General features: G+C 37.6%; 4 protein-coding genes across 7 annotated transcripts in view; 2 read left to right on the forward strand and 2 right to left on the reverse strand.

Annotated features, from left to right (window-relative positions):
* Positions 1-27,325: 27,325 nt before the first annotated feature.
* Positions 27,326-28,051, reverse strand: LOC133292914 (uncharacterized). The gene has a single exon (XM_061491395.1). It carries the CDS (start codon positions 28,049-28,051, stop codon positions 27,326-27,328), a length of 726 nt encoding a protein of 241 aa, XP_061347379.1.
* A 2,536-nt stretch (positions 28,052-30,587) lies between these two features.
* On the forward strand, positions 30,588-34,412 carry LOC133292916 (cadmium-induced protein AS8). Of its 2 annotated transcripts, none has more exons than XM_061491400.1 (4): positions 30,588-30,680; positions 31,881-32,127; positions 32,311-32,586; positions 34,131-34,412. In XM_061491400.1, exons 2-4 carry the CDS (start codon positions 31,887-31,889, stop codon positions 34,139-34,141), a joined length of 528 nt encoding a protein of 175 aa, XP_061347384.1. In that variant the 5' UTR covers positions 30,588-30,680; positions 31,881-31,886; the 3' UTR covers positions 34,142-34,412. The 2 variants fall into 2 exon arrangements, with proteins under 2 accessions (XP_061347384.1, XP_061347385.1); XM_061491401.1 differs by having other exon boundaries at positions 32,386-32,586.
* A 6,658-nt stretch (positions 34,413-41,070) lies between these two features.
* LOC133292915 (uncharacterized) lies at positions 41,071-49,782 on the reverse strand. Of its 3 annotated transcripts, XM_061491399.1 has the most exons (4): positions 49,582-49,782; positions 47,865-48,348; positions 41,582-41,915; positions 41,071-41,493 (listed from the first exon to the last, which is right to left on the reverse strand). In XM_061491399.1, exons 2-4 carry the CDS (start codon positions 48,209-48,211, stop codon positions 41,443-41,445), a joined length of 732 nt encoding a protein of 243 aa, XP_061347383.1. In that variant the 5' UTR covers positions 48,212-48,348; positions 49,582-49,782; the 3' UTR covers positions 41,071-41,442. The 3 variants fall into 3 exon arrangements, with proteins under 3 accessions (XP_061347383.1, XP_061347382.1, XP_061347380.1); XM_061491398.1 differs by having other exon boundaries at positions 41,071-41,915; positions 47,865-48,180; XM_061491396.1 differs by having other exon boundaries at positions 41,071-41,915.
* A 20,562-nt stretch (positions 49,783-70,344) lies between these two features.
* The window catches only part of LOC133292912 (isoflavone reductase homolog), a 5,037-nt gene continuing 3,292 nt past the window's right edge, over positions 70,345-72,089 (forward strand). The window contains exon 1 of the mRNA XM_061491394.1: positions 70,345-70,718. Coding sequence (XP_061347378.1) covers positions 70,389-70,718 — 330 coding nt within the window. The 5' untranslated portion in view covers positions 70,345-70,388. The remainder of the gene's footprint in view (positions 70,719-72,089) is intronic.

The following is a 72,089-nucleotide window of genomic DNA, read 5'->3' on the forward strand; positions in this document are numbered from 1 at the left end:
GGCATATAGAAGAAACTATAATGCGCACATTAAAACCTCGGAGAAAAATATACTAACACAAAGTAACTAAAAATAAAAATAAAACTACGAAACAGAAAAATAAACTAATATACAAAATCTCCGTCAGCAAGGAGATATAATCAACCCTCCATGTCATCCCCCTCAGCAGAGTGGGATGACTCAGCAAATGGAAGGTCCGGTGGTACTGGTTGCCTTGGTGTATGAGACCACCATTCCCAGATTTGCTCCAAACCATGGAGCCATGTTAAGAACTCTTTGAAATTTTGATTTTTCCGAGAGATAGAGTCTCGGTGTCTCTTGTCAAACTTCAGCTCCCGGTGTCTCTTCCAACTCGTATCAAAGAGTTGCACCACCTCCTTTCTTAATACCTTCTTCAGTATAGGATGACGCCTCCTTTTGGGTTTTCTCTCATGTTTGTCTTCATCCTCATTGGGAATTTTGTTGGTATGGGAAAATGGATTTTTATTTTTCAATTCAGTTTCCTCTTCCTTCAATGCTTCAATCACCGCCTCCTTATTACTCAAGAAGACATTTTTCTGAGGTTGAGGAAACTCCTTCAATTCCACCTTTATGGCACCATCTTCCTTGGCATCATCCACTGCACTTTGTTTTTCTTTTACTTCATGACTAAAACAATCATCTTTGTGAGAAGATTGTTTTAGAGAATCAAAGACGTTGATGGTAACGGTCTCCTCATTCATCCTTAGCTCAAGCTTCCCGTTTTCAACATCAATCAGTGCCCGAGCAGTGGCCAAGAAAGGTCTACCCAGCAAAAGAGGCATCTCAGCTCCCCCTTCCATGTCCAACACTACAAAATCAGCAGGAAAGATGAACTTGTCCATCTTCACAAGAACATCTTCAATAATACCACTAGGCTTCCTCAAAGATTTATCAGCAAGCTGAAGAGATAAAGTGGGTTTCAACTCGGTGATCCCCAAAGATTTACAAATAGAAAGGGGCATCAAATTAATGCTAGCCCCAAGATCGCATATTGCTCTCCCAATTTTTGTGTCCCCAATTTCAATAGGAATTTTGAAACTCCCTGGATCACTGAGTTTGGGTGGGAACTTCTTCTGTATAATGGCACTAGACTCCTCAGTGAGTGTTACAGTTTGACATTCCTGCAGCTTATGCTTTCTTGATAACAAGTCCTTCATGAACTTGGCATAATTGGGCATGCAAGCCAGAGCTTCAGCAAAAGGGATATTGATATGCAATTTCTTGAATATATCAAGAAACCTTCCATATTGTTGCTTCTGATCCTCCTTCTTGAATCTGTCAGGATAAGGTGCCATAGCTCTCACATATTCAGGACTCGGCTCAAACTTTTTCTTTTCAACTGGCTTCTCCATTTCAGCAGGTTTTTCAATTTCTTTGTCTTTTTCTTGCTCTCCTGCAGTATCAAGCTTATTCTTTTCAGCTTCCATATTTATTCTCGGCTTTTCTGAAGCTGCTATCACTTTACCACTTCTAGTGGTGACAAACATACAATCCTCCCTTGGATTGGTGACTGTGTTACTAGGAAAACTACCTGGAGTTCTATCAGCAACTTGCTCGGCCAGCTGGCCAATTTGATTCTCCAGATTTATGATGGAAGCACTCATGTTTCTGGTATTAGCCCTAGTCTCTTCCATGAAAGCATTTGTGTTCTTTGTATTGGCTCTAGTCTCCTCCATGAAAGCATTAGAATGCTGAGCCATTTGTCCAATTAACTTCTCCAAATCAGAAAGTTCCTTCTGTGGAACAGGATGAGGTTGCAGACAATTGTTAGAACTATAGTCAAGACCACCTCCTTGACCTCTCTTCTGAAAATTACTTCCAGAAGAAAAATTCTGATTTCTTGAAAAATTTTGTTGGGGCTTCTGTTCATACCAAACCCCATTTACTTGCAACTGCTGTGGATTATCACCCATTAGAGTAGGACACTCTTTAGACTCATGAGCTTCCTTACAATATTCACAAACCACAAAAGTTGATTGAACCTTGGACACTTGCATTTTCTCAAACTTCTCATTCAAGCTGTCAAACTTTTTGGACAACAGCTTTTGTTCAGCAAGCATCGCATCATTGCTTTCCAGCTTTATCACCCCTCTTTTCATTTGAGCTGGTATGCTCTCATTCTCATTCCTTGCCAGCTTCTTTATCAAATCAATGGCTTGTTCAGAAGTACTTTGCCGAATAGAACCTCCAGCTGCACTATTAATCACCAACCTTGTTTCAGGAGAGATGCCATTAAAGAATATTGCCACCTTTCTGTCATCGTCTCCTTCATAGTGCGGACACTTCCGGATGAGTTCCTGGAATCTATTCCAGGTTGCACACAGTGATTCTCCTTCAAGTTGGCGGAAGTTTGTGATTTCATTCACCAGCTGGTTGTACTTTTCCATAGAAAAGAAATGGGCAAAGAACTTTGATGACAAGTCTTCCCATGTCGTGATACTATTAGCTGGCTGCCTTTCTATCCATCTGAGAGCTTTTCCCTTAACAACAAAAGGGAATAATCGAAGCCTGACAGCATCAGCCGACACTCCATTGTGCTTGGTAGTGTCACAGATCATCAGAAATCGATCTATGAACTCATGAGGATCTTCCTCCTCAGCACCAGAGAACTGAACCCTTTCCACCAAAGTAATCAAAGATGGCTTCAGCTCAAAATTGTTTGCCTCCACCGTCGGCCTGATTATACTTGAATTTGGCCTATTGAACACCAGATTCAGAATGGTGTCCAACAATCGTGGAGGCAGGTTATTTGCATTGTGGCCTCTGCCACCATCAGCATTGTTGTTTCTTGCCATTTCTTGTTTTGGTTGTACAGGTATGCTTTTGAAGTCTTCCCAAATTATCTGCTTGGCAACCTTCCTCAGTCTCCTCTCAGTCCTTGAAATTTCAGGATCAATTACAAAGTCTGTAGGAGGAAGTCTACCTCGCATAAAACTTAGAAAAATATGTCAGTAGCACCTGTAGAACACAAAATAAGATAGAACAAAATAAAATAAAATAAATAAAAAAACAAAATCCAATCTCAAAGATCAACGGTTATTTGTAAAATTGGAATTAACAATCTCCGGCAACGGCGCCAAAAACTTGATGCTCTCCGGCAAGTATACCGATCGCATAAGTAATATAATGAGTAAGTAGAGTATCGTCTCCACAGGGATTGTAAACCAAGTACTACAATAACCAGTCCCCTTAAGTTGGAAAACTCGGGTTGTTGTTTGAAAAATTGTGAATTGAATTCGAGTAACAATATGAAATAAAAATAAAGACTTGTTTTTATATTTTTATTTAAGAGAGAATAAAACAATAACAATGAGATTTGATTTTAAAAATATGAGGAAAATATTGTAGCTAGAGCGCACTCACCTTTTGATCCCCACTTCTTACTTTGGATTGATTCACAATATTTATTCATATAATTACTCGGATAAATTATTATCTAAAAATATTTATTAGTTAACCCTCAATTCCTTGCAAGGTTAACCCTTTAATCCCCAATTCCTTGCAATGTTCCTCATGGTTTTAAGCAATGAACGCAATAATTTAAGCATCCGCAATTAAATACACATCTATTCCTAGCATGCATACCAATTGTTGTCCTACCCCCTTTCAAGATCAAAACCCCAATATTCCTATCTAGGGTTCTAACCCTCAAACTATTTCCAACTATCAGTTTGATCAGTTCTAATAAAGGAAATAGAAAATACGCACAAGGTAGAGACAAAGATAATTATATAAATGAATAAAACTAAATCAATCCATCGTAAGAAGGGTTCACATAGGGCTCGTGACCCTAACTACAATAAAAGAAAAACTAGCCAAGCATAATCATGGCTAAAAATAATTCAATATTCAAAAGCATAAAATTACAAAGAAATAGATGAAGAAGAAGAACTGTGGAAGAATCCTTCTGAGCTCTGCCGTCGGCCTCCTTCAAAAGATTAGGTCTGAATCCGCTCCCTTAGGTCTAGCACAAGGATCCTATTTATAAACTTATTTTTTTCCTTCTTCCAAAAATACCCCTGCAGAAAGACGGTGTAATTTTCTCGCAACCCGGCGCCAGTTGGCGCGGGTTTGGCGCAAATATGCGCGGAGTTACTGTCTCGAATACGAAAAGTCGGACCCGATTCTCGTGACTCGGCGCCAGTTGGCGCCATTCTTCATCTTTTGGGCGCCACTTGGCGCCACTTTCCTTCTTTGTGGGCGCTAGTTGACGCCATGGTCTTTCTTGTGGGCGCCTAGTGGCGCCATGATGCTTCACTTTGGCGCCACTTAGCATGAGTTTGGCGCAAAGTGGCGCCATTTCTCTGGACTTTGGCCTATCCTGCACCCGGGTGGAATTTTTCCTGGAGTCCTGTCAACAGGCTTTTTATAATTTGTAATTTTCACTCCTCTTTTCCTGTAAAAACACAACCAAAAGGTGAATATTATTGATATAGAAAGAATCAATATAAATAGCAAATATTTATTTAAATTGCTCTCTTATGACCCAATTCTTATCAATTTTAACATGGAAAAACCACACTTGCCAAAGGCACATCATTAAGCATCAACCACTGGAGTTCAGTGAAGGTGAGCACGTGTTTGTGAGGCTTTCACCTGTCACCGGTGTTAGAAGGGCACTCGGAGTGAGGAAGCTGAGCCCGCGGTTTATTGGGTCATACCAGATCCTTGGCAGAGTAGGACCTGTTGCCTACTGGCTTGCCTTGCCTCCGAACTTGGCCAAAATCCACGACGTGTTTCACGTGTCTCAGCTTCGCAAGTACATAGCGGACCCTTCGCACGTGGTGCAACCGGATGATGTGGAGGTTCGGGAGAACTTGAAAACTCCCGTCGGACCACTCAAGATTCTCGATCGAGGCGAGAAGCAGCTGAGGAGCAAGAGCATTCCGATGGTCAAAGTACAATGGACAGGAAGTACTCCTGAGGAGTGTACATGGGAGCGAGAGGACGAGCTTCACCGACAGTATCCTGACTTCAGAGACAAGTATATTTCTGATTTTGAGGACAAAATCCTTAAAAAGGTGGAGTGAATGTAAGAACTCGCACCGTTAGTTAAGGAAGTTAATTAATTAATTATGTGAAATTATGAAATAATTCTATAATTGACCCTAATAATTATTATGAGGCTTAAATAAATATAGAAAGTGGTTAATAATGCTGAAAGTCGCTTTTCGGATGAAAAATGTAGATACCGGTTCTGCTACTCGGTATAAATGCGTACCGAAAAAGTATCCCGGAAAATTATAATAAGTGCATGATAATTCCTAAAATATTAAATAGGACTAGTAAAACAATTTTCAGGTCAAAATAATGAGAACTGGTGCCAGAACTGATATGGCTATGGAAAAGCGCGTACTGGAAATGTGCTGCGAAAAATAAAATAAAAATATGACAAATCTTAGAAAAATGAGTAGGTTCAGAATTCTAAGTTTGGGATTAAAATGGTAAGCGTAACATTTAGCTCTAATACAGTGCGATTAAAACTTAAGTGGCCTATATAAGGCCATGACACATGATCCTAGGTCATTTTTATGACTTGCTACATGAGGTTTTCTGAGTGCTCTTCATCAGTCACCTTACCACCTCCTTCCTTCTCCATTTTCTCACCAAAGACACCACATTTGATCATTATTTCTCTTCTTGATCAAGTAAACACTTGAGTGTGAGCATTGGAGAGTGCTAAGGGTGCCTTTTCTGAGTTGTGAGGGCTGTGTGTGTGAGGGAGAGGGGTTGTTTCTGTGTTGGTTGGTGTGAGAGTCTTTCCCTTGGGTTGTTGGAGCTCCAAGGATCAATCTTTGTGAAGAAAGATCCTTGCTTGGGTGGTATTTTCGTGCACCATTGAAGTCAGAACCTTGAGGCTGGCTTGTGAGCTCCAAGAGCACATTTGGTTGTTGTTTTGAGCTTGGGTAAGTGTCACCAACCTTGATCATGAATTTTAATGAGTAAAAGTGAAGTCTTGCCATGTTTAATGAGTTAAACAAGTAGCCAACTAGTATGTGGACTTAAAACAGAGTAAAAATGCATGCTTTAACGTTGGAATGGATTAAAAACCCAACCTTGGGATGGATATCTCGCGAAATGCAAAACTGCATTCTATCGCGAAATATGCGGATATGATATCCGGATATGCCCCCGACAAATATTCAGATATTCTGGGTTTTCGAGGAACAGTAGCTGCACTGTTCATACAGAAGAATATTGGGGGTTAGTGGACCCTAGATTGATGGAGTTGAACTTCTGTAATAATTAGTGTAAGTCATAATCAAGTGATTAAGGGGTTATGACTTTGTGAGAAGCCTAAAGACGTAAAACGTAAAGGAAAGGCGTTGTCTTTTATTGTATGCTTGTAGAGTATGAATATTGATGTTATAATTGGTCCATAACAGATTGTGATTCTACTGTGTTTGGGCTTTGAGCTAGTGTGGACTTTTGGCTTAGATTGTTAGCTTGCAAGGTAAGCTTTCGTATCCTCGGTTTAGCCACTATTGGTTCCACCATGTCCCATGGGGGGATGGTTTATACGCATGATGTGTTTTCATGTACTGTTTTATTGAAATGCTATGGAGCTGTTAAGTGCAAATGCTTTATGATATATATGTGGTGTGACGCCTACACAGGAGGCCATGGGGCGATCCTGTGGGCGAATACAACATGGGCTGATACTGTGTGGGTAATAAACGTATTCCTGCACTTCTCTGATCAGTAGAATAGTATAAACACACATGACATGATTATCTGTTGCATTGCACTATTTTGGAACTTATATTATTAAATGGATTTTGAACTTATATTGCACATGTAAGTGAGCTTGGCGTGGAAGATCCTTGAAGTCCCCTTGTCTTACTGAGATTTATTTTTAGAGATCTCACCCCACGTTTGGGGCACCATTTTCAGGTTCAGGTAATGCAGGGGTTGAGACCTCTAGTGGCAGGAGGCCAGAGCTTTGTTGACCTTTGATATCTGCTTATGCTGCTTATGCTGTTATACTTGGATGCTGGATCCTGTTTACTTCATGATGTAGCTTCATTTATGGATTACCTTGTTGAGACCTTGTTGACTATGCTGTTTATTTGGTGAGCATGAGAATTGTCCATGCCACATTGACTTGACTTTACGCTTTCAATTTTGGTGTAGTAATTAATAACGTATCAGGATATTGTCCGGACTACGTGTTGTAGATCCGTGACTTAGATACTCACCTATATATGTTATGAGGTTATTCAGTGTAGATAGTTGTCTATTTGCAATTTACATACATGCGATGTTTTGAAAAATGGTTAAGTAATCAAGCTGGTAATTGATAATGACGTCATAATTGAAAAGAAAAAGATATTTCGCATTTTTAAATTAAGCTTGGCTTAATACGATGACATGATAACAAACTGGATATATACAGGGTGTTACACGGCCCAACCCGCATTTGGCCCGAAAAAATCGAGCCGGGTTAGGGTTGGCTCGAAAAAAAAAACGAGCCAGAAAATCCAACCCAATCCGAGCCGGTTAGGGTTGGCTCGCGGGTTGACTCAAAAAAAAAAACTCGCGTGCTGGTTCGAAAAAATGGATAACGGATTAGCTCGAAAAATACTTGCGGGCTGGCTCGCAGGTTGGTTCGCCGGTTTTCTGATGTTGTCGAGTGATGTCGGTGGTGAAGGCCGTTCCTGGAGTCGACGGAGACGGAATTGGCCTTCTTCATTGGCGGTGAGTGAGTGGCTGAGCGTTTGGAATTGGTGGAGAGAGACATCAACACCCTCTCACATAGATCACAAAGACTCAGATTAAGATCAGACAAAGATCACAAAAAGACACACAACTCAACTCTCTCTCTTTTTTTCGTTTTTCTTTTTTATATCGATTATTTATTTTTTTCTTATTTTTTTAACCTGATTCATTATCAGTAAAATATTTACTTTCGTTTTCCCTTAAAAAAAATGGAAGTAGGTTATTGTGGCCAGTTAGAACTCTTGGGTATTAAAAAATGGGGTTTGCATTTGTCATTTAACATGACACAACAAATTTTCCTACACACACAATATTTTGTGGGCCCACACTTTTTGAAGAAAAAAGAAAAAAAGAAAATTACGGCACTCAAAACGAATCTCTATAACATTACACAATCACTTTTTCTACAACATAACTCTTATGAAACCCTTAAAAAATAAAGCATAAACAAATGTAGCTTCGTAGATTGGGAAGTGTTTTGGGACAACGAAGCTACAACATGATATCAGGACGAGAATTCTTTTTGCGTAACTTGAAGAGAGAACCGGTGTCGTCGCCGTTGGTGTGGGTGGGGTGGGGTGGGGTGGGGGACCTGGGGTGACTGGTGAGTGAGTGACTATGAGTTTGTGACTGGTGTTGTATTTTACTTAAAAAAAAAGAGTAACCCGTGAGCTGGCTCATTTAACCCGTGGGTTGGCTTATTTTTTTCGAGCTAGACCGGGTCGGGTTGGCTCGGGTTGACAACTCATTTTTGCCAACTCAACCCAGCTTGTTTTTTGTGGGTTACGAGCCAACCCGACGGGTTGGCTCATTTTTGCTACCCTTACCATTACGTGGCTCCACTGAAGAGTCTTTGTTTGCATGTTTTGCATGACTGTTCCACAGCAGTTAAAAATCAATCATCTGAGTTAACATGGTTTCTCCAATGACATTGTTTGGGTTCCCCTGTTTGCTACTGTGTGTTCAGAATCATCTCTCTGTTTCCAAAGGAATAAGGTAGAGTTAGTACCCTTCGAACTTACCCTTGGTTCCAAGGGCAAGTCTTCTTTTCTTGTATTTGAACTTTGGAGGCTTGCATAAGCAACAAGCAAGCCATGGCCGTGCTACAATCTAGCGAGTATCGTTGCTTCAAAAGATAGCGAGCTTATTAGTATAATCACATTATTCTAATTGATGAGTTATATACTTTTCGTGATCCTTTTCTTAAAAGTTTCTCACTGTCTTCTTCGGTGCCACAAGCATGAAGCTTATTCGATTCAAAGCTCTAGTATAGTACTAGTGCTTTTCCAATTCATACTTTGAAACTGTGATGCTAGCTAATATTCTACTTTTTTGGACTCTAGCTAGATCAACTTTGTTCACATATAGATGTCACAAAATCCGCACAGATGTCACAAAAATCTTTAGAGAACTAATATTAAAACACCCTAATCTTTGGAAGACTAAATTGAGGTTTTATTCTATTACTTTCTAGACAGATTTAAATGCAGTAACTCTATTCACTTTTTTTTTTTTTTTTTTTGTATTTAAAAAAGATTGTCTATCTATTTTTTTTATCTATCTAATTATCTACGAAATTATGTTGTAATGGTAATAGATGTACTAATGACATTAAAATATGTAGCAATGCCAAAATCTACGACAAATTTTCTACAAAATGCCATATAGATCCTACTTGACTTGTAGTTACATTGAAATCTAGTTTTAATCTTCTATATTTTGATTTGACTAAATTGATTACTAAGTTTGGTAAAAAAAAATTCATACCAAAAAACTTGACGCTTAGAAATAGCATTGCTTGCTGTAATTATACTTACCTTTTTTTGGTCAAACTTTAACCTAGAAAATGGGTAGTTTCTTGCTATTTTCCTTCTTTAAATTTCACTATATTCACGTTTAAAATGAATGAGAAAAAGTAAATATAATTTAATAACAAATATTTATTTATATTTTCAATAATATATTATATATAAAATAAAATAATGTGATAAAGTATCAATAATTTATTAAATTGAATAAATTTTGTAATTAAAATCATTTAATGAAATTTTTTAATTCAATTATTAGATTAATAAAAGTTCGTATTAATAAAAAATTATTAGAAAAATGTAAACATCAGGTGATGAATTTATTCTCTACTAATCTGAATATGACTTAACCATAAGAATCATAAGTAATTGATATTCCCAATCGTGACTCTCCCAAATAGAACAAAAAAAGGGACATCTTACAAGAGACAAAAGTACCTGCACTGTTTGGAAATAGTCTGCACAAGATTAGACATTTCATTGAAGACATGCTCTTCTGCCTTCCCATTTGCTGAACTAGAATTGTACCAAACGCTGCTTTCTTTGTTCAGTGAATTTTACATGCGTATTATATTTTTCAAATTAGCGGGCACATTATAGATTTGAGTCCGAGATCAATCTCTTTAAATATTACATATAATTAATCTTCATCCTTATTCTCGGTGAAATTTTTGTGTATCAAGATTTGTCCTTAAAAAAAATACAAGGGTGTTAGGGCCTTTTGGCCTGATTCGTGAAAGTTTGAATTTATATGTCTAAAATTGATTGTAGGAATTAAATTTAAATTTATATAAAAGCTCATTTAATAAGAAGGTCTCATGCTCAAATTCAAAAGTCTGACTTTAGAAGCTATGAGGCTAGTCTAGTATACTAACTTTTTATTTTTGTTTTATATTTTTTATATTACTCATAATAACCCCTCTCTCTCTCCTCAACACATTTCATCCAATTTTATTAGTTAAATAGATTTTTTAAATGATTTTGTTCTATATTATGTTATTTAGATATACATTAAATTTATGAATTTTTGTAGATATTTTGTTTCGATAAATTTTTATTGTCTAATTTTTTGAACAGGCTAAAGGCTAAATCAGACTTTTTTTTATTATAAATAAGTTAATTCACTGACCGATAATTTTATTAATAACAAGTAACAGATTAAATCAAACTAACATATTTAAACACAAATTTAACATTTAAAGATCAAAATCCAGCTTAATTCGGCCAGTTAACATCTCCGACTCATTGTAGATTGACAAGGGCACGTTAGTGTATGTACGGTCCAATGAAGATGCATGTATGAGTGGAGCTCATTTTTAGTACAACAGGAATACTTATTCCTTCGCTAAAACCGGAAAAATACAGAATATAAGTAAAAATAATCATAAAAGTAAGGATAATTTAAAAATATTTTTTTTTTATCATATTTAGTAAATAATACACCGATTCGGTATTTAGCTGGGTGAGAAAATAAAAAATAAAGTTGAAATTGAAGGAAAATCTTTCAATCTTGTCAAAAGAACAAATATCTACTAGAACTAGAAAGTTTTCACAAGAACCAGAAGTCCCTTGGTCTTAGGTCATTTGGTATATGATGTATTAATATTTGTATCTTATTTTCTGCTATATTTTGTTACTATAATAGAGCACAGTCAGAGATTGTGTAACCCAAAACTACCAGACTCAGTAGATTTTGAGTAATTTGTACGGCAACAAGACGGAAGAACACTGACTACCGGCTAGACCAGTGACTAAACATTTAAGCAGGAGGTTTTGTACAGAGGGAAACTTTTTGGCCAGAAGAGTGTGTTACTGGCTATGGTCGGTTGTCAGCATTGGCTGCAAATTTTGGTGCTTTAGCATTGTGGACAAGTGATGATGTGCTTTAACTTTAACCCACTACTGTTTTTTGGTCCTTGGCTTTATTCCCAGGGCTAACCTCTCTTTAAGCAAAGAATGCTTGGAATAGAGGGACAATAAAACTACACAATATATAACTAAAAACCGGGAGGGTTCTATCTCTCTTCTCTTTCGTATCTGAAATGGGGATTCCACGTGTCAGGATCTGGGGGGGCATGCTTTAGCTAAAGATGTTCTTACTAGATCTTGTTAAGTAAGAAAAGCATAGTCAAGGTCCAAAGCCATTCCTTGTCTCAACATGGCTTCGTTTCATTTTGAAGAGAATTCAAGAATATCCGACACTTTAATTACATCTTTATTATTATTTTTTTTTTCCTACTTCTCTTTATCTTTTATCTATGTATAAAAAGAAAAAACACAAATGTTATGAATCAAAGTCTGTACTCAGAACAAGTAAAGAGAAATTTTTATTTGGTAAAAAGCATTATTTTACATATGATGCAATTGCAATAAAATTATAATTTTCTTATTTTTATATTTCTTATTCTTCCCGATGTCAAAACCCAATATAGCATTGCAATTATACGTAAAAGCCCTTTTATGTTTAATATACCATTTTATTTATTTATTTATTACAGTGTTATACTGCTATTGCCACCACTACATATTCCATTTGTCCAGTGGGCACATGCCTCTCCAAATCTTTAACTTGTTATCTGTTTTTTGGCTATAAAATCTTTGAATATTAAAAGGTTTAGAATCCAAACGTTTGGCTTATCAAATTCAAAAACCATAAAAAGGGTGAGAGAACATGAAAGCATGGCGTAGATTAGACCACATTTAAAGTTAAGAATAATATGTTATTTTCAAGTGAACAAGAATGGGATAGTAATAAATATAAAATAATGAAGTTTGAAAAGTGATCATAAAGCTTCCCATTCAGCAATCCTCTCCCAAGGTAGATCTCCATAATCTCAATCCCCAAGTGTTTCTTTCCCTGTTTCCAATGTTTGGGGTTTGATTACTTTGGTCATTATGTGTCTCTTTTGATTTCTTGTTCCACAATAGAAACATTACTTACCCTATGTTAAAAGAAGAGACACAAGTGGGGGTGTCTAGTGCTATATGACTGTTTATCAAAACTTTTAAACTCATCCGTACGTATGCTTAAGCCATTCGATTATGCAACTGCTTTTATACTCAGTTTCCTGCTTGATGGAAATTCGAACCCAGGAATTGGGGTTGATTCCTAGGTCTTATATAATAGTCTCCTTAGTTCTTACCTTTGTGGCCCCTTGAAAAGTGACCAATTAAAGCAAGTAAAGGTCAAGTAGGGGATTTGCCTATTCTTAAGGGAGCACTCTAATCATTAAGGCTTAAGCACTCCATGGGATATCAAATTTGAATCTCATTTGAAGGCAGAATAAGATTAAATAAGGAGGATGAATAGTACTCTATGATTGAGGTTTGATACACATTTGAGCTAAAAAAAAAAGGAAAGAAAGAAAGAAAATGTTTGCTTAGATGGGGAGGAAACTTTGGGACAAACTCTTAATTTGTTAATTTATCTCGTGTGGGGAAGGGTTGGAGAGGGAAGGAAATTAAATCAAATCAGGGTAATCTGAATATTCAGCTTGTTTTGGTTCTTCATGATCAAGATAGGAATGTAAGCAAAGGGTGAAAATTAGAAAAGAAAAAAGGATCTCAGAAAAAGAGAAAAATATGTGCAACAAAGAGGAAAACGTTCTATGAGCCACTTTATTTTGTTTGTTCTATTGGTTCTCTTTTCAGGAACATGATTTAAATTGTTCATGTACCAAACTCTACAAAAAAAGAAAAAAGAACCTGAATTGCTGCAAATTCTTACGTACAAGCAATTTGATTATTTGCAAAGGGGTATGCTCAAATGCCCAATATTTGTTCATTTACTTTGTAATTATATTTTGTGTGCCCTACTTTACTGGTGAAGGGGAAAAAGGGACATAATAGATCACCTGCCTATTCAATTTAAAGACAATAGCCATTCAAAGATAGGTATAAAATTGGACGTGTTAATCTCTCCACAATCCACCGTTTGGCTATCAATCCCCTGAATAAGTTCCATTTGATACAGAAAAGTAAACTTTTTATTTACATCCCCATTGTATTGGAAAAAAAAGGGGAAGACAAAAATCACCCTCAAATTTTAAGAGACCAGAAAATACGGTTTGGACCATAATTGATAAGTCACATCACATACATACTAGGGCAACCTTCAAAAAAACATACATACTAGGGGAAGTGTTTTGGGATCCAGACTCAACTCAATATTTGCTTGTTAATGCTCTCTTTTCTAAGACTATATTTATTGATAATAATGCTAAATAATTTTAATATATCTTATGTCTAGTGAAATTTTTTTCACAATCATGGTTATAGGAATGAATATTATTTGTTGGAACATATAAGGTGTGTTAATGCAAGCTGTTTGATTGGACGCTTTTTGAGAAATCCATCCACTTGTAAATGCACGGTTCATTTAAAATATAATCTAACTTTTACAGTCTTTCGATAAAAAGAAGCAAGCTAAAAGGCTTCGATAATCTATTCACTATTCTAGGTTATCGCCCAATGAGGTTCATATGCATGACCTTTGGGCTTTGATCACCCATAAAAAATTATGAATATATGTTGTCTCAGATGCATGTTATGCATATATGATGGATCCCACGTTCAAGCCTGGCCCATAAAACATTACAAGTCCAGCTACTATATGAATATAGAAGCTTTTACCAACAGAATTTATGCATTCAAACTCAATTAAGTAAAGGACGATCCTAATTTCACATATTATAATTAAGGCAACTCAACCAAACCATAAATGAGCCTTAAAAATGCCTCTCGTCCCTTTCTTGATCTGATTTGTGTGAGTTTGGGCAAGCTTAGTCATGCCTTTGAATCTTGGGCTTTTGATTTTACTGGAGAGCCCAAGTGTTACATGATCCAAGTTTGTAAAATTGTTTTAGCTTTTGATTTTGATGGCCAACTTTCAAATTCCCGTTTTACTAATTTCCTTGTGTAGAAAATCTATTTATCTTCGTCTATGTTGCACCGACACTATTATGGACTCATACATGAGGCCTATTTATTACCAGGCCCAAGAAGAGGCAATCTAAATATAAATCTGATATAATTAAATGAGGATATCTATCAAAGATGTCAATCCTAATATGACAACATTAAATATGGGCTTGGGCTGCTAGAAGAGGCACAGAAGGTCCAGAATCCAATATCTACAGGTAAGCTCTATAAATAGGAGGTAAAGCCTACATGTAGGGGTGTTAACGAGCCGAGCCGAGCTTTGGTCTTAACGGGCCGAGTTTGTGTTCAAATGAGTCAGACTGGCCTTAGCCTGTTACCTGTTACGAATATAATATCAGCCTGTGGCCTGGCTCATTTACAAAAAATAAAAGCCTTGTTTAGCCTGTTAGCTTGTTTAAAAAAAATTATACAGCAAAAATTTATCCAAACAAAATATACAATTAACAGCACTAGTAATTCCATAAATATTCATAAATTTAATGTATATCCAAATAGCATAATATAAAACAAAATCATTTAAAAAGTCTGTTTAATTAATAAAATGGGATGAAATGAATTGAGAAGAGAGAGAGGGCTATCACAAGTAGTATAAAAAAAATATAAAAAAAAATAATATATTAGGCAAGCCTGAGAGGCTCTAAGGATGAGCTTTTGAATTGGAGCTTGAGGCCTTTTTATTAAACGAGCTTTTATACAAGTTCAAGCCTGGGTCCAACAATCAATTTCAGACATGTAAGCTCAGGCCTTCACGAGCCGAGCCAAAGGCCCCTAGCTCGTTTAGCACCCCTACCTACATGTATGATTATTCTCTCTCTAATATTATTATGTTGTCATTGTGCTCACACACCACCCATTTGGCGAAAGCTGTCTTTTATTCTTTGTGCATAGTAATCTGCTAAACTTAAGGGTATAGATTCCTTAAAGAGAGCACCTAGATCCAAAAGTAATTCACTTGCTTGTTTGGCTAAACATCTTTATCTTCAGGACAAAACATTGGCGCCGATTGTGGGGGACGATAAATTCGGATTCCCACGACATATAATGGTTCATACAAGGAGTAGCAGTCAGTTGCCACCATAGCCAAATCTGTCATCGAATCCTATTTTGGTGGAGGTGAATCAATTGCAAAATCAGCTTGAGCATGAGGCCGATTATGATGTTGTTCACGTGAGTAAGGATGTCTCGAACACAGCCTCTACACCTGCGCCAATGGATAATCCTCAAAACCAAATTGTAGTTCCTCATCATCAGCTTACAGATGCGGCTGCCCGTGTTGCGCTTGCTGCATATCCAGACACCAGCCTTACACAGATCGTGTTTATTGCGATCTTAAGGCGGATGGAGGAGATGGAAAATCGTAATCATCTTCAGCGAGAGGAAGATATGAGAAGGTTTTAAGAGATGGAGCAACGTAATAATCTTTAGCGAGAGGAAGATGTTAGAAGATTTCAAGAGATGGAGGGGCGTTTGATGCAGATAAGGGATCTGGGATGCGATGGAGACCAGATCCGAGATGGAGAGAACGGTAGAAGAGAAACTCACAGAGAGGTTCGTCAACTCCGGAATATTAATGATCAAGTCTGGGTTAATACAGATCATAACCTGGATACTCAAATCCAGGTTGGGATTGCTGAAGTACAAGGTATGGCTAATATTGGTGGGATTTAAAATCCGAATAATCAGATCCGAGTTGAGAACACTGGTGAAGGTCACAGCCTAGACAATAATCACAATGTGAATATGATAATTCCTACCCTGAATGCTGGAGCAAGAAGGAATGTGGAGATCAATCGGGGTGATATGCATCACAACCGGGATACCCAGTGTCAATATAACCGGGATCAAATTCAAGGTCGTGTTGAAGCTGGTGTATACAAGAGGAAATATAGTAAGGGACAATACAGTAATAGTCCCTTCACTGGTGAAATTCTTAATGCTTCGTTTCTAGAGGAATTTGACTCACACACTTGTCGAAGTATAATGGAAGCCAGGATCCATAGGTCCATATAGATGCTTTTGATACTGATATGTATATCAGAGAAATTGATGAGCTTATTATATCCCGGATATTTGCTACAACTCTGACTGGAGCTGCGTAGACATGGTTCTCAACTTTGCCTGCTAATTCAATTGGATTATTTTGAAGATTTTGGAGAGAAGTTTTTATTGAATTTTGCAACGAGCAAGAAGCATCCAAAATTCGAGTTTGCACTCGAAAAAATTCGGCAGCAATCTAGAGAGACTTTCCAGAAATATTTGAACTGTTTTAAAGATACAGCATTACAAGTTCAGGGTTTACAAGAAAATGTTCATGTGTATTTGATTGTTGCCGGTTTGGATGGAGCATCTCGATTGGCAAAATCAATATATAAAGATCCAGTGAAAACACTAGAAGAATTCAGAGCTCGGTCAAAGAAGTACTTGGAGCTTGAGCAAATAGAGATCGCAAATGGAGATCGCAAATTGAGATCGCAAATGCATCAGGAGAGGAAAATAGAAATAGGAGTTTGAAAAGGAAAAACCTAGCTCCAAAGGAAAGAGAACGGCCAGGGAATAAGAAGAAAGAATTCTGAGGAAGAAACTCGAATGACAGATTTCGGGTAGGGAGGTATGAAAAATATACTCCCCTAAATGTACCTCGATCTTAAAAATGGAGAGAAGTAACAATGATCGAGATGAAGAAAATAGAGCGACCTCGGCTTGTATTCAACAAAGGAGGCTTGGATCAATCCAGGTTTTGTGCATTTCATAACAGACCTAGGCACACTACAGATCTGTGCTGGGACCTTAGAGACGATGTGGAAAAATTCATTAGAGATGAAAAGTTGCGTCAATACATAATCAAGACTCAGGGATGGAAAAATATTAAGATGAAATTCAAGGGCCGAAGTAAAAGCAAGAGCCGATTCCTGAAAAGAAAAAGAAGGAAGATTTCAATGATGATGAATTCCCGGAAGCCGAGTTAGACTATAATGTAATCAGAGGAGCTCATGTCAGAGGTGGAGATACTGTAAGTGCAAGGAGAAAATATCTCAGAGAGGTGCTTTTGGTTAGGGATCGACCAAAGTTTAAGGAAAATCCTAGCAAACTGGATGCTCCTTTATTATACTTTACCAAAGAAGATTTGAAAGACGTAGTACTAGGACATGAAGATGGCTTGGTTATTACGGGAACCTTGGTGAATTGTCGAGTTAAAAAAATCTTCGTAGACGCCGGCAGCTGTGCTGATATTATCCTTTGGGATGCTTTCAAGAGGATGAACTTGGACGAAGAAGACCTCAAGCCATGTAAGACTACGCTGATAGCCTTTCATGGGGAAAATACACCCCCTAAGGGATATATAGATCTCAGATTAACTCTGAGAACGAAAGAAGCATTTAAGTCAGAACGAGTAAAGTTCATTGTAGCCGACTTCCTCTCTCCATACAATGTAATCTTAGGAAAGCCAACTCTTCATAAATGGGATATGCTAGTTTCCACTAAGATTCAAGAGTTGAAGATGGTGAATAATAAGAATGAAGTCATCACTATTCAGGGGGATCAAAAGGAGTCACAACAATGTTATTTTGAGTCCATTAAAGAATATGAAGGAGGACATTTAACTCCATCTTGGATTCGTCCAAGGGATAAAGTTGGGAAGCAGATGACGTCTCAGCATCCAAGCAAACCAGTTAACATGGTTGAATTGGATGAGAGAAGAAGCTATCATCCCAAGACCTGAGCCAAATAGTGAGTTGGAAGATCTTATTCTAGGGGATAAGCCTGGACAATTTACCAAAATTGGTAAAACTATCAACTCGGAGGTAAAAGTCGGGTTAATAGAATTTTTGAAGAAGAACAAGGACGTTTTTGCATGGAAGTCATCCGAGATTCCTGGAATTGATCCTAAATTCTGTTGTCATAAGCTGGCATTGTATCCCGGATCAACCTTAGTTGCATAGAAGAAAAGGAAGCTGGGACCTGAAAGAAGACAAGTGTTGGCGAAACTATAAGAACATTTGAATAAAATTAACAACACATTATGTGTATTTGAGGCCTTGAAGGCCGAATCTTGGATGTGTGTATGTGGGGGTGTTATGTTTCTTTACTTGTGACTTGTTGGACAAGTTGATTCATGATCATGTGTGTATGATCATTGTAGGTTGCCTCCCTCGGACAGCATCGTAAGAGGATTGACGCTTGGAGCTTTTGGATTGCCTTTGGCCCTTGACCATAAGGATTTTGGTAAGTGATGACTTACTTTGTTGTGTGGTTGGTTGGATAACTAATTGAGTTATCATGTGACACTTTGTAATTGTTGAAATGACCACTTGTTGTAGGCATTTCTTGTTAAAGGGAAACATTGTGAAGTAACTTGTGATTGAAGCAACCTAGCTTGGGAGCTTCAAAGAGGTAATCTCTTGGTACTGAGGTTAATCCCCGTGTGTGCTCCCCAGTATGGTGGTGGTTGGAAGCTGTGAATGTAATAATATGTGCTATAACATGATTATGCATTGTGTATGTTGTTTGGTATATATGTGTTTATACCGTGTCTCTGACTAGTAGATGATTGTCGTATTTGCCGTAGGATACTTCCACTAGAAAGGCCTTCGTAGAGAGTTCCAGTTAGCCAGATGCCATAGAGTCGTTATCCGTTGAGGAGCACTCTAGGAATGTCTCGGGAGTTATAGTTGTGGGTGCTTTGAATTATATCCCGAATTCTTGGATATAGACCCGATTGAGATTGATGTATGTCGTATTGTTTTGCATGTTTCATTTATATCTGTATTATTGTTGTTATACATCTGAGTGAGTCATTGGGTGGAGTGATCCTCCAAAACCTTTGGTTTACTGGGATATTTTCGTATATCTCACCTTGCATTATGGGGCTATATTTTAGGTTCATCTAGTGGAGCCTCAAGAGTGTTGGGCAAGAGGCCCAACGAGTGATTTGAGTAGAGCCATTGGAGTGCACCATGCATGTTGCATCTTTTGTATTTTGAGGTTTCATATGGTATGCTAGACTTAGTGCCTAAACATGTAGCCTTGCATGAGTGGTATGTACCATGCCTAGAGTTTGTGCTTTGTTGGTTTATGGGAACCTCTTAAAATAAGTGTTGTATGATAAATAGGCATTTGAAATATTACTTCCGCATTTAGATTCAGTTGCGATCACAATTTTGTATAGTTACGTAATACGATTTTTTTTAAATCGCATGCGTAATAAAAAGAAATTTTTTTTCGTATTTTTAAATAAACTGTTGTGATTGTAACTACTCTTAAATCATAATCAATGTTAACACATCGGTCCGGTAACAGGGTGTTACAGCTGCAGGTTGAACCTGGACTTACTGCACTGGCCGATTTGGTGCTGGCGTGGATGCCATCTCACTCATTTCAAATTGTAGGGAGATAAGAAAATGATGAATAGTAGGGAACATATGCTCTTATGTTAATTTAAGTAGGGTGGGTCCCACATGCCACCTCACCCATTTCAAAATTATTCAAATCATTCACTTAACCCACCAATCTCCAATTAATTCATCAATTATCTATTAAATCAAAAATTTAACATTCACCAAAGTCTTTTCATTACCCTTGAATTGATGAATCCGGAGTTTTTCGGTAATTCCGTGAAATCACTGTTTTACCCCTATTTGTGCACTGTTGGCACGTTTCCCTAAAACCCTAAAATCCATCAAGTGTTGTATGATAAATAGGCATTTGAAATATTACTTCCGCATTTAGATTCAGTTGCGATCACAGTTTTGTATAGTTACGTAATACGATTTTTTTTAAATCGCATGTGTAATAAAAAGAAATTTTTTTTCGTATTTTTAAATAAACTGTTGTGATTGTAACTACTCTTAAATCATAATCAATGTTAACACATCGGTCCGGTAACAGGGTGTTACAGCTGCAGGTTGAACCTGGACTTACTGCACTGGCCGATTTGGTGCTGGCGTGGATGCCATCTCACTCATTTCAAATTGTAGGGAGATAAGAAAATGATGAATAGTAGGGAACATATGCTCTTATGTTAATTTAAGTAGGGTGGGTCCCACATGCCACCTCACCCATTTCAAAATTATTCAAATCATTCACTTAACCCACCAATCTCCAATTAATTCATCAATTATCTATTAAATCAAAAATTTAACATTCACCAAAGTCTTTTCATTACCCTTGAATTGATGAATCCAGAGTTTTTCGGTAATTCCGTGAAATCACTGTTTTACCCCTATTTGTGCACTGTTGGCACGTTTCCCTAAAACCCTAAAATCCATCAAATTGTATCAATGATCATATTTCTTGGTTTTAAGTACTTATTTAGTTAGTCCAATATTTAAGGTTATGTTGTCCATGTTTATTAAAATGATGGTTTAAAGGATTTGAAGTTAAGTTTGAATTCTTTATAAATATGGAACTATATGGTTTAATATTTTATAAATTGTGAGCAGTAAAAGAATATAAGAAAAGTTTCATTTAGTCACGTAGTTTCAAGATAACTATGTGATATTTACAAGGAGTCTTCTCATATTCTAAGTATTATGGTGCGCACTTTGTACTGTTAAGGGTGTAGTATCTTGTGTGTGGAAATAGGGTGTTACAAGATGCATGATCGTATACTAGTCATGCCACACCAAAACATATAGGAAGATATTTTACAAAACATGCAATTGTTCCTCTATTCTGTTTATGCATATCTCTAATCCCCTCATATTGGCCTCTTACCATGGGATCTATCTCCAACATCAGATGTGCTTGAAATATGTCCCTATAACACGAGGTGAGAATAATCTCAATAAGCTCGGAGTTTATGACGAAGTCTCCACCCACGAGTTCACTTCCTGCGTAACATGTCAGATACAAAATATAGACAACACCATACAACCCTTTTAATAATATAGATATATATTTTACACCATCACACAATCTTACTCATTTATAATCTTTTACTTTTTAACTGATAACTTAGAGTCTCTTTATTCACATAACAAAACATCCCATATTATTTCAGAAACTCATATCAGTCCACTCATCAGAAATACCAAATACCCAATATGAATTCGTCAAAATACTTAATAATCACAATCACCAACATACATATATCTATACTCTATAGAGAAGCGGGAACCACCCGATGACCAATATCAAAAGAGTATATTAAAATACCCATAACACAGAATTTCAAACACAACACATCAAATATTCCAACTAATTCAACACACCAATACAATCACATAATTAGATCCAACATAAAACACATTAAATATAATTGTCAGATCAAAGAGAGTACACTTAACAACAACACCACAAAATCACATTGCATTTAATTACAACAAACCATATATAATCATATTTACTTGCACATCAGTTTATAGCATAATTAATTACAACATATTAAATAAATTTACATTACATCATGCAATTTACATTATTTACAGTATATCATATACAATTATACATATTGATCCTATAAGAATGCAATTATGCTAAGTTCTAATATTCATAACAGTTATTTCCATCAGAAATCATAATCTACCTAATTATGACAGAACATCATAATAGAGAAAACTCCTAAACCGAGAACTTACCTATTCTTTGCCGTCTATTTTCTTGCAGTCCAATTTACTTGTAGTCTTTACGTCCTCTTACATTGTATGATTATATACTCTGGTATAATTTATAAGAATCTTGCTTGTAACACAAGCAATTAACATATCACATGTTAATTTAATTACCCACTTGGTAACTCTCTTAATCACCTTGATAGTTCACCTTTAAATTAACAGTTCATATCATACCACACAAGTCTTAAACAATTTCACGCCTTACCATTTGACCCATAATTCTAGTTAGTTAATATCATTAACTCAAGTAAATACTTAATACTTCATTAGAGTTTATCTTACCTTAAAACCACTTGAAACCTACTTGATTACAATTAGCAAATGTCATTCAATATTTAATTGAATTTAACTTGCATTCCATGACATTTTACATGTCATGGCCAAATTGAAACACCATCAATTCATGCATTTAATATGTCATTTATTTTCTATCAATTAATCCAATTGATACACCATTCAACCTAATTCACAATTACTTTAAAATTAGGTTAACTTACATTTCACATAAATAACCTAACCTTACATATTAGGTTACACACTTTCTCACCAACTTTCTCGTTAATTTATTAGTGTAATTCATCTTACATATTATTATGTTCAATAATCCACCTTAACTTTAAATTAACTTCAACTCCTTAACCATTTTTCTTTACATACCCGAATTGACATATTTATAAGTCCAATGACTTTTCATCAATTCAATTCCAATTAAACTATGTCCAATCTTAATTCTTTTTTTCAATCGAACATTACACAACACTTACATATCAAGTTATGTAATTCTAACCCTATTTACATGTGTTGGCCGAATGGTACCTATATCATTTTTATATAATTTATTTAATTTCCTTTCAATGAGAACCACCTTAATCATTGATTAACCATACACTAATCACTCTTTAATCATGTTTGCATGATTAAATATTAATCCCTACCATTTATAAAGGACATGGCCGAATGGCCTTCATAAAAGTCTATGACTTTTTCTTTTAATTCTTAATCAATTTTTCATTGAATCAACCACCATTAAAACACCTTAAAATCCTAGTTTCACTTAAGCATTTTATCAAACACATGGTTGGCATAATTAAACGTCACTTGACCGATTATGTCTTCTCTATATACATCAAACCCTTTGTTCACTTTAAGCATTTCCAAGCATAATTTAGCTTAAATTCAACAACCAACTTCAAAATCACTTAAAACCACATGAAATAACTTCATATGATCATGGTATATACAAACCCTAATCAGCCATAAACACCATCAAACAATAACTTTCAGCGATCAAAAGAAGATGTATTACCTTGTTTAACTTCTTTAGGAGCTAGGCAACACTTTCCACTAATAAAACTCCAAAACCACCAAATTTTCCATTATTGATGAATAGTACCGACCTACTTTAGATGAGGATTATCTCACTATATAGCTTCTCAAAGAAAGAAAGATGAAGATATAGAATCACAAGACCTAAAGCTACAACTTTTGTGTAATAGGTTTTTGGTAGTTTTTCCTTAAATCTTCAAAAACTTTCTTGTTCTTTCTCTAAGCATAGCCGTGGCCTCCATAAGAAAGGAAGAAAGAAAAACTTGCGTGGGACACTTAGAAGCAAAGAAACTGACTCATTGTATTGGAAAAACATCTCCAAAGTCAACTTGTAAATTTGTCACTTTTTCTAGAACTTTTGACTTAAAACCTTGATGTTAAATTCCTATTGGCTATTTGATTGACAAACCAACTCACACAAACAAAGAAGGCATCGTGGGACACTTGCCTAAGTGAGATAACCGACTTGAATGAAGGAAATTAGCTAAGTTTGCTTAATTGCTTACTTGTCACCTTTTGAATATTCAAACTCCACATGCATTAGCCCATTCTTTCTAGACTTTTCAATCTTAATTCTAATTGTTCATTCTAACTTTGACCTTCATGTAATCAAAACTATAAGGTTACACATAGATCATTCATGCATCGAAAATCTCAAGAGAAATTCATAAAGTTAAATTACATTTCTAACTTGTTAACTCTACATGCATATTTGACTTTAACCATTTCTTATTGGTTTCTAATTAGTCTTACCTTAACTTAATTTTAAAAATTAATCTAAACATCAAAATAAAATCACTTTAAACCCATGAAATTAACCACAAAATTTAATCAGACCATCTAATTCAAGATTTGATCTAATCTTGGTCAATTACCAAACTAACCATAACTTTTGCAATAACGACATCTACGTCCTCAAATATATTCCATACTTTATACTTGGGTCCTATTAAACTTGTCTGACATGAACTGTATTCTTCAATTACTTATCTTGTCAATTACATGATTTAACGTTCACCATTTTTTTAATTTCGTGTTTAATTCACTTAAACACTCTATTATGACAATGAGGATTATTATATTATTTGTATCTTGGATCGATACGCTTGCAAGAGTCTATGGAAGAGACACGGCAAGGGGTAACGGATCACTGTGCACAATAATAATAATGGAATATAGCCGAAGGGTGTGTGAACAGTGATAGGCAAAAGAGCACGGGAATCATAGTATATATCTCAGAGGCTTAATCCTTTATTTATAGAAGGGGTTAAGTGTAGAGTCCCGATAAGGTTGTGATTGTTGGGAATATGGTATGTAGTTTATCATTTATCCCTTGATAACAAGATGATGAGATTATCCTTATCTCTTCAGTTTATCACTTGCTACTGTGATGTTAAGATATGAGCCTATAAAATGAGTCCAAACACAAGCCAAAACTAAAACATATTTAATGATTTTTTCAAATAAAACCATAACTGAATAGTAGTTAATAATCTTTGAAACCAAACCAAAATTAAAATTCTAAATATTAGAAAAATAATGGACGCTCAACAGTACCATTACCACAATGCTTCGCAATCATCAACCTACCGATTTCGTTGTGTTTTCAACTTTCGTTTATTTTTGTGGTTCTCACATGAAGTCTTAAATCTCTTTTGTGAAAAAAATAAAGGGAGGTGTACCGTTCAGTTCTGTGAGCCCACTATGTACCCTTGAGGGTAATGTTATTATATGGATTACACCACTAGCTGAGGTAATGACCAGGCTAGAAGGTATAGTTCCAAGAGGTAGCAAGCTGATATCAATGGCAGATAAATAACAAGAGTATGACTTGGAAGTAAATGGGCATAACAACAGTACATAAAAGATATCTTCTAGTGTGCCCCCTGAGGGCTATTTATAAGGAAGATGATGCAGGTTGGTGAGATGGGGGTCAACCCTTCTTGGGGTGCACACCCATGATGGCAGTGTTAGGCGTGGTTGGCGCTGGCACAATGGCAGTGCTGCAACCACTGCACCCGGCGATGTCAGCACTGAACAAAGGGGTAGGTTCCTTTGCAGTGTTTATGGCGACTTCCTTTAGCGGTTAATGTCCCGAAGTGGGACATTTTGGTGTATCTCTTGGACGTGCTGCAGTCTTGGAGATCGTGAGGGTCTACATCAGCCCTAAGGGCTGACGCGGAACAAGGCTGAGGGTTGGGCTTGAGTAACTGGGCCAGCTGAGGGTTGGGCCTGAGTAATTGGGCCACTCCAGTACTTGGGCCATCCAGAACAGGAGCCCCCCCAGCTTGGTAGCAACCGTGGGATGGTGCCAAGTTAAAGACTTTGGTCATTCTCGTCAGGGCGGTGTGCGTCCTTCGAGAGGGAGTTACTGACGCTCTATGGGGCGTCCTTCAAGAAGGAAATGACTACAAAGCCTCGTATCGCCGTGGCGCCATGAACCCCAACCTGGTTATAAGCATAAGTTGGCGCCTTGGTAGATAGGATTTGGCGACGCATTGTTTGGCGATGTGAAATGCTTGAGCACGGGCGATTGCTTTTGGTGATAGCTGTAATAAGGTCATTGATGACGGGGATTGGTAGGTGACGGAAGCGAAAAGCTGTCTCTTAAAGACACTTTAAGTTGACTTCTTGATCAATCACCCTCTGGCGGTCGGGACCGAATTTCCTCTTTTTCTGGGCGACTGGCTTGGCTTTGGGATCCACCAACAAACGGTGGCAGCAAACGTCTGGGTTGATACCCGGCATGTCGGAAGGCTTCCATGCGAACAAATCTTTGTTATCCTTGAGCAACTTGATTAACTTGCATTTCATTTCGGGGTCGATGATGGCCCCGATGGTTGTTGTTTGATGATCCGCATCTCCTAATACAACATGTTCCAACGCCCCATCAGGCGTGGGTCTGTCATGTTCCACGCGCGGATCATCTCTGGCATCAAATTCTACCAAAAAACATTGGTCATGCTCCTTTGTCTCCTCGCCTGGATTTCTTTCGGCTGGCGAGGTCACCCTCTGTTTAGGCGCCCTTTCATCATTGAAACTAGCTTTGGCCATTGGCCGCAAGGATATGTTGTAGCAGCTTCGGGCTATCGTCTGGTCTCCCCGCACCGTGGCGACTTTGTTGTCACGGGCAACGAACTTCATTGCCAAGTAGGGGTGTGAGATGCTTGCCTCGAAGGCAGCGAACATCCTTCTACCAAGAATGGCGTTGTAAGCTGATGGGGTGTCGAGCACCAAAAACTGGATGTCTGCGGATCGTGAGGTGGGCGGCGTTCCAAGGGAAAGTCGCAAGGTAATCACTCCCAGTGGCTTTGTGGTGGTAGCATTGAAACCTGAGAGTTCACCTGTAACAGGAGTTAAACTATCAACAGTAAATCCTAACGCTTTAAAGCATGGTAAAAACAAAATGTCGGCTGAGCTGCCGCGGTCAATAAAAACACGATTAACGCCGAAGTTGGCGATTATAGCTTGAATGACGAGTGGATCGTCATGTCCAGGGAGGACATCGCCCAAATCGCTGTTGTCCCAAACAATTTGAGGTCTGGTTGGACCAGGGTTGTTCTTTGTTTTGCTAATGACTTTGCCAGCGACCGCCAGACACTGCTTCAAGTGTTTCTTTCTGGCGTTCGCTGTCTCTCCTCCTCCGCTCAGTCCGCCTGAAATCATGTTTATCACTCTGTGCTTCACCGCGGCTGAGTCTTCATCCACTTCTTCACGCCTCCCTCTGCGGTTTGGGCTTGCTTGCGCTCTGCGACTCCCTGGGGAATCCTCTCTCCTGTCACGGTTGTAGAAGGGTCTAGAGCCAGATTGATTCGTTCTTCTTCTTTCAGGTGATTTGCTGCGCTCACGATATCGCCTTCCTGTTCCAGAAGGGCGTGTGTCGTCTCCTCCTCGCCTCTACGCTGCGCATTTGATGAGTTCATCAATTTCGTCTTTGAGGTGCCTGCACTGCTCAGTGTTATGACCGTTGCTGCGATGGAACTTGCAGTACATGATGTTTTCTTTAGGCGGGTTCTGAGGCTGCTGGGTGCTCTTGGATTCTTCCTTATACTCCGTTTGTAGGACAACATGTGTTTGACGTCCTGATGTGTCGCGCCCAGAAGGGCGGTTTGAATATTTGGCCGGTTTGTTTCCTTTCTTACTTTCTTCCATTTCGTTCTTCTGTTTACTGACTGCCTTTTCTTGACTGTGGGCATCATCAACTCGGCTTCCTTTGTACTCTTCGATTCGCATGTACTCCTGGGCCACCTTCTTGACTTCTTCCAGGTCAGTGATCTCATGGCGGGCGAGCTCGTACGCGAACGCACCCTGTCGCAAGCCCGAAAGAAGTATATGTACCTGTACTTTGGGGTCCAGGCCTTGTACCTGTAGGACCTCCTTATCAAAGCGGTCTAAAAAGGACCTGAGGGACTCGCCTGGCTGCTGGCGTATTTTTTCTAGAGAGTGGACAGATTTTGGCACAGGGCGACTGGTTGCAAAGTGAGACTGAAACTTGCTTGCCAACTCGTCCCATGAAGCGATACTACCAGTTGGTAGGGTTGTGTACCATATTAAAGCTCGCCCCCCAAGTAGCATAGGGAAAGACCTGCACATGAGGAGGTCTGTTTCACCATGGAGAGTCATTGCTGCCTCAAATTTCTGGATCTATTCAAAAGGATCGGCATCTCCAACATATGTGGCGATATTGGAGGGTCCTTTAAAACCAAGGGGTATGGGTGTTAACCGGAGGATATCAATCAGGGGTTTGTTGCGCCCCGACGTATGAGTTGGCGTGACTCGTATATTGTTGTTTCAGGCGGGACGGTCTGTTTGTGGTTGAAGGGCTTCAACAGAGTAGGAGAGGGCCGAGGCGTGATTGAAAGGCTGTTGGGCGACATACGGTTGTTGACCCTGGTTTTGATAGGACACTTGGTGTAGCGGGATGGCCGGATTCTGGGGTTGGGCAGCGTAACCATGGAAAGGAAAACCAGTTGGGTAAAGTTGAGGGAAAAGGGCGTATGGTCCCATATGGAACGGGGTGACCAATGGTGCTCGGTAATCATTGTGCATGGCTACTGGTAGACTTTGGGCTGGTTGTGGGCGATGGGCTCGTGGGACGGGAATGACCGGTGGGGCAATAGTGTGGAAAGGCATTCCAAAACGAACTCCTGGGGGCGGGGGTTGGTCTTGTACCAAGTTTTCCCCTTGCATTTCACGCATAGGTGCGCGATAATTCAACTGTGCTACTCTGGGTTCGACTGCTTGCATTTGTGGACCGACGGATTGTAATACAGGTTGGAGCATCTCGCCGGGGGGTCTCTCGGCTGGGGTTGAATGCATCGATGGCAGAGAATTTGAACGTATTGTTTGTACATGACCGTCAAGAGTAACGGCCCTGGTTTGTTCCGCTCTTCTGGTTGTGACAAGCATGTTTGTTATCAAAACGTAATACACGTCTTGTGGATCTTTGGTAGGAGAATGGAACTAGAAGTTTATAGTTTCCCACAGACGGCGTCAATGTGAGCCCACTATGTACCCTTGAGGGTAATGTTATTATATGGATTACACCACTAGCTGAGGTAAAGACCAGGTTAGAAGGTATAGTTCGAAGAGGTAGCAAGCTGATATCAATGACAGATAAATAACAAGAGTATGACTTGGAAGTAAATGGGCATAACAACAGTACATAAAAGATATCTTCTAGTGTGCCCCTTGAGGGCTATTTATAAGGAAGATGATGCGGGTTGGTGAGGTGGGGGTCAACCCTTCTTGGGGTGCACACCCATGATGGCAGTGTTAGGCGTGGTTGGCGCTGCCACAATGGCAGTGCTGCAACCACTGCACCCGGCGATGTCAGCACTGAACAAAGGGGCAGGTTCCTTTGCAGTGCTTATGGCGACTGCCTTTAGCGGTTAATGTCCCGAAGTGGGACATTTTGGTGTATCTCTTGGACGTGCTGCAGTCTTGGAGATCGTGAGGGTCTACATCAGCCCTAAGGGCTAACGCGAAACAAGGCTGAGGGTTAGGCTTGAGTAACTGGGCCAGCTGAGGGTTGGGTCTGAGTAATTGGGCCACTCCAGTACTTGGGCCATCCAGAACAGAAGGATATTATAATAATCAATTAGTGTTATTATCAATGTTATTACTAATTAATTTCATCGTTAGATCAATTATGTAGATTCAACGGTTATATTTATTTCCATCTTTGTATGATTATGATTCCTCATATTTAATACTTTATATTTTTTTTCACTTTTGTATGGTTATGATTTCTCATATTTAATGCTTTCACATTAAATATGAGAAATCATAATCATACAAAGATGAAAATAAAATAAATATAACCGTTGGATCAACATAATTGATCTAACAATGAAATTAATTAGTAGTAATACTAATTGTTGTTACAATATTCTACCCAAAAAATAATACTGATAACTTATTTCTTTGTTTATCTTACTATTATTTAGTGAAATGACTTGTTAGGAAAATTGACCTACGTGACAAATAAATTTAAACTCAACCTTTTTTTTAATAGTTAATATTTGCGTTGATAAAAAAAACTTCCTATAAGAAATGACAATCTTAAAATCTTATATCCACTCGATTTCCTATTATTTAATGCTTGAACGTTAAAGTTTTCAATGAAAAAAATTCACATATCTCCATTTATATCCACTCGATTTTAATAAGAATTATAAATAATTTACCTATATCGTTTCAAATTCTCCATTTCATAATTTTTCAAGGTCACCTTTTTTTTTTAATTTCCATCTTTATATTTTTTATTATTTTAACAAACCTGTATAAAATTAGAGATTAATATTTCTTATGTTATATAAGATAATTTTATCTTCAATATATATAAAAATATGAGACCTATTTTTTTTTTTCATATAACCCCATATGACACTTTTATACATACAAAAAATAAAATTATCTGTATAACTTAAAAAACATTAATTTCATAAAATTATACTCTAATTTTTCTTATTTGTGTATGGTAATATAAAATTATAAATAAACCCCCAATGATAAAATCTAGAAAACACCTTTTACTCTGAAATCACGGTCACGGTCATTGCGCAGTTGATTGCATTCAAACCAAAATCGTATGGTAATTGTTTGCTTTTACTACTTCATTTTCTTCACTGCTATTAAAGATGCTTTGTGGGTTTTTTCTTTTCCTTCGCTGTCGCTGAAAATCTTGAATCCTCTCGGGTTCTTTTTAATTTTGGAGGTTTTCTCTCTCTATCGATAGAAGAAACAGAAGGTGTCTTTTTTTTTGTTTTTTTTGTTTTACTGAAGGTTGCAGAGTGTGTTGGTTTTGAACTGATTAATGTTCTCATTTCAATTGGAAGCTTGTGTTTAGTACATTATCGTTCATTTGGTAGTTGATAAAAGAATTTGCTTGTTCTTTATCCTCATAATACTGAGAAATCTGTTTCGAGTTTACATTTGTTTGCTGTAATTGTTACTTGGGTAGTGACTGAAAGAAAAACAAAATGTTGGGAAACTTTTTCACTCCAAAATCAAGACTAAAATACTCATCCTGGAGCTGTTTTGGGAATTTTTTTTTTTTTTTTTTTTTTTTAATATTGAGAGTTCTTTATGTGTATGTATGGATGTGACAACATGAAACAGGTCTCCTGCTAGATAATTTATCCTCTTATCAGTGTTTGTTTGTCATAGAAAGATATGTGAATATGAAAATTCCTGAAATTCCTGCAGTATGCTGTATGGGATAGTGGATATATAATAGAAAGATAGAATTTGGCTAATTGGGTTAAATAAGACTGCATATCCTTGACATGGAGATGGGAAACCTATCTCGATTAGTATACAAGAATTAATTTTTAGTTATGACTGCATATCCTTCTCTGAGTGTCTAAAAGAAGATTGATACTATCTTCCTCTGCAAACCCTTTGGTGGCCTTACATAGATCTTGTATACACAATTGGCGCCATCAACTTCTATTGTTCTGTATCGATAATAACTGGTTATCTTTGGCAATTTGTCAAGCTGTGTGGTTATGTTGCTATGCTGTTTTATATGGCTCAACATAGTTTTAAGAGGCTGTTGTTGCTGCACAAGTATATGCTTCAGGCTCTTGATCTAACTGGCAAGTTCTGGTTTATTGGACAAATCACAAACACAATGCTGAAGATTATGATACAGTCTTGATTTCTGGACTCCCTTTCATTGGGTGACTTTTCGGTTGGTCACTGTTGCTTGTGATTGCGTTATATATCTAGGAATTCATTCCTTCTTTAAAAAGTTTTCATACTCTCTTGATTCAGTGACTCTTTTTATCTAATACCATGTGTCCTCACCACTTTACAACTGATGTTATGGATGTTAGTTAATACACTATTTTCATTTGAATGTTTAATTACGGTATACCAACTGGCTATAGGTTTACCATTTCAACAATCATATTGTGAGTAATTTCTTACTTACCACTGTTCTCAGGTCCTAATGATTATAAAAGGATTGTTTCGAAGATATGAAAGATGGAACCCTGTTCATCCAACTTATGGAGCCTTTTGGGGAATGGGTGTGGGCATTGGTTGTGGTGTTGGATGGGGTCCTGGATTTGGCCCTGAAGTGATTGGCTATGTTGGAGCTGGCTGTGGCATTGGATTCAATGTAGGCATCACTCTGGCTGGCTTTGGAGTTGGCCTTCCAGCAAACATTATCTTTGAAGCTCCTTATAATGGTAAACTTCTCTAGTTAAGTGCAGCCATTGATTACTTTCTGAAAGTTTCACTTAATGCATAAAAGTTAAGTTAGAGTTTTTGTATGCATTCTCAAACAGTAGATACAAATGTCATGTGCGTTTAGAATCTAAGATCCCCAGTCTTAAACTCTTGTAAATTACATTTGACTTATTTTAATCCAGCTATTATGGCAACAAGAAGCTCTGTATTGGAGTTAGCACGATCCAATGGTCTTCTTTCTGGTAAACATGTATCAGGGGTTAGCTGGATTAGAGATTTACCTTGTGTCTCTGACTTGCAAAGAGAAGCCAGTGGAAAAATCTTATGCTTTAGGAAAAAGCATTTATCAGTCGATGGAATTGATTTCTTTGATATGAGGAACAGCTTGCCTTTGCTTACTACATCTGCCTGTAAAAGTATACAAGCATTCCATAGCCAGTTGTTCTGCTCTCGTAGAGGTATTATTCTGTTTTAAAAAGTCATAAGCCATCTCTCCTCTACTACCTAGAATTTGTCTTGTATGATTTACTTGCTCTCCGTTTTCATCTTTTGTCTTGTTTTGTTTGTAGCATTATGTTTTTTATGCTTACCTGTATTTCATAGTTCATTTTTCTTCCTCTCATTTGCATAGATTTTAGCGCATTCTTCTGTCTTGTTTGCTAGCTAGAGTAACTTCGAGTCGCAAATTTAAATTTTGTATACAAAATTTATGGTTTGACATTTTGACCTTATGTAGACGACTCAGTTGGAATTATGCTCAATTTCTGAATTGTCATTCTCAAACATCATTTAGTGCCATCCTGAAAATAATGTCATACCACATGTTTAGCACATTATGTAGTTACACACATCTCATATTTCTATGAATTATACCTGATTGACATTTGCTTGCTTCTAGACTTTGAGTAAATAAAGCCCATTCTATAGAATATGAAAGTTTTTTTTTTTTGGTTACAAAAGAAGGTCTCTCTTTGCAAAAGTGCAAAGTTAAGGCTGCATACAAGGATTTCTCACCCCTATCTTTGCAAGTCGGGGTTTCTGATAGGGAGTTATTGTTTTTACAAAAGAGGTCTATATGATCTAGTGCAGGGAGGGGATAGTAGGCAAGAATTACAGGCAAAGCTGCCTGCCTGATACGAAGCTATCCCCAAAGGAACTTGAGCAATGATGGAACTTCTTTAGGGCATAGCTTCCAAATATTTTTCGAACATGTGGGGGATGTGAGTAAAATTATAAATAGAGGTTAACCAGTTTACCAATGAGAATTTCACAAAACTCACCACTATTAAATTTATGCTGTTCATTTTGATGTTATAAAACAATGTTAGGGACTGCTGTCAAAAGTCAAAATGTCTTTCGGAAAATCCTTTTCATATTTAATGAGGTTGAACCCAAGCCAGAGACAAGGCCAAAACCAGAATCTTAAGAAATGCCCCAACTTTCTTGCTAATAGGTTTTTATGATGGCTATACCTAACACTAAGTATAGATTAAAAAATTCACATGGGCAGTAGCTAGAGGTTTTCCATCTCTGAAATCTCTGTTTTCATGAATCATGACTTGTAAAGCTGAGGTTTGTTGAATATCCTAAACTGATACTGCATTTAATTCCAGTTGCTAATATATTTTTTTCAATTTGTCCATTCTTATCCCATCATTCCCCCTGCCCCTGAAAAAAATAATAATAATAATAAAATTCATTTATTTTCCACCACTGTACTTGAGCTAAGGTTGTTGGGAATAACATGTGAAAGTTTTGATTTCTTTAAGATGAATTCTTCCTTTTGAAATATTACAAATTTGAGAACCTTCTGTCAGAGGAGCATGTAGCAGATTATGTCCTCTTAAAGAATCTAGTTTGAGAGAAAGTTGTACAATATGTGCATATGACAAGGGGGTTTCCGGAAGATACTTCCATTACTTTGCTCCATCAATATATAGTTTCGTTACTTGCTATTGTTGAAGGAAGTAAACCTGAAATGTTTGCATCTCTTATTTTGCAGGAAAAGATTGATGACTTCCAACTATCAGCTGTATTTTGTTAGGAGCAAATAGTCAAATTAATTCTTGAAAGGTTTTGGTCATTAGTTCCCTAACGATAGAAATTGTGGTGTATTTTGTTGATTGTCCTCACATTTGGGGAACCTTAGGGACTATTTTGACCAACGAAATACACCAATGAAATGCATGTTAAGCATCTTTGTTGTAATTACCATCATATATGGTGTTTCTTAGGAAAACCTCATCAAATTTTGTAACCAACATATTAAGAGTATATTTGTTGTCGTGAGAAATAAGCATTGCCACCAAATGATGCTAGTTCAATTAGCGCGTGAGAGTTAAGCAGGTGAGAGTGAGAGAGTATATGTTTGATCCTTTCTAGTATCATCTTTGGGAGAGATTTAAATCTTTAATTCTGAATCAACCTCAATCAGGATTGCTTCTCGTAAAAGATATTTGTAATTTATTAAAAAAATAAAAATAAATAAGCATTACCTGCATGTAACTTTTACCTAGCCTAGCCTTTGGTTATCTGTGAACACGTCAATGATACGTGTGGCCATAATTATGATCGGCAGTATCGGGAGAAATTATTGCTAGAAATATAATATAAAAATAAATATTGTTGAGCAATTTATTTATCTAATAATTTGAGTTTTTAGAAGAGTTGGAAGAGTAATATCTTGTCATAGTTTCTAACAACCGATTATCGTCATTGCCATCTTCGTATAAATATTGTGGAAATTTTTAATACAGTCAAGTGGGTCGTGCTTCAAACAAGATAGACTTCTATACGAAGGAGTGTATTAAAAATATAAAATATAAGATAGATTTAAGAAGGAAATAAAAAAACTACGAAAAGAAAAAAATAATAATTAAAGAAGCTAAAACGAGATATAAAAGAAAATAACAAATTTGTCTCTTAAATTAAAAAGAAAAAAAAGAAAGGAACGAGGAATTTTTTTTTTACGATTTTAATTAAGATCTGTCAGCAATCAAATGAGAATCAACAATCAGTCATCACTTTATCGTTTCTTTTTTCCATCCTTTTTCGTTATTGTTCAAATTAATAAATTGTTAAATAAAAAATATATTTGGCAAATTGTCAGCAGACATGTGTTCGTAATGTTTAGACCACCTATTAAAGAAAACATTAACAGCATTAAATACAGGAGTTGACAATGTTAGAATAGTTATTATAATAGTTTAGTGTAAACAATAGAATAGTCTCATATTTTATGGGCTTAGTCCATTAGGTCTTTTAGTCTCTTTAAATAAAAAGTTCTTGTACATTGTAACATATAATTATTCAGTATACAATTATTCTATTATTTAATCTCAAGTTGGTACCAGAGCTATTTGTTCTGGGATCTGCTTCTGCTAAAATCTTAAGCTCACTGCTTGGGTGTTCTTTTTTACTTTGTTGTGTGTCCTTCTGGCAAGTCTTCATTAGTCGTGTGTCCCTTCGGCAGATCCTCTATGTCGTGCGTCCTTCCAGCTTGTTTCTTCAATCGTCAGAACCATCGTCCACTGCCAGAACCACCATTCGTCACTGTTCACGATCATCGAAGCACTGTTCTGACCTCGATTTCAACCGGAACACCTACGATTAGATCCTCCTTTCTCCGACAACCTGTTCTGTGGAAGAACCATCACCAGAGGAGTCCCCACGCGCCTTCACACGCAACTTCTTCTCCCTACGCGTGGTGCTCACTCGCCACCTTTCCCCTGCGCGTGTGCACTGTTCCGACGTCCTTTTTGGTCATTCCCGGATAGAACAACTCAATTTTTTCTCCTCTTTTCAGATCTGTCCTTGGTTCTTTGTAGGTCTCACTTTCGACGCGTGTTTTTTCTTGATTGGCTATCGTTTGTCTCCGTTTACTGCTTTTATATTTTGTTTTAATGGCAACAACGTCTCCTGATCACTCGGAGGTTAACTCTGCTTCTCCTCCTACCAAAACTTTCTCAGGTATCTTCTCTACTAATGTTGGGCCCATTATCTCTTCCAAACTGAAGGGTTCTAATAACTATAAGAATTGAGCCATCTCTTTTCATGTCTGGTTATTTGGACAGGGGCATGAGCGTCATCTCACTGTTCCATCTACTGATATCCCTAAGGCTGAGAAATCTGATTGGGAAAGGATTGATAATCAACTTTTGAGTATTCTTTGGCAGTCTATTAATCCAATTGTTTTGGACATTTTCTATTCTTTTCAGACATGTTATGGAGTGTGTGAGGAAGATAAACACCTCTACACTAATGATATGCAACAGCTTTATTCTGTCATGTCTTAACTTATGAATTTGAGCAAATCATCTGATATTCAGATGGAAACATATATTGGCAAAAGTCGATCTTTGATGCAAGTGTACTTGGACATGTTGCCTTACCCTTCTGATGCTTCTGCATATCGAAAACAGGTGAAATGTCTCTTTATAGTTATCACTCCTTTTGGTCTTCCCGAGAATATGATGCTGTCTGTCACACTATCTTGACTAGTGAGGATCCTAGTTTATCATTGACCTACCAACACCTCTTGAATCTCAACAAGAAACTAATTTGCACTCCAGACTCTTCTCAGGAAGGCTTCTCCTCAGTCTCAGCCCTCCGCTCCAGATACTAGTAATCTCATTACTTGTGTTTCTCATTTTACATCACTTGGTCCTTGGATATTTGACTCAGGTGCTACTGATCATCTCAGTGGTAATAAGGAACTCTTTACATCTCTTACTTATTTTGATCATTTACCTTCTTTTACCCTTACTGATGGAACCAAAGCCCCAGTTCGTGGGTTTGGACAAACTCGTCTAACCTCTACTTTGACCTTGACATATGTTTATAACATTCCTAGCATCCCTTATAACTTAATTTTTGTTAGTAAATTGGTCCACTCCCTCACTTGCACCATTACTTTCTTTAACCATTCTATTTTTGTGCAGGATCTGCGTACTAGGAAGACGATTGGAGTGGGTCGTGAGTCAAAGGGGCTTTACTATCTGGTTGTCCCTCGTCCTTTAGTGGCATGCTCTCTCACAAAATCTCCATAACTTATCCATAGTCGCCTCGATCATCAAAGTCTTTCAAAGTTGCAGAAGATGGTTCCTCTTTTATCCGGTCTTCAGTCTTTAGATTGTGTGTCATGTCAGTAAGGAAAGCATACAGCTTCTCCTTTTCCAGTCGAGTCAATAAATGTCCTGATGCTCCTTTCTCTCTTGTTCAATCAGATATTTGGGGTCCAAGACGTACTTTGTTTGTTTTGGTTTTCGGTATTTTGTTACCTTTATTGATGATTATTCCTGTTGTACCTGGTTATTTTTCATTTATAAAAAGTTTTTTGCTGAGGTTTATACTCAATTTGGTGTTTATATTTTTATTTTACGTAGTGATAATGCTAAGGAATATGTTTCTTTTGACTTTTCTAATTTCTTGGCTACACAAGGTACTTTACATCATACCACTTGTCCTCACACTCTACAACAAAATGGGATAGCTGAACGTAAAAATAGACATCTCATTGAAACTACTCATACCCTTCTTATTCATATGCAGGTTCCTCTTCACTTTTGGGCGGATGTCGTACTCGCCTCTTTTTTTCTCATCAATCGCATGACTTCATCTATGCTCAACAATGACATTCCTCATAATCTATGTTTCTTTTTCTAGATACTCCTCTTTATCCCTTATCTCCACATGTCTTTGGTTGTACTTGTTTTGTTCATGATCTCACTCCTAGTAAGGACAAGTTAACATCCAAAGCCTTTAAGTGTATCTTTCTTGGTTATTCTCGTATTCAAAAGGGTTATCGTTGTTATTCTCTTGATCTTAAGCATTATATTATTTCCGCTGATGTCATTTTTCTTGATCAACAACCCTTTCATTCTATCCCATCTCAGTTGTCACAGGTTGAGCATGTTCTTCCTGTTCCTTTTCTTGACTTGTCTTTACTATCTGCAGGTGACTCTCTCCCAAAGGAAAGACCCCTTGCCTCCATCCCTACAGACCGCCCTTTTCTCACCTATCAGCGTCGTCAAAAAGTGCCTCCTACGGACTTGACCCTGGGTGACTCATCGCCTTCTCCAATTATCTTTTCCTTTATGCCTCCTTCACCAGAGGCTCTTCCCATTGTCCAAAGAAAAGGTATACGTACTACTTGTAACCCTTATCCTTTTTATACATTTTTAAGCTATGACCGTCTTTCTAATTCTCATTACACCTTTGTTTCTAGTCTTTCTTTTGTTTCTATTCCTAAGACCACATGTGAAGCACTTTCCCATCTAGGGTGGCGCCAAGCGATGCTTGATTAGATGACTGCACTTCATTCCAATGGCACTTAAGATCTTGTTCCTGCTCCTTAAAAGAAGTCTATTGTTGGTTGTTGGTAGGTCTTTACTGTCGAGGTTGAACTTAATGGCCATGTTGACCGTCTCAAGGCACGCTTAGTCGCCAAAGGTTTTACTCAAATCTTCGACCTTGACTATAATGACATGTTCTCTCCTGTCGCTAAGATGGCATCTGTCCAAATGTTTCTTGCCCTCGTTGCTATTCGTCACTGGCCACTTCTTCAACTAGACATTAAAAATGCTTTTCTTCATGGTGATTTATAAGAAGAGGTTTACATGAAGCAACCATGTGGGTTTGTTGCTCAGGGGGAGTCTGGGATGGTGTGTAGACATCATAAGTCCTTATATAGCCTCAAGCAGTCTCCTTAGGCATGGTTCAATCATTTTAGTTTTGCCGTTCGGACTTTTGGCTTAATCCGCAGTAAGATCGATCATTTTGTGTTTTATAGGTTCACATTTCCTGACAAATGCATCTATTTGTTAGTCTATGTCGATGACATTATTCTTACTAGAAGTGATCAAGCTGGGATTCACCAGTTAAAACAATATTTGTTCAGTTAATTTCAAACAAAGGATCTTGGTAAGCTTCATTACTTCTTAGGGATTGAAGTGGCACAGTCTAGACATGACATTTCTATCTTTCAAAAGAAATATGACATAGATATCCTAGAGGAGACTGGTATGTTGGGGTGTAAGCTTGTTGATACACCCATGGATCCTACTATCAAATTACTACCAGGGAGAGCCATTATCTGATCCTGGACGTTATCGGAGGTTGATTGGGAAGCTCAATTATCTCAGTGTAACTAGGCCAAACTTTTCTTATGTTGTTAATGTGGCTAGTCAGTTCCTTGACTCTCATTGTGATTCTCATTGGGATGTTGCTGTGAGGATCCTCAGGTACATCAAAGGAGCACCAGGAATAGGCTTATTATATTCAGACAAGGCAAATACAGAAATTTATGGTTATTTAGATGCCGATTGGGCAGAATCACCCTTGGATAGCCACTCTACTTTAGGTTATTGTGTCTTCTTTGGAGGAAACTTGATTTCTTGAAAAAGTAAGAAACAAACTGTTGTTTCCCGTTCTAGTGTAGAGGTCGAGTATCGTGTGATTGGAGTTTCTACTTTCGAGCTAATCTGATTAAAGCAGTTGATTTGGAGCTTCATCTTTGTGAACATAAACAACTCATGACACTCATTTGTGACAATCAAGCTGCGCTACATATATCATCTAATCATGTATTTCATGAGAGAACCAAATATATAAATATCAATTGTCATTTCATTCGATAAAAGATTTAGTCAAGAGGAATCAAAACTGCATTTGTCAACTGCAATGATCAACTCGCGGATGTCTTCACTAAAACTCTTAGGTTGAATACATTTGTAACAAGGTGGATGCTTACAATATATATACACCAGCTTGAGGGGAAGTGTTAGAGTAGTTGTTAGAATAGTTCAATGTATATAATAGAATAGTTTCATATCTTGTGGGCTTAGGCTATTAGGTCTTTTATTCTCTTTAAATAGAGAGCTCTTGTAATTATAGCATACAATTATTTAATATACAATTATTCTATTATTCAATTTCAAGTGACAATGCTAGAGTTGTCAAAGGGGGAAAACAAATAAGTAGCCCTGATGCTGGTAGAACATCAATAGCATATTTGAGATTATAACAAGTGGTTGACAATAGTACTGAAGTTGTTGGGACAAGTTTATTTGAAAGTGGACATCAGGACATGTGTTAACAACAGAAGACCAAATGTAGTAAACAAGAGCCGGTGCTTGATGGTTGTAGAGTGACAATATTTATGTTGACGATGAAAATGTCTAAAGGAATATACTTAGACAGTTAAGACTCATATTGGATCCTTTATTTCTATGTTTTGTTCTTAATAGTGTATTAGTTGTTCCAATCTTTAAATATAATTTGCTATCTGTTTGTCAACTAACCTCAAACAAATATGAACTATCATTATAACATATTTAATTATTTTTATATACTTAATGTCAGCATATATTCTGGCTTCACAAACGCACCTCTGGTTGACACTCCCATGTAACTCATTTTTTTATTATAATATATGCAATATGCATAATTTTTTATATAAAAATAATAATTAAGCATCCCTCTATGAGAACCTACGGATGTTACAAATCCTAAATCAGGAGCTCTGTACCAAATTGATAGGAACAGAGACTTACGAGCAGAGATAACTCTATATTGCCACATGTTCAGTTAGTTACAGGAAATCTCTCATACATATTCCCTTTCACCTCACCACTATTTCTCATGAGTCATTAACCTATTGCCTTTTCCATTATTTTCCTCACATAAGTACTTAGTATTCAGAATTTATTAGAAAGAGATAACTGATAAAAGAAAAGAAAAAAATCTTTCTTGGCCAACAATACAGTAGGGATTTCTACTGGGTAGTCATGAAGTATGAGAGTAAAAATTAAATGAGCCAATCCTGATATCCTACTGCGAAATAAAGGAATTGTGACGCAGCTTTTATCTTCATTATTTTGTAAGAAAAAAGATCCTACCATTTTGCAACATGGGAAACTAGCACAACGTAAATGCACCAATAAATGAACTCCCTTACAACAATGTATGCCAGATGAAACAATAATTTACTTGTTTATTTGACATTTGATTCCTAAAAATCATTTCACCACAGGAATGTACTTGTTTACTTCAATATACAATCATTCTATACATGAAACTAGACTGCCAATATATTGCAGCGAAAAGGGCAAACCCTAGTGTATAATGTTCCTCGACTTTATGATGGGTAGGGGTGAGAGTCGATTTACAAAACCTTACCCTTACATTTTAGTAAAGAGGTTTTTCTTATACTCAAGTCTGTGATGTTCCAATCTCAATGGAACAATCTTACCGGTATTTCAAGACTCGCCCTCCAAAAACAGAAATAGAATAGCATAGCAAACTTCAATCTTGATCTAATCTAACCGAATTGAGAGCAGGCTCGTCACAATTCCCATACCTTGAAGCTGCAAAACCATACGATGCTATAGTTCCCACAAGAACAGCAAGGACTGCAAAAAAGAGCTGAACATTAGCAAGCAATTCACCTCGAACCTCATTCGCTTTTGAATGACATGCGACATTACTATCCTTGAGGTGACAACCAGCTGGTAGCATAGGGCCATAAAGAACTAAGGCAGTCTGATAGAACCAGATTCCTTGCAGTGTTATAGCAATGCCATTACATAAATCGACTGGGAAGCTACTCGGCAAAAGGGCTCCAGCAATTGAAGATAAAATACATAACCCAATCAAGAAGGCAAGGAGCACATGGTAATATCCCTCGAGGCCTTTGTGTGTTGTTGAATGAAAATAGAATAGAAGATACTCTGCACAGAATGCTGTGCTAGCAATCAAACAAAGAGCACCTTCAGGCAAAGGAAGATATCTACAAAGGAAAATCAAATTAGAGGAGGAAAATAAATAACCATAATTTAAGAACAAGTAAAGGCTTTAGGGTTTTTGAATTGTAATTAGCAATTAAACTACATATTCTAATTAGGCTTCATACCCTATAAAAAATACATGATCACTGTATGACCAATAAATACAGATTCAGAAAATGAGAATGGAAAATCTTAAGAGAAGACGAGAGACATATAATGAAATCAGTTTGTTGGACTACACAGCAAAGACTGAGTTATATACATGAAAAGTAATAAATATACCCTAATTACCATAATTACATGATTTCGTTATCCTATAAAATGAATCTAGACAGTATTTACATAATTTCCAGCACTCCTCCTCAAGCTAAAGTATATAGGTCATAAGCACCAAACTTGCTACACATATAATTTATTTCAGGATCTCTCAGAAGCATAGTGAAACATCCGCCAGCTGTTTACTTGAATTAACAAAGTGAGCAGTGATGTCTTCCGATAAGATCGTCTCTCTAATCAAATGACAAAATATCTCAATATATTTGGTCCTGTCATGAAACACCAGATTTGAGACAATAAGGAGTGTAGCTTAATTATCACAAATGAAGTGTCAGGCTGTCAGAAGGACGACATGGCATGGCAGTGGAAACCAAAAACCAGAGTTGAAACATGGTTTTCCAAAAAAATAAATTGCCAACGGGTAGTGGATCCAGCAAGTAGGCACAGAATAGGGTTGCTTCTCATCAAACTCTAGATACCATATTAAGGAAAGAGAAAACAAGAGACATGTGACGAAATCTGAGTGTAAAATTACACTACAAATAGGGAACTATATAGACGAAAGGCAATGAATACAACGATAATAGATATACTAATTACCGTAATTACATGATTTAGCTAGTCTATACAATAAATTTAAACACAATTTACATAATTCATAATAGAAAAGGAGGTAAAAACATAGTTATGAGGCCCCACAAACACCTTTATGGTTTTTCATAGCATCTAATATTTTTTCCCCAAGAGTATGCAGAATAACACTTTGAATAGGTTGAATTAAGGATAATGATAGTGGCTGTGTTAAGAGAGAGAGAGAGAGAGAACGAAGAAGATATAAGCAGTAAGCACTAGATTATAGGAGAGATAACCTGACAAGCAATGTGAAGTCCAATGATATCCAATCCCATCGCCTAAAATAACTCAAAAGGATGATTAGGGAATTCGTTGTCCATTAAAATCTTCATAAAAAGTGATAACCAAAGTACTATGGTAAAATCTTTGGACAACCTTTAGAACTGGCTCATACAAGGGATGTCCAAGATAGCCGTTAGTTAACTATGAACAGCTAGATCAAATAATTAACACTGTTAATAAAAGAACAGATTGATAGAGTGAACTACTAATCAATCTACAGCAAACCAAACACAACTGCACTCTCACATTCATAGGAAACTTTTGTTTCTTATTCTGCTGTCTATGAAAGCTTCATGCAAGGTACATTCTTCCACAAGGATAAAAGGATGCATCTAGGACAGAAACATCAACTCTCATGCCACTATAGGAGAGCTCTCTCGGTGGCTTAGGAATTAATGTATCTAGTCAAAAAACAAAAAGCGATCCCACAGTTAAAGAATAAATTAATGCAGATGTAGATTTTAAAGAAAAACAGTCGGAAAAATAGCTTCTTGACCTGGACAACAAAAAAAAAAATAGAAAGGTAGCTTATGAGGAAGAATGTATGGTCCTCAGAATCTCTGTAAAGCAACATGTTTCACCTTGAGAGTTAAATAGCTAACACCATGAATTTATTGAAGCTTTTACAACTGGACTCATGGGTTTTCACTATTACCAACATCCCTTCCCAATTTATTTACTGATTCAATCAGAATCATTTTTTCTTTTCAAAAAAACTGCACACTTAAAACCCATCTCCATTTGATAGTGCATGATGACGCTACAAATATGTCAGTAAAACACTATAGCTTTATTTTGACTAAATTACATTGCACTAACCATAACCTCTTTGCATATATGCAAGGGTAAAGCTGCGCTTGCCCTTATCTCACCCTCGTTGGTCAGGGTTTCATGGGGACTGGTTTTTTTTTTTTTTTTTTTTTAATTTGCATCAACCACAAAGATGAGGAAATTACTGGGAGAATTTTTATATGTTCCATGGATACTAAGTTGCAACTCCGCCTGTGTGTGCTTGCATGCATGGTCTGTCTCAAGTCAGGATAAAGGAGGGTTGGCGTCAGGTGTAGCGAACCGGCCATAAAAAGCAGCTATATTTATGAGATGAACCCTTATGATTTTTCGTTGGGGCGTACCCTTCATAGCGACGCATTGCATCGGGCCCCGGGTGTAGCGAAAAATGGGCTAGGGCCCTTGCCACAAGGCAAGGCGCTGCATCGGGCCCTGGGTGTAGTGATAAATGAGCTAGGGTCCTTGCCTCAAGGCAAGGCGCCAGGTCTTCACCTGGATTTGGTGAGAAGTATGTCAAGGTCCCAACACGTAGATGGGCGAGCGTGGCGGGCAAGTACAGCCCAGGGGTTAAGGATGTGATTGGGAAGCTGGAACATAGGAACCTTAACGGATAAATTGAGGGAGTTAGCAGATGTTTTTGCTAGAAGTAAAGTGAATATTATTTGCTTGCAGGAAACTAAGTGGGTTGGAGAAAAGGCCAAGGAAGTGGATGGAACTGGTATCAAGTTATGGTACATAGGTATAAACAAGAGTCAAAATGGTGTTGAAATTATGATCGATAAAAGTTTCAGAGATAAAGTTGTTGACGTCAAAAGGAAAGGCGACGGGATTATTCTGGTTAAGCTGGTAGTAGGTGATTTAATGTTGAATATCCTCAGTGTCTATGTACCCAAAGTTGGATTGCAACCAAATGATAAGAGTCAAGTTTGGGAAGACTTGGAGGAGGTTTTGAAGGGGATACCACGAGAGGAGAAATGAAGCAATGAGACTGGAGAAGATATCTTGAATGTTGCACTACCCTACGATTTAATGCTAGCGAACACATTTTTTCGAAAAAGGAAGTCACATCTAATCACATATCATAGTGGCCATAATCGTAGTCAGATTGATTTCTTTTTGGCTAGAAGAGAAGATAGAACTTCTTGTGTCGACTGTAAGGTCTACCCTGGAGAGTTTGTCGCTACGCAACATAAGCTGGTAGTCCTGGAGGTTTGGTTCAACAAAGTACTAACAATGAGGAAGAGGGCCCAGAACCCAAGGATAAGATGGTGGAAGCTTAAGGAGGAAAAAGAGAGAGTTCAATGAAAAAAAGTTGCATGAAGGACCTTGGGAGTTTGATGGAGGAGCAAATGCAATATGAAATGAGGCAAAGTCCTAATGAAGAGAACTTGCAAAAGTTTAGGTTGGCGAGAAAAAATGCAAAGAAAGCAGTGCGCGAAGCTAGAGGCAAGGTTTTCGCCGATTTGTATAAAAATTTTTGGAGCAAGGATGGTGAAATAGGTATATATAAACTTGCAAAAATAAGGGATAAGAAAAGTAAAGACCTCACCCAAGTTAGATGCATCAAGGATGAAAATAAAAAACTTTTGGTGAGAGATAAAGATGTAAATGAAAGATGGATGAACTACTTTAACAAGTTGTTTAATGGCGATGGCGATAAAAGCGAAGTGGACTTGGAGGATGCTTATCATGATTTGAATAGAAGATTTGTGCGCAAAATTAATACACATGAAGTTAAGGAGACTTTAAAGAGGATGAAGACTAATAAACTTTTGGGACCTGATGGTGTCCCTATTGAAGTGTGGAGAGGTCTGGGGGATGTGGCAATAAAATGGTTGACCAATATTTTTAATAAGATTCTTCAGAAAGATAAGATGCCTGATGCATGAAGGAAAAGTATGATTGTGCCTATTTACAAAAACAAGGGAGATATACATAAATGTTCTAACTATAGAGGCATTAAGCTAATGAGCCATAATATGAAGTTCTGGGAGAGAGTTATTGAACATCGCTTGAGGAGAGATACCAAGGTTTCTGTCAATGAAGCATCGATACTCCGAAATTTATTTTCCAACGTATCAGATATGCGTATCGAAAACGTATTGTATCGTATCGGCGAATTAACGATCGTATCGAGAACGTATTAGGAACGTATCGAAAACGCCGTGTCGAAGTCGATGCTTCATAGGTTTCTATATATCAATTTGGATTTATGCCAGGAAGATGTACCATGGAAGCCATTTTCTTGATGAGACAATTAATGGAAAGATATCGAGAAAAGAAGAAGGACTTACATATGGTGTTCATAGATCTTGAGAAAGCATAAGATAGGGTTCCAAGGAAAGTTTTGTGGTGGGTTCTTGAGAAGAAAAAAGTATCATCAAAGTATGTAAAAGTAATCAAGGATATGTATGATGGGGCTACTACATATGTGAAAGCTTGTAATGGAAAATCAAATTATTTTCCTATCACGGTAGGTGTACACCAAGATTCGGCTCGAAGTCCTTATCTCTTTGCCTTAGTTATGGATGAACTAACAAAACATATTCAAGAGGAAGTGCCATGGTATATGCTTTTTGCAGATGATATTGTGCTTATTGATGAGAAAAAAGACGGTATTAATAGAAAACTTAAATTGTGGAGAAGCACGTTGGAATCTAAAGGATTCACGTTAACTCAGAGCAAGACTGAGTAATTGAAGTGCGAGTTTTCTCTGGCAAGAGATGAAGACCAAGATCTCATGCATCTACTTGGTCAAGAGGTACCCAAGAAAGATGCTTTTAGATACCCGGGGTCCATTTTGCAAAAAGGTGGAGAGATTGATGAGGAAGTAAATCATAGAATCAGAGCAGGGTGTATGAAATGGCGTAGTGCATCTGGATTTTTGTATGATCGCAAAATCCCCCTTAAGTTAAAAGGAAAATTCAATAGAACGGCAATAAGGCCTGCAATGCTATATGGAGCTGAATGTTGACCAGCACATAGGCAAGCAACATGAGCATAAAATGGGAGTAACAGAGATGAGGATGTTAAGGTAGATGTGTGGTTATACGAGAATGGATAAGATGAGAAATGAAGATATTCGACGAAAGGTAGGAGTACTACCGGTGGCTGAAAAGATAAGAAATATAGATTGAGGTGGTTTGGGTACGTAATGAGAAGGCCCCTGGATGATCCCGTAACAACAAAAGTTTGTTACCAAGAGCTCAACACAAAGAAAGGTAGAGATAGACCGAAACTTACTTGGGGGAAGGTAGTAAAGCAAGATTTAATGGATTGGGATATTGATTGACGGACGGTGTGCCTTAGAACGAAATGGAGAAAAGCTATAAGCATGGTGGAGGGTTAGACCCGTTGTTATTCCTATGTTTCAGATGGTCCTTTTTTAGTTCTTTTTCCTCTTCATCTCCCCCGTCTTCTTTTTCCCTTCTTTTATCACTTTTATATTTATATATATATATATATATGTATGTGTGTACGTATATAATATATATATTATTACTATTTTATTTTTATTTTTTATCTTTTTTCAACCCTTGCGTATTTTTTATTTGAGTTCATCTACCACCGACCCAAATTAATTTGAGATAAAGGTGTTGTTGATGTTGATGGATACTAAGTTGCGTTTAATCAGCACACAAACAGATACAGAAAGATTTAGGATAATAATAATAAAATAAAATAAAACTATTGCCAAGCAATCCTACCACACATCCACTATTCCACCATCAACATTTTCTGTCCTAATTATCTTCCACGTCCTAGTTTACCGATTGTTTAATTTCCTAAGTAAATAAGAGGAAATAAAATAAAAGGAAAATTTTAACTGTTTCTGAGGATTGGCCTGATTAAATAATGGATACCAACAATTTAAATTTGCATTAGGTGCTGAAGATTGGCCAATGATTTTAAACAAGAAAAGGCCAAGAGCGTAATAATAATATCAAGAAGAAGTGTAATTAACAACTAACCTTGTCCTTTCCGAGAGCAGGGTAGCAACACCGAAGATAAGAAACATTAGAAGCATTCCTGAGTGCTCAAAGTTATTCAAGTATGTGGAGTTCAAGACTCCGCCTAAAACAAACTTGAGCTGGGTTGCAAATAAGAGCTCGATGCACAAGTCAACCAAAGCACCGATTGAAATAACATAGAGCTCCAAGTGCTTGAGCCTCCCATCAAACCCTGGAACAGGATTCCAGACTCGGACTCGAAATGTCATAGGATTTGATACATATCTCACCATAGAGCCCCATATATGCCATGCCCCAACTAGAAGAAATAAGGTCCCTGGCAATGCATGACCCACAAATGATCCCATCTTTCTGTTTTATTTATACCACTCAAGATAAATCTATCTAGTACATGATCAACTGGATCCTTGAATGATTCTTTAGCTGATCTAAGCAGATAGATAATCAACGAAAAACCTCCTCCTTCTAAACCTACCAGCTAATCCTGTTTTGATTAAAAGCAGAGTCAGTTTTCAAATTTCCAATAACAGCCTTTTGGATAAGAATTTAGTATCTCCTCAAAATATCATCAGTCATAGATTCAAAGTTCAAACAACTAAACTATGCTTTACAGCTTCCGTATCAGATATTATGAGCTGAGCTAATGTGTGAGCTATATATATATATATATATTCTTTTTTTTAAATTTTGATATGGTTTAAATTGTTAAAATGTTTTATTTTTTAATTCTTATAATCGAAGTCAACAAGGCATCTGATGGGCCTAACTTTGAGAATGAGTTAGTTAGTTAGGGAATTTTTCTAGAATATTATGTGAGGATAGGATAAATGAAGGGGGAATGTGTGGAGCGGGGTATGCATGTATTGAGTGAATATTGGGGAATTGGGGACCTCTTGAACCCAATTTTATAACACTGAATTTATTGAATCAATGGAGGTATAGCCTCTTTTTACAAACATTAATACAAGAACAAGACACCAAAAGACACCAGCTCACCCTTAGAACCAACAAACCTACATTCCAAGAGATCCCCAATTCTCCAATATTCATTCAATACATGCATACCTCACTCCACACATTCCTCCTCCTTTTATCCTATCCTCACTGGATATTCTAAAAGAATTCCCTAACCAACTAACTCTCTCACTTTTAGGCCCATCAGCATCCTTCCAAAGATTTACTCCATAGCCCTTGATTTTTCCTCCTAAACAAACAAAGGAAGGGGTTTGCTAATCAAGCAATCCTAACCCAATTCCAATTCTGCAGTTCTAGAAATTCCTTGGTATAGACTGATCCTCAAGTCAACTTCAAATTTTCATTTTCAGGTAAAACACAAGTTGAGTCTCTGGGTGCAAATTAACTAAGTAGAAAAATCAAAATTTGTAATAATGAAGTGTCATAAAATCAGCTAAAACAAAGAAAAACAGAGAAAGAAGAAGAAAATCAGGGAGACCCATCTACAACTGGAGAATTTCTCCTCGTATTCACAAACCCAACAAAGTCAAACTAATCTTCTTGTACAAATGACTAAATCTAAAAGTGCATTTCCTTTCTCTTCTTTTGCACACAGAGACAGATTCTATGTGTGTGTGCAAAGAAAGTTGAAAAGTTATTTTATAAGCTCCACATTGGGTGAATAATTAGGTACTTCATAAGGGGAATAAGGGGTTCTAAAGAAAGAAAATAATGATGAAAAGTTAGGTTTTGCTTTACTTACTGTAATAGTCTACTTCGGCATAATAAGCAAACTTTAACTGGTTTGGATGCAGAAAATAGAGTCCTTTCTTCTCTCCCTCTATATTTGCCCAATGATTCAGCTATTCAAAAAAGCTATGTTCTCCCAATAGACACAACAACAGCGTCACTGAATGCAATAAGCAAAAGAGTGTTATGACGAGGGTGGTGGTTGAATACGACTTCTAAGCCCTGTAAAGTAAGTGCAAGACGGAATGGAAGATCTTACTAAATTATTCATTGTCACACTTCTAATGAATATTCGTTGCGCCAATAAATGTTATTAAAATGGGCATAAGTTATTGGGTCAGTGATTTAATTAATGGGTTAGTGATTAAATTATATGATAAGGTGATTATATATAAATTTATAATTTATATTAAAAAATTATAATCATACTTAAATAGCTGAAAAAAATAATATAAATTCTGAATATTTTAATATAAAAAATAATAAATTATACATTATTGTTCAATAAAGGATCAAACAGATATATAATGCTCGTGATACTGGTATTTCAGGTGCAGTAAATGACATCTTTAACTATAAATTAAATCAAAATTCACAATTCTTTGCATAGTGCATAAATGAAATAACATTAGTATTATAGGTGCATAACCTATGTAAAATAATAAGTAACAGATCATTCAAATATATCAATTATGAATTATTATTTTTAAACTTGTTTTTTGGAAATATTTTTTTTTTTAATAAATCGGACCAGGTCATTGGTTTTCACCAAAACTAACCGAGTCACACCTGATATGGTATTTGGCGAATCCAATATGATAACCAGACTAGTCAGATGACTGGTTCACTAGGTTTCCGATCAACTCGATTGATCCGGTCCGATTTTTATCACATTGGTGTCGATTGCTAAAACCAAAAACAAGAAATTATTATTTTTATTATTAATTTATAAATAAATAATTTAAAATTTCTGTATAATATTATTGGAAAATTATTCTCTCAATTTACATAAGATAACTACATCATATTCTTTTTGTTAAATCAAAATAAAAAATATTGCATATCATTATAGAACAGCAAATAACAATAAATCAGAGTTGTAATTATTTGTACATTGTTGGGTCATCACAAAGTCAGAGAAGAACTGTTGAAAATAAGGGAGCAGAATGTTAGAGTCTTCCTCTCTATCACCTATTTTGATAAAGGCAGTATAACACCTCGTATTTCGCAAACGTATATTTACGTATGAAAACTATGGATTAAATGGAAGAATTAGTGAAAATCCTGAAATTATAGCCAAAATACGTAAAAAGAGCAAAATGGTAAATTACCAAGCACGTAAACCTAGGCAAGAAATTTTGAGTAGAAGGTCTCAAATGAAAAAAATAATGCCGGAAATGGATTCAGAACGAAAAATCGAGTGGATAGGCAAGTTTTGCAAAATTTGATGAATAGTGATTTTACCGGTATAAAATATTGCGGTATAATTGTACCGATAAGCGCGAAAATATGATCAATATTTCTAGGAAGTAAAAATATGACGCGAACGAGAAAAATACGTAGGTTATGAATTTGTGGGTTAAATTTGGTGATTTAAGAAATTTAAACGACATGTGAGATCCACTTAAGTGACTTAAGTGGATAAAGAGACTAAGAAATCAGATTTCTCACATTTCTCTCTCCTCCCTTTCTTCTCCCTCACGAGCTCCTTCACCATTAAAGGGGAAAGTGAGCTTTTCAAACACAAACCTTGAGTTAGACCCATTTTTGAGAGAAACTCACAACTACAAAGTTGTTTCCCTTGAGATTGTGAGTGACTTTCATGTAGAGTGCACCTTATGGAGATCATTGTGTGAGGAGATATGCCCATAAATCAACCACTAAATTTATGACATTTTGGTGAAAATTTGGAGATTTTTGTGTTGAACCATTGGTTAGAGATCATTCCTTTGGACCATTGGAAGCTATTGGTGGTAAGTTTTCTCACTCTCGTGGAGTTTTGAGTGAGATCATAAAATTAGTGAGGGTTTTGGTGATGTGTGTTGAGTTATGGTAGTTAGGAGCATTAAATGGTACGTCTCCTTTGGAATTAAATGCTTAGAATGATAAATGATGATGATTGATACAATAAAATTTATGGTGAATTGTGAAATTGTAACTTAGTGAATTTTTTATTTGAATTTCACTACTTTGTGATTTGAGATGATGGTATGATTTAATATTTGAATTGTGGAGCATTGGTATTGGTTAATAATAGGATTGTATGACATGTGTAAGTGTTGAATTGGATTAAAAACCTTGGAAGATGTTTCCTTGAAGAATTCGACCTATTGAGGTCATGTATGATTGATGATGTAAAAATTATATAGTTGAGGTTGTATGTTGGGAAATGGTACTTAAATGGATGGTAGTGTATTGTGATATAGTGGAATTTGAAGGAAGAATGATTGGATGCATTGTGTATGTGGTGATGGACCTATAAGAATGATTAAGGAAAAATAAATGTAAAATAACCCTTTGGCCTAAATGAATATGTTTGGGAATTAGTATTTTGAAGTGAATTGATTGCATTTAAATTGTATTGTTGATCATGGTTGTTTGATCATATAGGTTGCCACTCACGGAACCAATTGAAGAGGAATAAGCTTGGAGCTTACGTGGAAGAGTATTACTCTTGGAGTTGAGGTAAACCTTTAGAACTTGGGTTTTAATCCCTCGTGTGCTCAACCACACCTAGTGGAAGGTTGTGGTTGGATTTTGTGCTTTTGGCATTGTGTGAATATGTATGTTCATGCATTATTGCTTGATTGTGTGACATGCTTGGAGCATGTTGTGTGTGAAATTTTGTGATATCTGGCCAGTAGATTTGTGTGGTTTGAACTTCCGCTGGAGATATCCTTTGGGGATTCCGGTCTGATTTTGCCGTGGGGCCGACTCTGGGAGCGACACCAAGATGATCCAAACGTGGGACTTCCGCTGGATAGGGCTCATGAGGAGTTCCAGTTGAGTTTTGCCATGGGGTCGTCTCATCCATGGGAGAGGCACCAGGAAGCTTCTCGGGAGTTATATGATGGGGTCCTTGAACGAAATCCTTATGTGAATGTTCTTGGATTTGTGCCCAGTTGTTTGTGATTTTGTATGTTATGCATTTTACATGATGTTATTGTTGCACATTGAGTGAGCCATGGGGTGGAGTGATCCTCTAGTACCCTTGGTTTACTGAGATATATTTGTATATATCACCCCGCGTTTGGGGACATCATTTCAGGCTATAGTGAGCATGGAGGAGCTTCGGGCAAGAGGCTCGCTTAGTGGAGGATTCTAGCATGATGTGCATATGGAGAGCATGGCATTTTGGAGGAGCATATTTGATGCACATAGTATTATATTTAGCATTTTGGGCTTAGATCATGAACATATTGCATGTTGAGATTTCATGCTTTTGTGGTGTTCATGATTAGATTCTAAGTCTTTTGTAATTGCTTTACATTTCATGCCTATTGTTTACAATGACTTATTGGTGAGCATGGGACTTGTCCATGGCCACATATTTTGCATTTAGAGGCATTTGGTTACTTGTGATGTAACATGAGCCATATGATGTGTAAATGGCAAAGGATATGGTGAATGATGTAAAATGATACAATGGTAAGGAATATGCATGATGGAAGGGCCTAGAGCCTACATTAAATCTTGTGTAAGTGGTATAATGAGTACTAAGGTGTTAGAAGTAAGTCACATCACCCCTTTTTGTGTTTTAAATGATGATATATGTCATTTTTACAGTAGGGTAATCGATTACCTTGCTTTGGTAATCGATTACCTGAAACAGGGAAGGAAAATCAAGTCTGCATCAGGTATAGGGCGCTCAAGCGCGCCACGTACGAGAAATATTAAAAAATCCCCTGCCCTTGGGCGCTTGTGGATGCTCAAGCGCGAGAAATACCTCGAAAGAGCCAATTTTTCTACCTCTGGGCGCTCAAGCGCTCTCCCCAAAAATAGCACAGACGAAGTTTGGCAAAATTGCCATAACTCGAGTTACAGAGCTTCGATTAGTGTGCGGTTTGAACCCACGTGTTGCTAATGAAGAGAACTATAACATAGTAAGAGATGGGAGACAAAAGGAAAGTGTGGAATTAATCGAGTAATAAGGAAAAGAGTGAATACACTTGTACCGAACATGAATGAAATAAGTTATAAGATTTGTTGGTTTATGGGAACCACTTAGCATCTTTAAATGTAAGTTGTATGGTATTAAGCTATGGCTTGAGTTATGATCATAGTTATTTTAGAGGTACAAACGAGGTTAACAAGAAAAAGTTTTCCCGTAATTACAAATAACTGGTAACTGCGCTTAATACCATATGCAATGATAACATTTCCGGTACGTAACGGGCTATTACAGGCAGCCTCAGCGATGGGGAGAGTGATGGCTTATGGAGTTTAATTCCAAGATAAATAGGCTAGAAAGGGGAGCTAACTAATAATCTAAAGTAGAGTCTGTGTCCACTGGGTCCACCCATCATGAAAAATCAGGGTCACACTAAAGCTTACACTGCTGTCCAACTAGGCCCAATAACAACATATGCCAGAAGCTCAATTCGATGTGATCACAATGAGCTAGTTATAATAATAATATTGGAATATCCATTAACCCGATTAATTTTAAAATACAAAACTAATTAATTAATATTGTCCATAAAATAAAATTTCTAACACTTTTCACATAAAAAATTGTGCCATCACTTTTTTTTAGTGAATAATGAACCTCACCATATCATATATATATGATAGGAAATATTTATCTAATAGAAATTGAGAAAATAGAACTCCAATATTATTTGGAAGAAGTTAATTATGAGGCGAAAGAAATTATAAGCACGATAATCCAGCACACCAAGCGTATTCGGCCTTAGGTCAATTATGAATTAGCACCAGCGTGGTCTCCTGAAAACACTTTTATTTTTTTATTCATTTTTTTTTATATATAAGTTGTGTTAATCGAGTTCATTTCTTATTTTTCACACGCAGTTACAAGGCTGGTTTTACTAATTTTTTAATTTTTTTTTTTTGTGAAATCAGAAACCGGGGGTGGTTCTTGTCATCTTGTCTTACACATGGGCCAATCCTAAATTCCGCGGGCTATTTCATGTTTCCTATGTGAGCATCTTGTCTTATATCCCAGTTTCATCCGGTGGATTTGTTTAACATTAGCCCAAGATAGTATCTTTGATTTTTAAAAATTATCTCACATGCTGCACGATCTCGCTGGAGGATTATGTTCACAGCTTCTGCTTCTTCTTTTTTTAATTGTTGTTGTCCTTTTTTTTTTTTCTGGGTTATTGGCCCTTTTATTTATAAAAATAAATAAAAAAACTATCCAATAAAAAATAAATAAAGATTTTAGGTTGGTTCATGTAAAGAACCACTTCAACTCAAAACCTTAAGGTATTGAGTGAAGACATTTTTTAATGGTTTATATTATTTTCTAACACACATCCTGGAGGGTGATGAAGATCGAACTTGTGACCTTATGATTACTGAAACTCTGATACTTTGTAAAGAACCACTTCAACTCAAAACCTTAAGTTGTTGAATGAATACCTTTTTAATAATTTATATTATTTTCTAACCATTCACGTGTTGGTTGCTCGCTCAAATTGCATTACATTCTATTGGGAAGAAAACCTACTATACTCCCGTTGTACGGTATCTTTATTATAAGAGGGAAGTTTTTGAAATATGGAGAGAATTATAAAAATTATTATATGTTAAAATGAAAAAAAAAATCTTTTTAAATAAAAGAGAGTATTAAACTCAGAACTCTCGATGAATATAATAAATTTTATTTTGAGGTGTTTGGTAGACGAGAAATTTTTTTTTATCAAGAAAATATAATTACTAAAAATATATTGAGAAAGTAAGTTTTCTAGTAAAAAAAAAAAAAACTGTTTGGTAGGCCAAAATATTATCGAAAAATTTGTTTGAGGGTAGTGTTCTGTCCTTACCAGCCCAATAGGCTGGTATATTTCTCTTGGATCTAGTGCCCTCTCCAAGGTATCTATGAAGGAGATACCCTTGAGTCAAGTAGATCACTGTGCACAGAATACTATAACGGCGTTAGCCAATGGGGTGTGTGTGTGTGCACAGTGACAACATAACAGTAAGAGAGAGAGCGTAATGTACCTTTAGGGTTTACCTTGTATTTATAGAAGTTACCTGTGGGTAGCATGGATGGGCATTTGGTGCCTCTATAAGGGTCCAGGCCTGCTTGCTATGCTGTCGTATTAGGATTAGTATCCTTGATGGATACTAATCGTGATTACAATTGATTCAGATCTTAGATTGTCCCTTATTGGGCCTATCACTTAATGGGCCCCTTATATGGGTCCATGACAGTTGCCCCTCAGCCCGGCTACCTGGGCATCCGGGTTGTCGGGGTGAACTTATGTGTACATCTTTTCAGGTTTTTTTCCCCTGAATGTGTTTGCGTTCTTGCAATCTTTCAAACTTGCATGTTCCTCATATTCTGGGATTTTTTCCATGCGGGGTGTCTCTTGCCCCTTATGTCGACGGGCTGAGCATCAAACCGGTGAGATATTCCTTGTATTCCCTGTTTCTGGATTAGGGGTAGGCTTGGTCCGTTGTGATCCGACTAGCGACTTTCCCCTCAAACGTCGGCCTTTATGCTTATTCCGAGTTTGTGGCTTTTCTCAAGGACGATTTCTCCTCATCCTTTATTTCAGCAAGTTGAGACCATTTCTATATTTCTACGCCGGGTTACGAGTGTGCTTAAGTTGTTGGGATCCAACTGACGGGTTGCCCTCAAGCATCATACCTTAACTGGATTGTTTAATTTATGCCTTTGGTTACTTTGACGACGGGTTTTGTATGAACCCGTCGAGATACTTTACACAGGCAACCGGGTAACAGATGTGCTTGAGTAGTTGTGATCCAACTGGCGAGTTGCCCCCAAGCATTAGGCGTTTAACCCGATTGTAGATGTGTGTATCTTATCTTATATGCTTGTTTATGAGTAGTACGCATTTCGTTCTGCCACGTGCTACAGCCCGCGTGCTTTAGCGTGCCGCAGCTGTTGTTTGTCGTTTTCGCGTTTCGTGCGCATATATTGCAGCATCGTTTCAATTGTCTAATCATTGCTTTTGAAGTGAATTGGCCATAATGACCCTGCCCTTTTGCTTTCTGCGTGCTGTGGTTTCCACCCATGATGATTGCGGTTATATCCCACGATTGTTGCAGTTATTATTTACTCGTGCAAATACCTTAGTGACCCTGACCTTTGCCATTCGCAAAGTCCATGATCACTAGCCATGCCTATATAAGTCTCCATCTCACATTACGTGCTTTTGTTTCCCTCCTGAGCATTGTGCCTGTGCATTTCTTAGAGAGTCAGCGTCAAACGCATTTCTCTATCTCTTGCTATTTCATCTCTTTCGTTAGGTATTTCGCTTATCTTCTACCTTTTGTTGCCTCTGTTTTGAGTTGCCTGCATTTGATCATTCGTTTGCTAGCATGCTTTTTCAATTTTGAGTTGTTTGCCCTGCATATGTTGATTTTCTATTATTTTCGGCATAGTTTGCACTTTCCAGAGCTTGTGCACTCCTTCTCGTCATTCTGGTGTTTATCACCTTGTCTTTCTCATCCCCCCTGTGCGATCTTAGCATTTTTTAGTTTTTTAACCAAATGAGGGGGGAAAACCCTCCTTCTTCAGCTTTGTGTTGTAAGGGGAGAAGGAGGAGGATTTTTATTTTTTTCAAAAAGATTCCTCATGGTGCCTGCTTCTGGCTCTGGGGTATTCCAAGGACTAAAGAAGAAGAACGGGAAGCTATGCTTCGTGGTTGCCGTGATGGTAGATCTCGGAGAAAGTCCGGGATGTCCAATAGGGAGTTAGGGCATCACCGGGGTATAGGTTCGTCAAACCAGGCTAGGGGTCGTCTTACAACAAACAGGCATGCTTTGCATCTGTCTCCCCAACCCGGGGCTGAGCCGATTAGCCAGCCTATGACTCCTCCAAGTTCTCTTTCCACCATCCGGACTTTCTCTCATCCTTCCCCTGCCCCCGGGAGTGTCCCATGCTACTCTTGTGTCTACTTGAGTTCTAAGCTTGTCGAGCAAGGATGTGACTCTTTAGCCGAGTCTTCTTTGTCTGGCTGCCGACATGGAGATATAGTGGAATATACTTCCGCGTCTGGTGGAGCAAATGATCCTATTGTGATTTTCGATTTGCCGACCTCATCATCATCTAGTGATTCTTCTGATAGCCTTTGTGATTCAGGTATTCTGATTCTTTTTTGATCCCGCTCTTTTGTTGTTTTAGGTTTTTTATGGCATCTCCTCCTCCAGAGGTAGTAGAAGAGTCGAGTTCTACCGAGTCGTATCCCCCACGTCCCTCCACCTCTTTAATATCCCAGTTTCCCTGGGTCACTTATGAAGTTTTGAATACTATTTCCGAGATAGGCCCGAATCACGTGGCGGGCCTTCCAGCGGGGGACTTAGAGAACTACGATATAGTCCCCCCACGAGAAGACGAACTCGTTTGTTCTAGTGGGAGGTCAGGAGAGCCCCCGTTCTTTTTCTTCTTCCGAGATGTCATAACTCATCTTGGTGTCCATTTTCCTTTAACCGACTTCCAAATTGATCTTCTGAACCACCTTTAGATAGCTCCGACCCAACTTTACCCCAATGGTTGGGGCTTTATTAAAGCTTTTGAGCATTTTTGCTCATATCTTGTAATTCCGGCTTCTGTATGCGTTTTCTTTTTCTTTTTCAAGTGTTGACTCCTCGAACCGGTCGGGAACCGGCGGAACGAAAAGGTTGGGTTACCATTCGAGGTATCCCTGGTCGTAAACTTTTTCGAGTTTACACTGATTCTTTCAAAAACTTTAAAGACAAGTTCTTTAAAGTTTCTGCCCATCCTAGCAAGAGCGTATGGTTTGTTGACACCTCCAATGCCGAGGATGTGGAGGGAAAATTTCCTTTGCACTGGTCTTTTGACCATTATCAACTTCCCCCTTCAAGTTATCGTTTCAAGGATACCCAGTTGAGCCCATCTGATATTGACAGTGCCATTGCCATTTGCACATATCTTCTATCGCATAAGTATGCTAGTGTCGCAGCCCTTCTCTTCAAGTCCCAAGAGGATCTTGATGCTGAACTAAGTATGGATTGTTTTCTCCAACCCTATACTGGCATATTTATACTTCTTTTGATAATTGTATCTTATTATTTCTTTTTTGCAGTATCAGACATTGAGAACCAACAAAATGATCCTCCTAGCTGGTTGTTGGTTCTGAACCAATCCAAGGCTGCCTCTGCCGGGTTGCCAAAGAAAAGGAAGGCTTCTGAGCTCTCCAAGGGTGACCCTGGTAAAGCCAAGGATACGTCAACTGTTAAAGGTACTACTACCGCGGTCAGTGCCAAAGATAAGGTGGACGCTGTTGATGGCCGTGTTTCCACTGGTGGTCAGCAGACTATGAAAGCTCCTCCTCCTCCTCCTCCATCACCTGAGATGGTGAAGGATATGGTCTGGCAGGGCAGAATGAACAGTACTCTCCGGGATGCAATTTGCGCTCCTGAGTCCTTGTACAACTCATCCGCTCTTACCACTGCCCAAGTTAGGGAGGTGAAAGAGTTGGAACTTTGTTGTTTGAAGATGGCCGGGTTGGCCAGACCCTTGCTAACCCTTAAGCAAAAGTATCTGCGCTTTTTAAATGAGGCATCCGCATCCTGGGAGGAGAAGGCCAAAACTTATGCCGAGCTTCTGAAGGTAAAGGACGATTTGTCCTCTTTGAAGCAGAACTATGACGAAACTGCAGCCAAGCTGACAAAGGTCAAGGCGGAGTATGGAAAGTTTCGAGACGAGCAAGCCGCCGAGGCCGTGAGGATGCATGACTTCCGGAGGATGTACGAAAATCTGGAGAATAGGTTGAAGGAAGTTGAACGTAATGCCCAGCTTTACCGTGGTGAACTTGAGAAATCGGTCACTGGGTCCTTCTATAATGCCCTTAATCAACTCCAAGTACTTAATCCGGATGTGTCGTTGAATCTAGTCGGTTTGAATGCTCGTGCATATGTCAGCAATGGTCAAATCATCACGCCTATTACCACCTCTCCTTCTCATGTTTCGGCTACTCAATTCGAAAAAGAAGGTGCTACCGTTGAGGATGGGGAAGAGACAGCTAACCAACCCGGTAAGGAAGTGGAGTCAGCCAATCAATCCGGTAAGGAGGTCGCGGTGTCTGAAGATCCTCCTGCTGTCAAGACTTAATGAAGGTCCGGAATGCCGGTTACCTTTGTAATTTCTCTTTGGGGCCTTCGAGTCCCTTTTTGGCTTATGTTGAATATTGCCAGTTTTACCCCATTTTTTACTTTGCTCTTTGAATACTTCTTATATTCTGCTTTACGATTTGACGTCTTGCATTTCTTACATCTCGAATTCACCATAGATGCATTTATCTAGGTATTTGGATTTGCATAATCCGGCATGTTTTCTTGGAGCCGTATTCACTTTTGTTAAAAGTTTGGCTCGTCTCTGCCTTTCTTACCAGCGGGCTTCTGCCTTTAGTACCTAAGTTTATAACTTAGTCAAATTTCACATACTTCAAACCCTGTCCGAGTTGCCCCTCAGCGTTATATTCGAGTTGCAACTTGGGTTGATTTCACTTTCGAAAACTCGGGCTTTTCCGAGTTATGCAATAAATTTTATCCAAGTTGTTCCTCATGTTTATTGGTTATGATTTCAACTTGGATAAATTTATTTAACTCGTGCATTTTACGAGCCTTATACTATTAAGTTATATTTGAGTGTTTTCCACCATCCACTGGCGAATTCTTTCAACTCAACTAAATTTACTAAACCCGTGCATTTTACGAGTTTTTATTCTTGACCTGGCCGAGGTCAAAGCATTATATGGATTCCGCTTTATGTCATTTTCAATGACGCATGTTGGTTGTGTCTTTACCATTTTGGTAAGCCTATATTAATAATGGATCTCATCTTTATTGACTTAACCATTTGCCATAAGTTGAATTTTTTAATCCAACTTTATCTAAGATAAAAACAACATTGTCACCTGTCCCTTTTGGTTCTTAGACCGAAATAAGGAGCATTTTGACTTGATCAGAGTCACTATGACAAATTGTACTTGTATCTCAGATTTCGTATTGATGCATCGAAAATAGATAAGGTCAAATCTTTTAAAAAGAAAAATTCCTCATTTATTGATATCGAATTGTTTGCTACATGAATTTGCCAGCATATTCGGCTTTAGTCAAATCCCTAATAGAGGAAAAAACTTCATCTAGGAAATTCTAAACAAATTGAAATGTTGAAATATTTAGAAGTCTGACTTCAGATTTAGCTGTAGTATATTTTCAGCTTATCTGCATTCCAAGTCCGCTTAATTTCTTTGCCTTCCACTGTTTCTAGGATATATGCTCCTTTTTCAAGCTTTTCGCTAACTCGGTATGGTCCTTCCCTGTTTGCAGCTAACTTGCCATCTCTGGCATTTTTATTTCCAATATCCGCTCTCCTAAGTACCAAATCATTTTTCTCGAAAATTCGTGGCCTCACTTTTTTGTTGTATCTGGCTGCCATCTGTCGCTTGGCCATCATATCCCGGCAGTGAGTTGCAACCCGAGCTTCGTCAGCAAGGTCTAACTCGGCAGTGAGTAGCTTACTGTTTTGTTGCTCACCTTGCTCGCTAGTATTTATCTTCCTCCAAGAAGGTTCTCCGATTTCCATCGGGATCATGACTTCGCAACCATACGTTAGCCGAAAAGGGGTTTCCCCTGTTGCAGTATGGGTACTCGTTTTGTACCCCCAAAGGGAAAAGTAGAGCTGCTAAACCCAGCTTTCTTCAGCATCAAACATTCATTTTTTGAGACAATCCACAATTACCTTGTTTGCTGCTTTAGCTTGTCCATTTGACTGTAGGTGCTCCACGGATGCAAAACGATGTTTGACTTGCAGGTCTTTCATCAATTGTTGGAACCTTTTATCAGCAAATTGTGTTCCATTATCAGTTACCACCTCGCCCGGTATCCCGAATCTGAAGACTATGCTCCGTTCAAAGAACCTTTGTACTCTAGCTGAGGTGATTGTGGTGACTGGTTCTGCTTCTATCCACTTTGTGAAATAATCCACAGCTACAATCTGCCCTTCTGCAGCTTTGAAAGGTCCCAGCAAAACCATTCCCCATTTGAAAAAGGGCCATGGCGCCGAGATGTATTTCAATTCTTCAGGTGGCAAAAGAATTAGCTTTGCATGCTTCTGGAAGCTGTCACATTTCTTGACATGGTCTTTAGAGTCTGCCTCCATAGTCAGCCAGTAGTAACCAGCTCAGAGTGCCTTTCTAGTCAAAGCTTTTCCTCCCATGTGATGGCCATTGATTCCTTCATGTATCTCGGCCAGAACATATTCTGCTTCTTCAGAGTTCAAGCATTTTAGCATGGGTACATGTAACCCTTTTCTAAACAGATGATCCTTCACAATTGTGTATTGTGTTGCATCTCGAACCAACTTTCTGGATTCCAGTCGATCTTCTGGCAGTATTCCTTTCTCGAGGTATGCCACTATTGGTTGTCTCCAGTCATTTGCCGAGGTGATAACCATCACGTAACTCGACATTGTTATGCTTTGTTGTACCACAGTGCTGTGGTTGCCTGAGTTTTTGGTACTTGCCAATTTAGACAAGATATCAACTTGGTAATTTTCCCCTCGAGGAATATGAGTAACCTGTACTTCATCGAAGTCAGCCATTATTTCTTGAACCTTGCTCAAGTACTTCATCAATAGAGGACCTTTGGCCTGATACTTTTCTTCTATCTGCGAAGTTACCAACTATGAGTCACTGAAGATTTTCACCTTCTTAGCTCTATGTTCTTTAGCCTATATCAATCCGGCTATCAGAGCTTCGTATTCTGCTTGATTGTTCGAAGTTAGGAAGCCCAAGTTTAAGGAGTGTTCAATCGTCACTCCTTCTGGGCTTTCAAGTATGATCCCTGCTCCACTTCCTTTATCATTGGAGGACCCATCTACGTAGACCTTCCAAGCATCCCCCGATTCACTATGTTCCGGGTTCATTGGTGTTAGCTCCATTATGAAGTCGTCCAGAGCTTGTGACTTGATGGCCTTCTAACTTTCGTATGCTATGTCATACTCATTGAGCTCAATTGCCCAGTTAGTCATTCGTCCTGCCAGGTCCGGCTTGTGCAATACCTGTCGTATAGGCTGATTGATCCTGACTATTATTTGATGTCCCTGAAAATATGGCTGCAATCTTCTAGCCGTGATCAGTAAAGCAAAAGCCACTTTCTCTAGCTTTTGATATCTGACCTCTGCACCTTGTAAGGCTCTACTGATAAAATAAATCGGCTCTTGGTCTTTATCAGTTTCCTTGATCAGGACAGCACTTATTGCCTCGTCCCCCACAGCCAGATACAGGATCAGAATGTCTCCTGGTTCTGTCTTTGAGAGCACTGGTGGAGTCGCTAAGCATTTCTTTACTTTTTCAATGCGGCCTGACATTCCGGGTTCCATCCTTCCATTGCTTCCTTCTTTAATAGTTTAAAGAACGGGAAGGCATTCTCAGCAGACTCTGGTAAGAACCGGGTTAATGCGGCTGATCGACCGGTCAACTGTTGAACCTCCTTCTTATTCTGTGGCACCTTCATGTCAAGTACTGCCTTGCACTTGTCAGGGTTTGCTTCAATTCCTCTATGAGTTAACATGAAACCCAAAAACTTCCCAGTTGGGACTCCAAATGCACATTTTACCAGGTTCAGACTGATGCGATACTTCTTGAGCTTCTGAAATGTCTGCTCAAGATCTTGGACATGATTTGTCATATCAAACGACTTTACTATCATATCGTCAATATAGTTATGAACACCCAAAAGCATGGCAATATCCACATGCAATATGTCCATTATCAAGTCTCAAAATGCTAGCAACTATGATATGTGCATCCCATGTAATCCTCCAAAATGCTATGCTCTCCATATGCACATCATGCTCAACTCCTCCACTAAGCGGGCATCTTGCCCAATGGTCCTCCATGCTCAACATAGCTTGAAATGATGTCCCCAAACGCGGGGTGAGATATACAAATATATCTCAGTAAACCAAGGGTACTAGAAGATCACTCCACCCAATGGCTCTCTCAATGTGCAACAATTAACATCATGTAAAATGCATAACATACAAAATCACAACAACTGGGCATAAATCCAAGAACATCCACAATTAGATTCCGTTCAAGGACCCCATCATATAACTCCCGAGAAGTTTCCTGGTGCCTCTCCCATGGATGAGACAACCTCATGGCAAAACCCAACTGGAACTCCTCATGAGCCCTATGCAGCGGAAGTCCCACGTTTGGATCATCCTGGTGCCGCTCCTAGAGTCGGCCCCACGGCAAAACTCGACCGAAATCCCCAAAGGATATCTCCAGCGGAAGTCCAAACCACACATATCTACTGGCCAGAGATCACAAAATTTAACACACAACATGCTCCAAGCATGTCACACAATCAGGCAATAATGCATGAACATACATATTCACACAATGTCCAAAGGCACAAAATCCAACCACAACCTTCCACTAGGTGTGGTGGAGCACACAAGGGATTAAAACTCAAGTTCCAAAGGTTTACCTCAACACCAAGCACAATGCTCCAAAACGTACACTCCAAGTTTAGTCCTCCTCTATTGGTTCCGTGAGAGACAACCTATATGATCAACAACAATGACCATCAATCAATTGCAATCAATTCCTCAATTTCACAAGATTTATAACCGATTTAAGCCATTTAGGCCTAATGGCCCTTTCCCATTTAATTCAGTTATCTTAGCTACTTGGATCATCAAAATAGATCACCAACCCACCAATTATACACTAAATCATCAACCATTGCCTAAACCATATTTTCACATCATTTTCCTCCAACCACATCATGGTTCGAAATTCTCAAGAGGCATAACCCAAGACTTTCAATTCAATCTAACACTAACACATATCATGCAATACTTTTATTAATTCATGTCAATGCTCCTTAATTCAATTATCCAATCACACATCCATGTTATTTCACGAAATCATCAATATCAACTCTAATTTTCACCAAGTTATAATTTTCAAATCACAATAAATTTTATTGCATCAATCATCACCATTTATCATTCTAAGCATTTAATTCTAAAGGAGACATACCATTTAATTCTCCTAACTACCATAACTCAATTTACAACTTCAAAATCCTCATCAATATTATGATCTCCACAAAAACTCAAAGAGAATGGAAAAACTTATCACCAATAGCCTCCAATGGTCTAAGAGAGTGATCTCCAACCAATGGTTCAACACAAAAAACTCCAAAATCCCCAATTTTTCGTGGCTGTTTTAAGGACATAACTCTTCACACAATGATCCACACAAGGTGCAGTTTACATGAAAATCAATCACAATCTCAAGGGGAACAACTTTGTAGTTGGGAGTTTCTATCAAAAGTGGCTAGAAAATAAGTTGGAAAATCAAAAGCTCTAATGCCCTATTCTAATGGCTTGGTCGACGGAGGATGAAGAAAGAGAGGAGAGAGAAATGAGAGGAAATCTAATTTTGTGACTTTAAGTCACTTAAACCACTTAAGGTGGGTCCCACAAGTCATTTAACTTTATTAAATCATCCATTTTAACCCACAAATTCATAACCTACGTATTTTTGTCGTTCACGTCATATTTTTATTTTCCTAAAATACTGATCATATTTTCATGCTTATCGGTACAATTATACCGTAGTATTTTATACCGAAAAAAATCACTATTCACCAAAATTTTCGAAACTTTCCTATCCACTCGATTTTTTGTTCTGAATCCATTTTCGGCATTATTTTTACCATTTGAGGTCTTCTACTCAATTTTTCATGTCTCGGGTTACGTGTTTAGTAAATTATCATTTTACCCTTCTTATGCAATTTGACCCTAATCTCAGGATTTTCACTAATCCTACCCCTTTAAATCACATTTCATATACAATAATACATTTATAAAAATACGAGGTGTTATAAGGTTCCTTTCCTAAGGCAAGGTCTTCTAATTCTCCGTTAGGTTCAGGCCTCGGGATTACTTCTTCTCTCATGTCCAGTTCAACCACATTGACCGGCTTCCTTGAGTGTGGAGGAATTGTCTTCTTGCTAAGTCTATCCCCTGGATGAATCCGGGGTGGACTTAAATGCCCGCCTTCATTTTCTTTGATGGTGTCAAAATAGCATCCCCTGGACTCCTTTTGATCTCCACAAACAGTAATTATTTCATTCTTACTGCTTACCATTTTTATCTTCTGGTGCTTTGTAGAAACCAGCATGTCCCGCTGGTGTATGGTTGGTCTTCCCAGAAGTATATTATATTCGGACGGGAAATCAGCCACTATGAATCTGACCCGTTCAGATTTGAATGCTTCTTTTGTTCCCAAGGTCAACCTGAGGTCTATGTAGCCTTTAGGAGGTGTATGCTCTCCATTAAAAGCTATCAAAGTCGTTTTGCAAGGTTTGAGGTCCTCCTCATCCAGGTTCATCTTTTTGAAAGCGTCCCAGAGTATGATGTCAGCATTACTCCCTGCATCCACGAAAATCTTCTTAACCCGGCAATTTACCAAGGTTCCAGCAATGACTAACCCGTCTACATGTCCCGACAACACACTATGCATGTCCTCTTTTGTGAAATACAAAAGGGTAGGGTCTGGTTTGCTCAGGTCTTCCTTGAATTTAGGACGGTCCCGAATGGAGAGTACCTCTTCCAAATACCTTCTTCTGGAACTTACAGTGTCTCCTCCTCCTCCCAGGGCTCTACTAATTACATTGCAGTCAAATTCCGCTTCTGGGAACTCATCATGGTTGGAATTGTTTTTCTGATTCCTTTCCTCCTTGTTTTTCTTTTCAGGAACAGAGCTTTTACTTCTATTTCTGTTTCCCAACTTCCTTTTATTATTTTTGAAACCCTGGGTTTTGATCACGTATTGGCGTAATCTTCCATCTCTAACAAATTTCTCCACAGCATCTCGGAGATCCCAGCATTGGTCAGTAGTATGACCCGGTCCATCATGGAATGCACAGTATTTGGATTTGTCCAAACCTCCTCTGTCGAATATGGGCCGGGGTCTTTCTACCTTCTTCATTTCCGTCATCGCCACTTCCCTCCAAATTTGAGAGCATGGCGCATTCAACGGTGTGTACTTCTCATATCTTCCAACTCGATCTCGGCCATCCAGGATTCTGGTCCTAGACTCCTTTTTCTTATTATTAACCTGTTCCTTTCCTTTCGGGGCCTGACTTCTCCTTCTTGGGCTAATTCTTTTGCCCTCGTGAGATTGCGCATTGGCAATCTCCATTTGCTCGAGTTCGAGGTATTTTTCTAACGAGTTCTGAATTCTTTCAACGTCTTCACTGGGTCCTTATAGACCGACTTGGCTAGCCTGGATGTACCATCCAAACCAGCCACAATGAGATGTACGTGGACATTTTCTTGTAAACCCGGCACCTGCAACGCAGCGTCCTTGAACCGATTAAGGTATCTCTGGAGGGTTTCTCCAGGTTGCTGATGTATCTTTCCAAGTGAGAACTCGGACTTCGGGTGTTTCTTGCTTGTTGCAAAGTTTAAGAGGAAATTTTCCCCAAATTCCTCAAAAGACCCAATGAAGTTGGCAGGTAAAGTAGAGAACCATGCCTGCGCAGCCCCAGTCAGGGTTATGGAAAATATCAGAGATATAAGAGGCTCGTCTATTCCTCAGATGTATATGTCCGTATCGAAAGCATCAATATGGACCTATGGGTCTTGACTTCCATCATATTTCGGCAGTCGTGCCGAATCAAAGTCTTCTGAGAAGGGTGCATTCAAAATCTCCCCAGTGAAGGGGCTGTTGTTATACTGCCCCCTGCTATATTTTCTTCTGTAGGCACCCAATTCCACCCGTCCTCTAACTATCTGTTCATCTCGGTGAAGGCGAATTCCATCCTGGTGTCTCTGCCCATTTGCTTCTGCTGAAGCGTTTTGAATCATGGGCTGCAGAGGAGCGTTATGTCCCCCCAACATCTGGTTTTCCAGGTTCGGATTTGTCGTGTTCGCCGGATTAGGCCTTTCACGGTTTGCCACCTCTATAACCCGATTCTGATGAACCGAGTTGCGATTTCCTTCCCGGCCATTGGCATCCTGGCCTTCGTTTCTTCCACTTAACCTCATTAAGTGTTGTTCCAGGTCTCACATTCCCCTGGTACTTTCCTCTCGTATTGTTTGGAAAACTTTTTGCCGCTGGAGGTTATTGTGATTTTCCAACTCTGCCATTCGCTGCATAATCAAAGCGAATGCATTCTGAGCCAGCTGAGTATCTGGATCGGCTGACTGAGAAATACGTGCAGCAAGATCCCCGGGGTGCTGGGGAGGGTTGTTCCTTACTGGGGCCATAATTGGATCAGGACCCTTATCACGACTCGCTGGAGTGGAAGCGGTGTCTGAGACATCTTCACTGACATGGACTTGATCATAATCCACATCGGTTCCTAGCTGGTGTTGAGACTGATTTGCCTCTTCCAGAACTGGATCCAGCAGTTGGCTCTGGTTTTGGGGTGGCTGCTGGCTACTGCTCCTTGTTTGGATTGTAATCCTTCGTCAGATTAGTGGGAACTTCAAATTCAGAGAAGAATTTCCCCACAGACGGTGCCAATGTTCTGTCCTTGGGACAGAGATGTCCAGCCCAATAGGCTGGTATATTTCTCTTGGATCTAGTGCCCTCTCCAAGGTATCTATGAAGGAGATACCCTTGAGTCAAGCAGATCATTGTGCACAGAATACTATAACGGCGTTAGCCAATGGGGTATGTGTGTGCGCACAGTGACAGCATAACAGTAAGAGAGAGAGCGTAACGTACCTTTAGGGTTTATCTTGTATTTATAGAGGTTACCTGTGGGTAGCGTGGATGGGCCTTTGGTGCATCTGGTGAGGGTCCAGACCTGCTTGCTATGCTGTCGTATTAGGATTAGTATCCTTAATGAATACTAATCGTGATTACAATTGATTCAGATCTTGGATTGCTCCTTATTGGACCTATCACTTAATGGGCCTCTTATATGGATCCATAACAGGTAGGTAGATTTCTTTTTACATTTTGCTGATAATCCAAAAATATCACCTTGTAAGTGGTATTCCTATATAATGTTTTTGCTCCAATTTTACACATAAAATTAGATGCCTATACAAATAAGAATACTATGCAAATTATTTAAAATTCCCTATTAAACATGGTCTACTAGAAAATTCATGTAAACTTTCCCTCACAAAAATATAAAATTCCCCAACCAAACAACTCTTGGGGGGCGTTTGGTACAGGAGATATTTTTTTTTACCAGGGAAAAAATATATACGGGAATATGGTGGGTATAAAAATTCACCTGGAATGTTAAAAAAAAGTGTTTGGTAGACAAAAATATTACCGGAAATATTAATTAATTTTATCGAAGATGTGTTTGGTTGATGACAAAATATTGCTGGGAAAAAAGATAGTGTTTACGAAACTACCCTTGTGATTGCACAAGAGTAAAAAAATAAAAAATCATCAGTGCCCAATGAATGTAAAATGGAGGGTAATTTAGACCGAAAATATGTAAAATAGATTTCAACGCCGCAGGGAAAAACAAATACCACATCCAAAAATGGATTCTGAAATCTCGTTCACTAGTGTTAAATGAATTCCAAGGAAAAAAAAATCCTCAGACATTTTTCTTGTTTTCCTTCTATCAAACATGAGAATAAAAACTTCCCACGTCCACTTTCCAAGGCATCCTAAATATTACCATATACCAAACAGCTCCTTGAGGTAATTCCGTTTAAAATCCTTGTATCATCACACTAAAACCCTAGTCATGATTGACATTGTGATAGTGGCTGCTGCAGCAATCATTTAATTTCTTTTCGCTAATAAGCTCCTTCGTTTTATCTGATAATCAAACCCACAATTTACTTGTACTTCTAATTAGAAGTTCTAATTACGAACATTATACATCTTAATTTACTAAAATTTAATAAAAAGATATTTACTTATATATTTTAAAATAAATTCGTTTAAAAGAAGCTTTTATTTTGTCTTATTCAAAATTGGCCACTTCACCAAACTATGCAGTCAACATTGTCAGAAGAATCAGCTGTACAAGTTGGACTCGAAATTCGTCTTGACATCACCTACCAAGCTACCACCATCCCATTCTTATAGATAAATATATATTATAAAAAAAAAATTGGATCCTTAACAACAACAAAAATATGATTCCTATTTTAGTTTTTTTTAAAAAAAACTAGTAAATTGATCTTTATAAAATTCTAAGTGAATCTATTTTAGTATTTTCAAGAAACTAATATAGATCTTTTTTAAATTTATGAGAGATCACAATTTTAATTAAATGAATTTACTTTAAATTTGTTAGGGACTTCAACACTAATTTTTTTTTTTTTAAGAAATTAAAGTAGATACCATATTTTTAAATAGGAACCAAAAAATAATATTTACTCTAAAAAAACAACTTAAATTTTACTATTAGTGCATAGCAACAATTTCACAGTTATTCCTTTCTTTCTTTATTTATTTTTTGGTGAAAACTTTATTTCTTATTCTTATATATCATTATTAGTACACTATTTAATTCAATAAAGATTGGCAACTTGTTCATAATAAAAAGCGAAAGCAAGGACCCAAAATATTGAAGCAGAAAAACACATAACCAAGAAGGTAGAGAGAGAGAGAGAGAGAGATTGAGGAAATGGGGAAGAGCAAGGTTCTAGTAGTAGGGGGAACAGGGTATATTGGGAGGAGGATAGTGAAGGCAAGTCTAGCACAGGGACATGAAACATATGTGATTCAACGCCCTGAGTTGAGCCTCCAAATTGAGAAGCTGCAGATGTTGCTCTCATTCAAGAAGCAAGGTGCTCATATTGTTCAAGCCTCTTTTTCCGATCATCAGAGCCTTGTGGATGTGATCAAGCAGGTTGATGTTGTCATCAGTGCCATCTCTGGTGTTCATATCAGAAGTCACAGCATAGCCTTGCAACTCAAACTAGTTGAGGCCATCAAAGATGCTGGCAACATCAAGGTTTGACCATTCTTTTCTTTCTTTTTTTAGATCTAAAGAACCAATTTTCTTTTAATTTTTCGGTAAGGGTATTTTCTTTTCTTTTATATTATATTATTTCTTATTATACCTAATATTAATAGTATTTTTTTAGAATCTAATTACTTGATTTACGTAATATATATTTAATTCTGCTTAAGTAAATTTTTTATTTAAGTTGTTATGAATGTAAAAAAAAAAATTGGAAAAATTAATTTTACTATAATACGATGCTCTCGTCAGCACAAAGAATTATGTCGAGTTATAGATGGGTTTGTCTACTCTCGTATTGTAGGAGAGATCATATCTTATGCTAAGACACAAGATGATGGGACCCATTACTAAAAAAGAAAAAGAAAAGAAAAGAAAATAACGGCACACTTTTCGAAGTGTCTATAGCATAAGATAGTAGTCTCCTACAACATGAGACTATACTATTTCCCGTTATAGATTTGGGCCTAATAATAAACTTTTAATTTAACATATTTGAAATATGAAAGTTAAAAAAATTATTAGAAAAATAGAGAGTTATAGATTTGGGCCTAGTAGTAATAAACTTTTAATTTAACATATTTGAAATATGAAAATTAAAAAAAATTATTAGAAACATAGAGTGATGGGAATCAAACTCTAAACCCTTTCATTGGGTAAATTCTAAGTAATTAATTTAACTCAAATATTAAAAGGTTATGATGTCATCGCTTTTACTTTTTAGCGCCAATTGGATTGGATCAGTGAATATAGACAGAATAGGAGACATACTTGGATATATGTACACAATGGGAATAATGAGAGCATTTGTTGAGTAGATAAAATTATATGAGATTTATGTTTTTTTTATATGGTTTTATATTGTCTTTATATATTTTTATATATGTAGGAGATAAAATTAATTTTTATAATATAATAAAAATTAATTTAGTGTTATTAAACTCGATCCGGCATCAACCCGATCAGAGTATTGACTCATTGGAACACTGGTTGAACTGATGGGTCATTTGTTAGACCGGTTGACCCGAATATATTAAAAATATATGTAAATATGAACCTATAAATTTAATTATATTATCTATATCTAAAATGAGTTAAATAAAATTCACAAAATAAGCTAAAATATTATTCAATTACATTTTTACAAGTTCATAAAGCACATATCAATGAAAATACACGTTATTACTATGTCAATTTAAATTGGAACTCAGAATCCCTATAGCATACCTCTCAATACATTCAAAAGGCCAAATGTTATGAACTCATATTTTTTTCAAATTCATGTACATTAAAATGATATATGTCACATTCTCTTAATTTCTTATTCTACAAATTACTTAAGTATTGAAAGCTGAAATTTGA

This window comes from Gastrolobium bilobum, unplaced genomic scaffold (genome assembly GCF_033153095.1).
Source record: "Gastrolobium bilobum isolate Gb01-03AN ecotype WA unplaced genomic scaffold, APGP_CSIRO_Gbil_v1 utg39285, whole genome shotgun sequence".
NCBI classification, from domain to species: domain Eukaryota; kingdom Viridiplantae; phylum Streptophyta; class Magnoliopsida; order Fabales; family Fabaceae; genus Gastrolobium; species Gastrolobium bilobum.

Bases quoted from the DNA above. Each gene is read 5' to 3' on its own strand.
- LOC133292914 (XM_061491395.1), bottom strand. From the start codon at position 28,051: ATGACTCTCCATGGTGAAACAGACCTCCTCATGTGCAGGTCTTTCCCT.
- LOC133292915 (XM_061491396.1), bottom strand. From the start codon at position 48,211: ATGGGATCATTTGTGGGTCATGCATTGCCAGGGACCTTATTTCTTCTA. The intron at 41,916-47,864 runs GTTAGTTGTTAA...TTTCCTTTGTAG, and splicing joins CTGCTCTCGGAAAGGACAAG to ATATCTTCCTTTGCCTGAAG.
- LOC133292916 (XM_061491400.1), top strand. From the start codon at position 31,887: ATGATTATAAAAGGATTGTTTCGAAGATATGAAAGATGGAACCCTGTT. The intron at 32,128-32,310 runs GTAAACTTCTCT...ATTTTAATCCAG, and splicing joins CTTTGAAGCTCCTTATAATG to CTATTATGGCAACAAGAAGC.